Source organism: Solanum lycopersicum, chromosome 5, assembly GCF_036512215.1.
Source record: "Solanum lycopersicum chromosome 5, SLM_r2.1".
Taxonomy (NCBI): Eukaryota; Viridiplantae; Streptophyta; class Magnoliopsida; order Solanales; family Solanaceae; genus Solanum; species Solanum lycopersicum.
Genome location: NC_090804.1, coordinates 8751996 through 8824084, shown reverse-complemented (window position 1 = coordinate 8824084; position 72089 = coordinate 8751996). Strand labels below are relative to the sequence as shown.

Sequence of the window (72089 nt, the reverse complement as noted above, 5' to 3'; positions counted from 1 at the left end):
TCCATGTAGGATATGGTTAGGAATCCTTCTTGGGGACCAAGTAAGGTTTTCCCTATAAATAAAGGGTTTTGTTTCATTGTAAATAAGATTGGTGAAAGATCAATGAATCCTGAATATACATCAAGATGAATAAGAAATCTTTTATCTTCTCCCTACTTTATTCTTCAATCATAATTTATATTATTTCATAACAATTAAAAAATTATATTTTGCAAAGAAAAAGACACATGTAATTATATTTAATTATTTTAAAATAGTGGGTCAGTTTTGAAAATGAGTAATTTTAATTAATTAAAATTATTTAAATGAAATTAATTAAATTATATTTTGCAAGAAAGAAAAAGCCACGTGTAATTAATTGCAACTTAATTGTTATAAAATAGTGGGATTAGTTTTAAAAATCAATAATTATAATTAATTAAAATTATTTCAAATTCGTAATTTGCTTTTAAAGATAAATATTTATTTACAATGAGTCGTTTAGGACTCAAAATTAATAAAATATAATATTATTAAATAATAAATAAATTCAATTTTTGTAACGATTCAAAAAAATTGAATAAATAAGTACTTAAGGTGATTTAATTATTAATTAAAAAATCTAAAATTTTAAGGGCATAGTGGTCCTTTCACGTATTAATTAAAATAAATCAAATTTGTTTTAATTTAATTTAAATCCTATTTGACTAAGTCTTGAATTTAGTCTCCTAATCCTAATAACTCTCTCTCTCTCTCTCTCTCACTCACATTCTCTACATCTCTCTCTCACGTTGGTTTCTGCCAAATATAATTTCAAGAACTGAAAATACATAAGAGTTATTCACAATTGAAGAACTCACAAGAATTTTTAAGTAAAAAACAAAGTAATCAAAACGTCAAGGCTAATAGAGGTTCGTCGAGTGAGGTGTATGTTGAAGTAAATTGGGCGTGCGTTAGAGGAGTTTCTGAGCAGCAACATCAACGTTTGAACATCGATTAATGTATGGGTTTATTCTCTCTTGGTCCCTTTCCCAAGAGAACCCTTAAGGTTCAAGATATTAATTCTGAAAAGTAGGGTTGTTCCCCTTTGTATGTCCATGTCACTAGCTCCCAATGAATTTTAGGTTGGGTATGGTTGCTGGTAGATTTAGGTATATATTATGTTTTCGTGATGAATATGATTATGTGTGTGTACTTGGAATTTTATGAAAGGCAATCATGTTTTTTTTTTAAATTATGTGTAAGTATGTTACAGTGGATGAGGTTCTTTGTGTAATGCTCTAACATTTAATGTATTATGGTTGTATATTTTTTGTGAATAAATTGAGGTAGGGCGTGAAGTTCATATGAAATGTTATGTATCTTGATTGAGGGAGAAATTTTTGGCTAAACGAATCTATTAAAATGTATCGAAAACGTTATAAATGAACCATGAAATTTCCCTAAGAACTAATGTGAAATTTGATGAAAAATGTGCAGAAAAATCATGGAATAAATTTCCATAACTTGGAAATAGGCTTCAGAAAGAATCTGGAAATTTTTGGACGTCAAAGAAATAAAAAAAAATTATAATAAGTGGACCTGCAAGGATCGAACTCAGGACCTTACTAAAGCATGCCTAAAAAAACGAGGAAAGGGGCTAAAGGGAATCGAACCCCTTAGCTACTGGTTTGCTGGAAAGAAAAAAAAGGGGAAAGAAATGGGGGTTGGGGAGATGGAACACGCGACCTGTGGGAATGAGGAGGAGGAAAAATTTATTAAACAAATAAATGGGAGGCGTGGGATTCGAACCCACGACCTCTAGTAACGCGCGATAAAACAAAAGGGGATGCGAGGCGTGGGGATCGAACCCACGATCTCAGCGCTGAAGGGGGGCGGAATAACAAGGAAATAAAGTGAGACTGTGGGGATTCAATCCCACAATCTCACTGCCACTAGCCCCTATAAAAAAGAGATGGAGAGGTTGTGGGGGTTCGAACCCACCACCTCACAGCCTCCTCCTCAGCGAAATTAAAAGAAAAATAAGGGTGTTGTGGGGGTTCGAACCCACAACCTCCCTATTGTAGCAAATTTAATTCTAAAAATCAAACGGGTTGTTGGGGCTCGAACCCCAACCTTTCGGTTTCTAATATTAAAATTAAAATAGAAAATTTATCCCTTCATGTAAATATTTAGATTTAATTTAGAATTCTAATTAAAATAGAAAATTTAATTATTTCATGTAAATATTGAGATTTAATTTAGAGTTCTAATTAAAATAGAAAATTTATTTCTTTCATGTATATGTTGAGATTTAATTTAGAATTCTAATTAAAATAGAAAATTAATTCCTTCATGAAAATGTTGAGATTTAATTTAGAATTCTAATTAAAATAGAAAATTAATTATTTCATGAAAATGCTCAGATTTAATTTTGAGTTCTAATGTTATGAATATTAAAATAAAATCAATGAAAAATATAAATGATATACAAGTGATTCAAGATTTGGGTTCCCGTGCCCAAACCTCCGTATTGATACATAAGTCATACGTGAGTAAAATATTCAAGAAATATTGCCATCTACTTAGATCAAAAATCAAGATCTTGGCATATATACAAGATACATAAGTCTTGTAATACATAATCTTAGGAAAGTAATAATCACTTACCGAACTATGAATGAATCCCCATGACGTGTATGTATAGACCCATAAGTCTAACATACGTTCAAAAATAAGTGAACTTTAGATGTACGTAATGAAATGATGAACCTTAGGAGGGTTAAATACGAGTGTAAGATACACCAAATGGCCAAGTGCATTGGCATATAATGAGATGAATTATGAAATAAGAAAATGAACATTCACGTAATAAAAGGTGAATAACTATGAAAAACAAATGTGCTAATAATGAAGAATATGGTAACAATCATGATGTGAGGCTAATGTATATGATGAGAGCAATCTCAAATGAGCCTAAGTAAATGTTGTCAATATGTACTCACCAATGAGAGTGTAAGATAATGAAGAGACCAGTCTCTATGAACACTCTAATGAAAATATTGGTTTTAAAACACTTAATACTAATGATGAGATGAGAAATCATCTAATGTGTTATGATGTCCTCATACTAGAAGTCACCTTCCATGATGTATGAGTTGAATGTAATGGAACTTTATACTAAGCACCGATAGGCTATCTATGAGCGAGGATGACTTCTTTCGCAAAGGGCGAAGGTTCACCTAACTTTCATGAGGTGAGACTGTCCGGCTTGCCGGGTATGGGTCTCCATACATCTCCTAGTCTTTGAACCTATATTGCAAATATAGGGATCTGGCGAGGTTAAATTCTCATATACACTAGCATGTTATTGAGTCACTTTGGCCGGTGATTTCACCTCTTTTTGGTGTGGGGGAGACACTTGATTTCATGATGCTCACATGATCTATGTTAGTTAAAGTTAAAGTTCTCAATGAATAAATGAGACCAGCCTCAAATGAATCACATAAAGAAATGAATGATATCGAAGGTGTTAGGATAGGATAATCAAGAGATGAGCTAAATTCAGGTAATGACATTAGGTTATTCCTGATCATTGCACAGCAAACCTGATGAAAGTCTTAAAATACATCCTAGGTATAACTGGTGTTCACACAAGCCTATGAATGAACTGAAATGAGGTACATATAAATGAATGAAACAGACTCTGTGTTTGCTAAAGAAGGCTCCCTAGTTGAGGTCCCATATGTTGAGCCCTCATTTTGGAAAGTCTTAAGGTCAAGTCCATGATGACAAGGTCCAATGGCATATGAATGAATAATAAGAAGAAACTATGTGTTATATGTTATGTGCTATATGAAGATGTTATGTGTTGTGTGTAGTACGATAATTATAATATGCATGTCACTCTCATGGCATAACTTTCCCAATCTCAATTTGGCAAGTCCACTGACTTGACTTCCAAAAATCATGTCGTTAGGAAAGAGCTATTGTTTCTCATGTATGTCCCTAGTGTATGCTTGCATGTACCCATACTTAGTACAAGTGTGTACTAATTCCATACAAACATCTACTTTTACATGCCAGCACAGGTGGGCGGTAAAGCTACAGATTCGTTGTTGCAGTTATCCGGACGTCAGCATTCATTCGGAGTTTGGTAGGTCCTAATGCTTTCGAGGATGCTACTGTTTAACATTCTAGCATAGTTTTAGAGTTGAGCTAGTAGAGCATGTTCCACTAGCGTTTCTTTTCTATTTTGGTTCAGACTTCGTATTGGTGCTATTTTGGCGGTTATACAATTAATACTTAATGAGTTATTTCTTTCAGTTGCTTATCTCTTAAATGTTAGATGGTTGATGATGAACGATTACGAAATATTAAGAATGTTTAGCAAGTATGTTTAAAGACAAAAAAAATTCAAATTTTCCGATAAAATTGACCCATGTAAAGTAAGAATGACGTAAGTAGGCTTGTTTGCGATCTCTGAGAGGTCAACGACGTCGATCTCTTCTGGGATCTAAATTTTGGTTTTGACAAATTTGGTATCAGAGCACTAGGCTTAATTCTGAGAATAATAATTCCACATTAACCACATTGAGTAGTTTCTAAGTCATGGTAGTGAAGTGCACCACTATCCTGGATTAGAGACTGCATGATGCGTAGGAAAAATTTCCCTTCTTCTGATCTTATCGTGCTTTTCCTAATGTCTTTATTCGTGGTGTTATGAACGTGTCTAAAATCAATCCTTTTTATTTTCAGAGAATGAAAACTTGGAGAACTAAGGGTCTGAGGACGGGAAGAGCAGCAACTAGGAGTAATCAGAATCCACCCCAGGCTCTAGCTTAAGGAGTGGCCATGCTAGTTAACCCAGCTGGGTTGATTAATGTTGAGGTGAGGGCATCTCTAGCCCAGATGGCAAAGGCCATCATGATGCAGGCTCAGGCTATGACTACCCAAGTCAACCGGCAGGATGTTCGAAGGCAAAACCCACCGGTTCGCAGCATGACTGACAGACTGCCAGATTTCACGAGGATAAATACTCCTATATTCACAGGGGCTAAGACTTCAGAGGATCCTCAGGAGTTTATAGATGAGGTGCATAAGATCCTCGTAGCCATGGGGGCCACTGATATTGAGAAGGCTGAGCTGACTTCCTACCAGCTCAAGGATGTTGCACAGACTTTGTGCAAGATGTGGCAAGATAGTCGTGTCCTGGGTGGAGTGACAGTCATATAGGAGTTGTTCTAGACAGCATTTCTGGAAAGATTCTTCCCTAGAGAGATGAGGGAGGCCAAGGTTGAGGAGTTCATCAACCTTAAACAAGGATCTATGACAGTCAGGGAGTATTTCCTGAAGTTTGTGAAACTATCAACGTTTGTCACTTCTCTTGTGTCTAACACCAGAGACAAGATGAGTAGATTCTTGACAGGACTTGCTGAGGATCTCGAAGATGAGTGTCTATGTTGTATGATAGCATGTACCTTTCCAGGTTTATAGTCCATGTCCAGGAAGTGAAGGGAAGCATAAAGAGGAAACACACTAGGGTAGGGAACAAGTCAAGGCAAGCTGAGGAGAATTTTTCAAGGAAGAGAAGTATTGAAATCAGGGATAAGCCTTAGGTTTAAGAAGGGACTCTTCCACTTAGGGGAGTCAAGTTCATCCAAGGGTCGCTATGATAGGAATTATGAGTCCAGAGTTAAGAGAAACAATGAAGTGAATACACCTCAAGAGACACCACCTTGCAGGAAGTGTGGCAAACTACATGGAGGAGAGTGTATGATGGGCACTAACGCTTGTTACAGTTGTGGAGAAACCGGGTCACATGGTGAAGGATTGTCCCATTAGGAGAAGTCAAGAACAAGGAAAGGAGAGAGTTCAGTCTAATGGTTAAAGTGAAGAGGCTCCAAGGAGGCAACGATTCTTCGCACTCAAGTCTAGGGTGCAGGGGAAGGCACTTCTGGTGATGTCTCGGGTGAGTAGCCTTAATTAGTCCTTCGTGTATTTGACAATGTGTGGTGTGTATGCACTAGTATGAGGTTATACTTCCTACTCGTAAGGCTATAGTTCCTTATCTCTTCATATTTGTTGTTATTGGCTGATTGTACATAGCGATTAAGTTATGATTTGATTGGCATTACGATGTGTAATGGTAGTGTCATTCGGGGACAAATATTCCTAAGGGGGGATAATGTAACGATTCAAAAAAATTGAATAAATAAGTACTTAAGGTGATTTAATTATTAATTAACAAATCTAAACTTTTAAGGGCATAATGGTTCTTTCACCTATTAATTAAAATAAATTAGAGTTGTATTAATTTAATTTAAATCCTATTTGACTAAGTCTTAAATTTAGTCTCCTAATCTTAATAACACTCTCTCTATCTCACGTTCTTTATATCTCTCTCTCACGTTGGTTTCTGCAAAATATAATTTCAAGAACTGAAAATACATCAAGAGTTATTCACAGTTGAAGAACTTAAAAGAATTTTTTAGTAAAAGACAAAGTAATCAAAACGTCAAGGCTAAGAGAGGTTCGTCGAGTGAGGTGTGCGTTAAAGTAAATTGGGCGTGTGTTGGAGGAGTTTCCAGGCAGCAACATCAGCGTTTGAACATTGATTAATGTATGGGTTTATTCTCTCTTGGTCCCTTTCCCAAGAAACCCCTTAAGGTTCAAGATATTAATTCCGAAAACTAGGGTTGTTCCCCTTTGTATGTCCTTTTCACTAGCTCCCAATGAATTTTAGGTTGGGTATGATTGCTGGTAGATTTAGGTGTATATTATGTTTTTATGATGAATATGATTATGTTTGTGTACTTGGAATCGTATGAAAGGCAACCATGTTTTTTTGAAATTATGTGTAAGTATGTTACGGTGAATGGGTTCTCTGTGTAATGCTCCAAAAGTTAATGTATTATGATTGTATTTTTTTTTTTGTGAATAAATTGAGGTAAGCGTGAAGTTCATATGATATGTTATGTATCTTGATTGAGGAAGAAATTCTTGGCTAAACAAATTTATGAAAATGTACCTAAAACGTTATAAATAAACCATGAAATTTCCCTAAGAACTAATGTAAAATTTGATAAGAAAAGGTACAGAAAAATCGTGGACTGAATTTCCAGAACCTGGAAATACGCTTTAGAAAGAATCTGGAAATTTTTGGACGTCAAAGAAATAAAAAAAATAATTATAATAAGTGAGGCCTGCAGGGATCGAACTCAGGACCTCACTACAGCATGCCTATAAAAAAGGGAAGGGGTTTAGGGGAATTGAACCCCTTAGCTACTGGTTCGCTGGGAACGAAAAAAAAGAGGGAAACAAATGTGGGTTGGGGGGATCGAACACGCGACCTGGGATGGAGGAGGAGGAAAAATTTATTAAACAAATAAATGGGAGGCGTGGGATTCAAACCCACGACCTCTAGTAACGCGCGAAAAAAAGGGATGCGATGCGTAGGGATCGAACCCACGACCTCAGCGATGAAGGGGAGCGGAATAACAAGGAAATAAAGTGAGGCTGTGGTAAATCCCACAACATCACTGCCACTCACCCTGGGAAAAAAAATAAAGATGGAGGGGTTGTGGGGGTTCGAACCCACCACCTCACAGGCTCATCCTCAGCGAAATTAAAAGAAAAATAAGGGGGTTGTGAGGGTTCGAACCCACAATCTCCCTATTGTAGCAAATTTAATTCTAAAAATCAAAGGGGTTGTTGGGGCTCGAACCCCCAACCTTTCGGTTAACTAATAATAAAATTAAAATAGAAAATTTATCTCTTCATGTAAATATTTAGATTTAAATTAAAATTCTAATTAAAATAGAAAATTTAATTCTTTCATGTAAATATTGAGATTTAATTTAGAATTCTAATTAAAATAAAAATTTATTTCTTTCGTGTAAATGTTGAGATTTAATTTAGAATTCTAATTAAAAATAGAAAACTAATTCCTTCATGAAAATGTTGAGATTTAATTTAGAATTCTAATTAAAATAGAAAATTAATTATTTCATGAAAATGTTGAGATTTAATTTAGAGTTCTAATGTTATGAATATTAAAAATAAAATCAATGAAAAATATAAATAATATCCAAGTGATTCAAGATTTGGGTTCCCGTGCCCAAACCTCCGTATTGATACATAAGTTATACGTCAGTAACATATTCAAGAATAATGACATATACTTAGATCAAAAATCAAGATCTTGGCATATATAAATAGATACATAAATCTTGTAATACATAATCTTAGGAAAGTAATAATCACTTAGCGAACTATGAATGAAGCCCCATGGCGTGTATGTATAGACACATAAGTCTAACATACGTTCAAAAATAAGTGAACCTAAGATGTACGTAATGAAATGATGAACCTTAAGAGGGTTAACTACGAATGTAAGATATACCAAATGGCCAAGTGCATTGGCATATAATGAGATGAATTATGAAATGAGAAAATGAACATTCACGTAATAAAAGGTGAGTAACTATGAAAAATAAAGGTGCTAATAATGAAGAATGTGGTGACAATCATGATGTGAGGCTAATGTATATGATGAGAGCAATCTCAAATGAGCCTAAGTAAATGTTTCCAATACGTACTCACCAATGAAAGTGTAAGATAATTAAGAGACCAGTCTCTATGAACACTCTAATGAAAATATTGGGTTTACAATACTTAATACTAATGATGAGATGAGAAACCATCTATGGAGTTATGATGTCCTCATACTAGAAGCCAGCTTCCATGATGTATGATTTGAATGTAATGGAACTTTATACTAAGCACCGATAGGCTAGCTATGAGCGGTGATGCCTTCTTTCGGGAAGGACGAAGGTTCACGTAACTTTCATGAGATGAGACTGTCCGACTTGCCGGGTATGAGTCTTCATACATCTTCTAGTCTTTTAACCTATACTGCCAATATAGGGATCTGGCTGGGTTAAATTCTCATATACGCTAGCATGTTATTGAGTCACTTTGGCCGATGATTTCACCTTTTATCGGTGTGGGGGAGACACTGGATTTCATGATGCGCACATGATTTATGTCGGTTAAAGTTAAAGTTCCCAATGAATAAATGAGGCCAACCTCAAATGAATCACATAAAGAAATGAATTATACCGAAGGTGTTAGGATAGGACAATTAAGAGGTGAGATAAATTCAGGTAATGACATTAGGTTTTCCTTGATCATTGCACAGCCAATCCGATGAAAGTCTTAAACTACATCCTAGGAATAATTGGTATTCACACTGGCCTATGAATGAACTGAAATGAGGTACGTATGAATGAATGAAGCAGACTCTGTGTTTGCTAAAGAAGGCTCCCTAGTTGAGTTCCCATATGTTGAGCCCTCATTTTGGAAAGTCTTAAGGTCAAGTCCATGATAACAAGGTCTCATGGCATATGAATGAATAATATGAAGAAATTATGTGTTATATGTTATGTGCTATATGAAGATGTTATGTGTTGTGTGTAGTACGATTATTATAATATGCATGTCACTCTCATTGCATAAGTTTTCCAATCTCAATTTAGCTAGTCTACTGACTTGACTTCTAAAAATCATATCGTTAGGAAAGAGCTATTCTTTCTCATGCATATCCCTGGTGTGTGTGCTTGCATATACCCATACTTAGTACAAGTGTGTACTAATTCCATACAAACATCTACTTTTACATGCCAGCACAGGTGGGCGGTAAAGCTACAGATTCGTTGTTGCAGCTATCTGGACGTCAACATTGATCCGGAGTTTGATAGGTCCTCATGCTTTCGAGGATGCTACTGTTTTACATTCTAGAATAGTTTTAGAGATGAGTTAGTGGAGCATGTTCCACTAGCGTTTCTTTCTTGTTTTGGTTCAGACTTTGTATTGGTGCTATTTTGGCGGTTATACAATTAATACTTAATGAATTATTTCTTTCAGTCGCTTGTCTCTTAAATGTTAGATGGTTGATGATGAACGCTTACGATATATTACGAATGTTTAGCAAGTATGTTTAAAGAATCAAAAAAAAATTCAAATTTTCCGCTAAAATTAACCTATGTAAAGTAAGAATGACGCAAGTAGCCTTGTTTGTGACCTCTGAGAGGTCAACAACGCCGGTTTCGTCTGGGGTCTAAATTCCGACCATGACAATTTTAAAGGAAGAAAAAACGTGGAAAAAATAATTGAAAACAGTGTTGAATTTATATATATATATATATATATATATATATATATATATATATATAAAATCCTAAAAAATATGGTGTAATCGTACTCAATTTATTATTTTTCCTTAAAAACTCTACAAATAATGTATGTGTGTTTTTTTTTTTTGAAAAAGTATTTTTAAATTTAATCATCTTTCCACATCCTCCTAATTTAAAGATTTAAAGATTATGATTTTTAAAAAAATAATAAACTAAAGAAATTTAAAATCCAAAAATAAAAACTAAAAATTCTAATCTAAAAGGAAAAAAATTGAAAGCACGTAAAGTGTTTTTTAAAACATAAACGTAACCAACTCTATTTTTTTGTGAAAAATATTTTTAATAGATAATATTAAAAATAATAAAATAAATAAAAATTAATTAAATTAATTTAAAATCCTAAAATAAAAAAGATAAACAAATCTACACGTAAGAGTGTTTTTTAAAACATAAAAATAATTAACTCAACTTTTTTTTTAGAAAATATTTTTAAACGTCTTTCCATTTTTTTATAAAAAATATTATTAAATTATATCAAGATACATAACTTATTGTTATTTAATAATAATAGTAAAGCAATTTGAATCCAGATTAAAAAAAAGACAAAGAAGCCAGGTCTTTTAAGAAAAAACTTAAATTAGCCACGATAACATTTTAAATAATTAATTTAAAATTTGAATTTCAGAAAATAACCAACCTTATCCCTAAAAAAAAAAAACCTAAACATCATAACTCACATCTTCTAAAAATAACTACATCATTCACATCTTCTTAAATCAACTCTTCATAATTGACTCCAAACATGTTTAAAGAAAAATCAAGTGACACTTACAAAGACCATAAAAACATATTTAGAGAATGTATCGTAGTATATTGTGTATATATATATATATATATATATATATATCTTCTTCAATTGTTTGATTATAATTGAAGAAAAGGAAAAAAAAAATAACGATAAAGAAATGGAGAAATTCTAAAATATTTCATGGTGGATCATCATGTTTTCTTCCATGTTTGATTTTTTTTATATATCATGTTTATTTTTTATTTATTTATTTTGTTTCATGTTTGACTCCTCTTTGGAGGTAGTGGCTTTGTTGGCTTTGCACTATGCAATGATGTAGTGTCAAATAGTATAGAGATCACAAGTCTAAAAATGTATATGTAATATATGACTTAGAAGTTTAATATGGATTTCAATTATTAAACTTTTTTCTTCTTATTTTGATAATGGTCAAATTCATTTTTTTTTCTTTTTAGCGATTGAAGAATAAAAAACAAAAAAAGCATATCAAAAAACAATCAAAGCATCTGTAGTTAGGGATTCAATGATATTTTTTCTTTGAATTTTAAATTTTAAATTATATATTCAGATTAAATTAAGGATTTGAAGTTTACTGCATATCATTTTTTCATGTTAGAGTCCTAAAAATGTGCAACCATAAATCAATGCATGTTTATAAATTTTCTTCTTTCTTTTAATCTATTTTTGTAAGATTTGTATATTAATTATTTAAACTAAAAAATAAATTTATAATCTATATTATATAGACATAGTCTATATATAGGAGAGGTGATAGAGCTTACGTATCAACACTATAATTAATCTCTAATTTAACGTTTAAATAATCAACTAATTAAATATAATTAATTGGATATGTTAATAAAAGTAAAAGTTGTTTTTAAAACAATTTTTAGTAAAGAATTTATGACTATTTTTTACTGCTAAAAATAAAAGTATAATTCCAATTAGAAAATAAATAAAAGTATAATATTTAGATTAAATTTCAAAACAGGAATGTAAACCATAAAAAATTAAAACTCAAAAATTTTAAAAATACAAATGAAAAACGTTCACATGAAATTTTGCTTTCAATGCCTAATTTTGTGACTATCAAGTATTATTCTTTTAAATATCTTAATTCAAAAATTATTGTGGATAAAGATAAAATAACGGTTACTTGGTAATTTTTAAAATTTTAAATAACTTATGTAACCACACATCAATTTCTATAACCATATTACCCATTTTCAGATGATGTCCTCTTCAGAAATTACAAAAAAAATATTGATAATTTGATATTTCTTTAACTGCAACACTAGGCCATAATCAAAGGTATCATCCAACAAAGGTATGACATGATTTTGATCTATAAAATAGAAAGTTTATTCATCAAAATTACTATTTTTCTTTTCAATTGTGAAAAAATTAGTTGCTCCTTTTACAGCAAAAGTATTGATTGCTGGAAAAATTTGCAAATTGTAATTGGTGATAAAGTCTTTAAATGTTAGAATTCTCTCTTATATATTTTTACTAATTTAAAATGGCATTTCACTGGAAGAAGAAACTTATTAGAGGTTTTAAAGTATTGTATTTAAAAAATATGACTGAATAGAGTTAGAGAAGTTTAAAAATAATTTTAACTAACAAATTGCTAGAAATCTATTGTGATAACAAGAGAATTGTAAGACACTTTTTTTTCACAAGTAAAACTGACTTTATATCTATCTATATATATTTAAAAAAATGACACAAATCACCACCATAAAAATTTTAAAAAATAATATAATATCCTTTTATATATGTATCTTAATTTAACCAAGAAGAAATAAGAAGAGTCACTAACCGAAAAATTCTTTTAAAAAATAAATATTACAAAATTATATTTTGTAAAGAAAAAGACACATGTAATTATATTTAATTATTTTAATATAGTGGATCAGTTTTGAAAATGTGTAATTTTAATTAATTAAAAATTATTTAAATGAAATTAACAAACTTAATTGCACTTAATTGTTATAAAATAGTGGGATTAGTTTTAAAAATCAATAATTATAATTAATGAAAATTATTTCAAATTCGTAATTTGCTTTTAAAGATAAATATTTATTTACAATGAGTCGTTTAGGACTCTAAATTAATAAAATATAATATTATTAAATAATAAATAAATTCAATTTTAAAGGAAGAAAAACAACGTGGAAAAAGTTAATTGAAAACAGGGTTATATATATATATATATATGAGAGATAAAATTGCTTATGTGTCAGCGCCATAAAAATCAGATTTTTTAAATAGTTAACATTATTTTAAAAAAAGATTTTAAATTAGTCCTAGATTATAGGGTTGTAACCATACTCTATTTATTATTTTTCCTTAAAAACTCGTATGTGTACCGTTTTTTTTCGATAAGTATTTTTAAATTTAAACGTCTTTCCGCATCCTCCTAATTTAAAGATTTAAAGAATATAATTTAAAAAATAATAATTAAATAAAGAAATTAAAAATCCAAAAACAAAAACTAAAAAGACAAATCTAAAAGAAAAAAAATTGAAAGCACGTAAATTGTTTTTTAAATATAAATGTAACCAACTTTATTTTTTTGTGGAAAATATTTTTAATAGATAATAATAACAATAATAAATAAATAAAATAACTAAATTAATGTAAAATCCTAAAATAAAAAAGATAAATAAATCTACACGTAAGAATGTTTTTAAAACATAAAAGTAGTTAACTCAACTTTTTTTTAGAAAATATTTTTAACAGTCTTTCCATATTTTTAAAAAAAAATATTATTAAATTATATCAAGATACATGACTTATTTGTATTTAATAATAATAGTAAAAAACAATTTGAATCCTGATATATATAAAAAAAAAAAAAAAGGCGAAGCCACGTCTTTTAAGAAAAAAACTTAAATTAGCCACGATAAAATTTTAAATAATTAATTTAAAATTTGAATTTCAAAAAATAACAAACCTTATCCCTAAAAAAAATCTAAACATCATAACTCACATCTTCGAAAAATAATTACATCATCCACATCTTCTTAAATCAACTCTTCATAATTGACTCCAAACATGTGTAAAGAAAAATCCGATGACACTTACAAAGATCATAAAAGCATATTTAAAGGATGTATTGTAGTATATTGTGTGTATATATGTCTTCCACAATTGTTTGATTATGAATGAAGGAAAAGAAAAAAGAAACTAACGATAAAAAGAAATGGAGAAATTCTAACCGTGTATCATCACAATAGCTCTTATGTGATGGTTGTCGGTTAGAGAAACTACCACACAAGTAAATTGTATTTTATATACACCATTTATTTGTATTTTACGTACATCTTAGAGTTATATTGTATGTTGATATCATGTTTTAAAGAAATTTTCTTTCTATTGCATTATTTTAAATTGTTTTGTATTTAAATGAGTTCAGTCATGTAGAGTTGAATTGAGTCAACTAAGTTCTTCATATTTTCTTTCAAGCCTATGTTTGTGTTTTCGCATTCGAACTCGTATACTTGTATCGTATTATGATGAAAACGTAGGTAACTAGGATCGGCATCCCAACGCACCATTGATCAAGTGAGCAGTTCAGAGTCAGTTGATGAGTCTCTTTGCATTCCGGAGGATCAATTTTCATTGTTTTCTAGTTTTAGTTCATTAGGATGTTGTGGGGTTTGTTCCAACATCAATCTTGTTGTCTTTCAGCTTTGTATTTCAGATGTTTTGCTATGAGACTTGAGTAGCCATTTTGGCTAAGATATTATTTCTTTAAGTTATTACATGAAGTTATCTTTGTTGAGTTTAAAGTCTTCCGCTGAGTAAGTTAGTCAGACCAAGGATTATCTTGGGACCAATAATGGTTCTTTAACAGTCCTCGCATACGTGTAGGCTCGGGGCGGGACAATTGAGCAATACATTTTTAAAAAAAAAAATTAGCCTAACGATTCTGCTATGAAAGATCCCACCATTCTGTCAAATATGAATAATCAAGATAATTTTTCTTCTGCATTAATTTTATAATATAAAAATATATATGAATTACTATGCATAAAGTGAAATACTAATTGATTAAACGAGTCTAGATTTATATAAAATACAAATCACATGATCAAAATATTTTTTTTGAAAAAAGTGAACTTTTCAAAAGTACATTCTATATCGGATAAAATTATAAGTACAATAATCATCTACTTAATCACATATTTCAAAATAAATGTGTATTTTTTATGCAAGAATAACAATGCGCGTATAAGTGACTTGCTATAAAAAAAAATTAATATTATTTTATTAAGGGGTTTGAAGTCACAAATACTTGATTCAAATGGACATCATTTACCACTGCAGCAGATGCTTAATTTTGGTCAAGGGTGTCCAACTTTAAATACATATCATTTAAAAATAAAATTTCACATATATATGTACAACATAATTTTTCAACGAAGGGTGTGCAATTATTATAACTCAGGGTCGTCTTAACCACTAGCACACTAAAGCTATCAGTTGGACCCCCATATTTTTTTGGGGCCCATTTTTTTAAAAAGGAAGAGTAAATTACATAAATGACTATAGTTTTAGGGTTATTAAATTGGAATTCATAAGTGTGATATTTATATAAAGTGACTATACTATCTAAATTAATCTAGTTGTATTTTATGTCTGTCCATTTTTAAAATGCATAATTACATTTATAATTATAAAGCACTAAATAAGGTAAATTTATTTATAATTGGCAGACCTTTAATTAAGCTCGTTGAAATTTTCTTTTATACAAATCAAAATTTGAGGACATTTAAAATGGCAGAATTAACTTTTATAAAAAGACAATACCTTAAATCACACTACTTTGATTTGATGATTATTGTTTTCAAAATTTGTAGAAAATTTTGTTAGAATTGATACATCAATAAAATGGTGCCAAATAATTTCTAGATTGATATCTATATTATACATTTCAGATATGAAAAATACAAAAAAAAAGATGTCGTAAATACATATACAAAGACTGTACATTGTATTATAGTATGAATACATATATTTGTTGGTTCATTCAACCTAAGAATTCTTGAATATTGTCGCGCCTAGAGGCTACCCCCTTAATGTATCACAAGATCAGGATCACGAGTGACCCCAAGCTAACTTTTTGTCTAGCATATATCAAACATGTTAAGAAGAAATGAATAAGACATGTACTATGCAGATGCTAAAACAGTGGATAACTCAAAAGATGAAAAAAGATCAATTGGTCTGAATAATAATATATATAAAAAGAGTTTAGTGATAACTGAAACAACATTCAAGGATCTATCAGGCATAACCGTCTATATTCAATTTAATACCACTAAGTAGGATTTAAGAGAGTAAAATGTATGCATATTTTATTACTACCTTAGAGGTAGATTGTTATTTCTAATAGACTATCGGTTAAACATAAACTGTCCAAAGTAGAATAGGGTGAAGACATACAATTTAGGATTAGAGATATAGCATAAATGAATTGCTATCACAACATATTGACAATATACCTCAATTAGTAGGTTTAATTCTTGTCTTCTTGGTTCAAATCTCATTTAAAGTTTAAAATCCTATGCGCTAACTCCTTCTTTCGTATCTATCTCTGGCTCTATCATATTTTGGTCAAACAACCTTTATTATTCACTTTTGAGCGAGACCTAATTATCACCCGAATAGGTTGACCTTTTCGTAATGGTCTTGTGATTGCAAGACCCAAATCTCCCTAAGTGAATTTTTTCATGATATATCATATAAAAAAGAATGTTTTGATTAATAAAAGATAAAATATGTCGAGTCATATATTACAAGTATCAAAATCTAAATTTATTACTAACTCAAATACCAAACGTGGATATTAGCCTTTGTAATTAATTTTGAATTATGACATCATGGTCAGAACAGAGTTTAACATTATTGGTCACAGACCCTCTCGCTATTCTTCAGGTGCAAACTTTATAAAATTATTTTTATGCAGTAACTCACGAATCACACAGGAGATATTAATTGTATTTGGCAAATTCAATGCAAAAAACTTGTCTGAGAAGACGTTGGCAAGTAAAGCCGATCGATAGCCTACTACCCACTATATTAACACCCTTTGTCACTCAGTTGAGCAACACATTTCTTTTTTCAAAATAATTTCGTTGTTAATTCACTTTCTCTAGCTATAAACAAACCCGAGAACTTTTGAATCAATGGTCTATAATCATCAATTTCATTGAGGGTTTGTAATTAATTATCACATTTTTTTCAAAACCTAATGTGAGGGGGTCCACGAGGATATCCATAATTTAAATATTTTTATTTATCAATCGTCATTTTCTTAATCAAAAGTAATTGCAAAATTTACATAAATAACAACATTCAAAAGTAATAAAGTTTTCATCATATTTATTCATTCATATATAATTATAATTCATATATTATATATTCAAAGTTGAATTACCATTTTACCCTTATATTAAAATCAAATATTAATCGTGATAAATTTTAATCACATCATTTTACAGTAAACACTAAAAGTAGAAAGCCGTTTAGTCAAAAATTATTATTATTATTATTATTATTATTATTAGTATTAGTATTATTAATGTTCTACCCCTATACTAAAATAAAGTATTATAAAACATCTTATTGATTAAATGTTAGATAATAATAATAATAATAATAATGATTGTCGTCAAAATAATAATAATAATAATAATAATAATAATAATAATAATAATAATAATAATAATAATAATAGGGAAACCCCAAAACTTATAAAATTGAATCACAAAATATTCCTTATAAGAAATTTAATTTAATTTTTACCCTTCATCTTAATACTATTCTTATACTACTTGGTACTAAATAATAAATTAACCTATACTAATAAATGCATCAAATTAATTAAATGAGAAAATGATTAACCCTTTACTTTTTACTGTTAAAAATACTTCCTACATGCATGTTATATGAGTTCGGAGCCTAAAAGATATAAAATATTAACAAAAATTTCAAAATGGTATATAAAATTTTATATTAACCAAAACGGTAAAATCGCTGCATCAACAGCGATTTACTCCATCGGAAAAAGCAAAATCGCTGCAGAGGCAGCGATTTTACAAAATGTGAATTTTTTTTTTTAAAAAATGAAATCGCTACCTAGACAGGGATTTAATTTTTTTTTAAAAAAAAGGCCTAGCCTAGGCAGCGATTTATAATTTTTAATTTTTTTTTAAAAAAAGGAAAATCGCTGCCAAGGCAGCGATTTTTTTTAAAAAAAAATTGAAATGTGGAAGTCGCTGCCCAGGCAGCGACTTTTATAATTTTTATTTTTTTTTAAATTTTTAAGATTTTTTTTAAAATTTTTTTTATAAAATTTATAAATCGCTGCCTAGGCAGCGGTTTTTTTTTTTTAAAAAAAAATTATAAATTTTTTAAATCGCTGCGTAGATTTATAAATTTATTTTTTAAAAAATATGTAAATCGCTCAGCGAATATATAATTTTTTTTAAATATGGAAATCGCTGCAATTTTCCAAAAATAATTTTTTTAAAAAAATAAAAAATTAAAGCAGCGATTTTATTAAAAAAATATTATTAAATTTTTTTATTTTATAAAATTGCTGATTTAAATTTTTATTTTTTTTAAAAAAAATTTGCATATTGTTTCCATATTTTTTTTAAGAAAAAAATTTAAAAATTATAAAAAAAAATTATAAAAGTCGCTGCCTGGGCAGCGACTTGCACATTTCAAAAAAAAAAAATTTATAAAAGTCGCTGCCACATTTTTTTTAAAAAAAAATAAATTTAAAGGCAGCGATTTTCCTTATTTAAAAAAATTAAAAATTATAAATCGTTGCCTAGGCAGCGACTTTAAAAAAAAATTAAAATTGCTGCCTAGGTAGCAATTTCATTTTTTAAAAAAAAAAAAATTCACATTTTGCAAAATCGCTGCAGAGGCAGCGATTTTGCTTTTTCCGGGGAAGTAAATCGCTGTTGATGCAGCGATTTTGCCGTTTTGGTTAATATAAAATTTTATATGTACTATTTTAAAATTTTTGTTAATATTTTGTACCCTTTAGGCTCCGGACTTCATGTTATATACTAAAACAGGTTTTTAGGTAGAAGTTGATTAAATGGTGAATTATTAATATAATGAATGTATTCATTTAAAAGAAAATATTTTCCCCTTTATACCTCCTATCATAATGAAAATTAAAGTCACATGTATTTAGTGAATATTTCGGGCGTTTCTTATCTGCATATTTTCCTTAAAATTGTCAATTATCCAACTTTAATTGATGATAACTATAAAATCGTTTCACCAGTGACATATTTATCCATAATGAAATAGTAAAGCAATAACATATACATATATATATATATATATATATATATATTTGAATCACATATATTTTTTGAAGGGTTATGACTTTTCAGATAATTCGTAATTTTTTCAAATGGTTATGACTTTTATGATTAGTTGTGATTTTTTCAAAAAATTGTCACTTCTCTAATCTTCTACTTCTTACATTTTAAGTTTTTTTGTGTGATTTATCGTCGTTGAATGCGTTTGAAGATCAACGAAATATGAGGTACCTTTATTCGGATGAAGTAAATCATTCAATCTTAAGAGGGTACATTCCAGAAGCTTAAGTACTTGAGGGAAATATTTGTTGGTGATTTGATAGTTGTTTTATTTGCTTAATATATATTAGTATGTAATGTTCCAATATATGAAGCTAACATGCAAGCGTCTAATTTCCTTTTTTTTTAAATTTTTTTTCTTGAATTTCAAATATATGCTTTTGAATATATATTTTTAAAAATTTATAAACTTCTCGTGATTCTGAAAATTGTCATTTGTTGATGCTCAATACATAAAAATGATTGTATTTATAATGTAGTTTATGTGATTGAGATTTTTAAGATGTTTGCTTCAAAAATAATTACTACTATAGAAACATTTCCCCCAGTTTTACTTATTTACTTTTTTAAAAAAATAATATTTATGTAAATAAAAATTCATATAATTTATTGTTGCGATGGGTTCAAGGGTGTATTAGTAATTGCAAATATTTATGGTATGCAATATTATATATGTCATGAAATTATCACTAAGTTTATATGGAATCAATATGCAATATAGGGAAGATTTAAAGTGCAAAGTTAGATTAACATTTTGCTCTTAAACTAACTAAAAATAAATTTAAGTATCTAAATAAACAAATTTAGTTCTCTTAGTTAATACTAATTATTGCAAATGTTATTCACACACTTTTACATTCTTTAGTAAAAACATTATAAATTTATGTTTTAAATTTTATATTAATATTTCTATCTCTCCTCTGTCTTTGTATTAACTTTTTTGCAAAATAACTTTTCACATTCTTATATAACTCCTATATACCTGATGACACAGCGTTGTAATTGACACTTGAATGAATCATGTATGATTGAATAAACTGAAAATCGTTTACAAAGATATGAACAATATCTTTATTGAATGTAAGGTAAACTTGTGATTATATATATAATTTTGTAGAATAATATAGTTTCCATGTTTAATGTTTAGTTTATCAATGGCAAAAAAAAAAAAGAAATAAAAACTAAATAATTTATGTACACATTTAATCGAGAAGACACGTATGGAAATGAAAAACGAAAACATCATCTATTGTGCATTTTATAAAATAAAATTAATGTGCATAAAAATAATTCTAAAAAGTAAAAAATGTAGTTATTTTCTTCACATGTTCATATGTCATCTAAAAATTTAATTCGCATACATTAAATTATTTATATGATTAAGCGTGGAATACACGTGCAAAGCACGTGTTTGAGAACTCGTGTGTGTATATATATACATACTAGTTCTCAAACACGTGCTGAAAGATACTTCTTTAACAAGTAAGTTATAAGTTATTTTCTCTTTTATTATTTTCTATTAGTGGACATGAAATTGTATATTTTTGTTTACTCAATTTTTTATCAAGCAACATTCTTCACTATCATCCAGTATGAAATATAGTAAATATTAGTAGATATCATGAAGCTTTTAAGATATGAATTTGTTGTTATTATTGTTGTTGCTTAGTGATATTTTTGTGCTTATTTGATTTCTGAAGTTTAATGTTCATACATCATTTAGTAGTGATACACATGAAATTTATTGATAGATCTTTTATATGTGTAGTGTTTTTCCAAATGTAAAAATTGATTGGTATCTTTTTGACCTCTTTGTCATTTGTAATCTTTTCTCAGTTTTTGCTTTTTTATCATCAAGTTATGCTTTCTTATTTTTAGAACTCTATTTTATTTTCTCTTCTGAATGTTATAAATTAAATTTGCAGAATAGAGATATTATCTCTATCACAATTGACTATTGCTTCTCAACAGATGTTATAAAATAATAATAAATATCATCCGTGACTTCATTAGAAGTTTGCTAACTACTCATCAAGTTCAAAATTTATAATTGGTCGCTCAAATAGAATTTATTTGAATTGTTTAAATGGATCTATAAAATACCACAAGAGACATGCGTGCGTTGCACATGTCAAAAAAATAGTATTTAAAGGATATGAATTAATACTAAGGTGTAGCTAAAGTGGATCTCACAAATTTGAAAAGTTGTACAGTAATTAAATTAAAATAGAATAAATTCTTATTTTTATCAAAAACTACGGTTGCAAAAATTTTTAACAATTAACATGACGCGGTTGGAAAAGTTAATGTTCACACGATTCATTGGAATATCCTAAATCTATCACAAAGATGCACTCATTTTACATTAAAAAAAATTCTCTCACGCGTAAAAATCTAGTCTAAGTCACGTTTCTCTTATGATGTAACTCTATCTCCCTCTATATATATTTGTGTCTATGTACTCCATTTATTTAAACTCATAATTCTTGATTACTCAGTTTATACTGTTTCGAGAATTCAAAGTTATCCATTCTTGATGTTCCAACAACAAATAAGGCTTTCTCTATTGCTCTATTTTTTACATTTGAAGAATTCAAAGCTATCCATTCTTGATTTTTTGGCAGAAAATGGAATGTCTTCATTTAGATTAATATTTGTAAATGTAGTTTATTCTCGTTGTTATAGAAAAGAGTTTCTGTAAGAGATATATATGGTTGTCAATTTTAATTGATAACAAAAGGTGTCTTTTGACTCAGGTGAGGAAGATGGATTCAGAGGACGACTCTGTTTCAAAGAGGAATAGAAGACAAAAATCTTTAAAATATATGGTTGAGATAATTGGAAAGAGGAACAAGTTGAGTCTAAGTGGAAAAGTAAAAAGATGGAGACTTCTTAGGTGACAAAAGAAATGTAGAAAACAATGGGAGGAGGAAGTTCAGCCCAGGAACTTCTTAGTCCAGCAGGAACTTTTGAGACCACTAATCATAATGAAGTCATTCCTTCAGAAGAGAAGAAACATGCTTTTGTCAAAGAAACACTCCCTTTGGTATTTCGTTTTAAAGACGAGGAACCTCTCTCAAAGAGAAAGAAAAATGTGAAAATAAAATTGAAGATCATTTTTATGAAATGAAAATGTGTATCCCGGAATCACATATTGAATTTATAAATTCATCAGTTTCGCCAATGTAAAATGGATAACTAAGTGAGAGTCAAATGGATAACTATCGTCTTGTTCTAGATGAACAAATTGGACTCATATGTTGAGTTTGTTCATATTTGATGAGTCAAATTTGTTCATCTAGAACAAGACGGCGGTTCCCCATTTGACACTTACTTAGTTGTCCTTTCTGCTTTGGCGAAACGAATGGATTCGTAAATCCAAATGTGATTTCAAGATACACATGTTCATTAAAAGATCTTCAATTCCTTTTCCCATTCTTCTTTCTCTGGGTGGAGAGGTTCCTCGTCTTCAAACCTAAATATTAAAGAAGTGTTTCTTTGACAGAAACATGTTCCTTCTCTTCAGGAGGAGTGAGTTTATTATGATCATCACAGTCTTTTTTATACGAGGATTTAAAGGTATAAAAATTAAAGTCGAGCACCCATATATCAAATGACTTGGTTGACGCAGTGATTATAAATGGGGTGCTCAAGGTTGTTGTCTTGCTCTTGTTCTTGAGTTTGATTCCCTCTGTACACATAAATTTTTGTTTCAAATCCAGCTCTCCTCTTTCTACTTATTTATTTCAATTTGATTTTTTTATTTTATTTTATTTTATTTTTCTCTCTATGTTGATTGTTCTTTTTCCCTTTATGCCCTTTTTCTAACTTTTTTTTTTAAAAAAAAAACTTTACCTTCTTCCTTTTTTCTTTATTTAAAATAATATTATTATGATTTTTTTGATTAACTTTTTTTCCTATCATATAAATATGATTGTGTTATTTAAAGACAAGTGTTAAGTTTGTGCAGTTATACTTTGTAATTGATAGCTAAAATAACACCGACAATCTTAAAATCTTGAATTCGCAATTGGCTCCACGGTGTAATATTTTTAAAAATACTCACTTCAACCTGCCCCGCATTCCACCTATCCCGCATAACCTTAAATTCATTTCACCCCGCCTAGCCTTTACCCACCTCACTCCATCCGCCCCACCCAATAACCATCCCTATGTGGGACTATTTCAAACCTGAAATTCAGTCAAATCTATCTAACCTATGTGTCTCAGGAAAATACATAACATATAAAAAAAATATTTGACAAGAATATCACGAATTATCGCATAACATAATTACACTTCACATTTCAAGCGTATCACAATGTGACACGTGATCAATAAAATCTAGTCAGATTCAACTCACCAACAATAATAGTGGCCATGACGTTAAGTCGTACCCAGTAAGGCTTCTTCTATCCATTATTGAAGATGCGCAACAACTATACAAATGATCTAGTTTGGGAGCAATGAGATTCGAAATAAATTTTATCAATTGTCGATCTAGATAAGCTTCATCGATAATTTTTTTTGGATAATTCAAAATTTTCTTAAAGTAGTCATTCAACCACAGACTTGATGAATTCAACGTAAAAATAATGCTTATTATTATTAGAGGCGGAAAAATATACACAAGACATTACTTAGGGTACGTCAGACTATAATACACTCATTCCCCTTGCTTGTAATTCATCTTATTCTCATCACAGTAACTCTATTAAGTACTAATTAAAGCTCGAAGGCTCTCAAATTATTGTTTTCCAATAATATCGTCAGATGATCACACCCCAAAAATATTCAACAAGAATAATTTTTTGTCTTATATTATTAATTTACAATATATTATTTTTACGTATCACTTTGATCATTTTCTTTAGCAAGTTATACAACAGTAAGAATTATATAGCATTTCTACTTGATATAATTCACTTGCGATTCAATTCTTATTATAAACCACTGGTTCAGGTGTACACACTAATGTGGCATGCACCTTGTGTTTGAACACTTATGTGAATTTTGAGTGTGTTTGGTACGAAGGAAAATGTTTTCATGAAAAATAAATTGGATTCTGATTTCTTTTCTCATTATAGTAGGTGTGTAGAAAATATTTTTCGAATGTGATTGATAAATGATTTCGAATCGAAACTTGACCCAGATCCGGGACACAACTTTTGAAACGAGATTCGACTTCAACATCCCACCACAATGATCAATTCGGGACCCATCCCTAACACCTAATAGGAGACTCGACTCGACACTCAATCTAATACCCGACTCTCACACCCAACTTGAAACCTTATCCCAACATCTTATTCAACTCGACTCAAAATTTGATTTTTAGTCCTCACTGAAGATCTGACCCGACTCAATATGAAACACATGAGTTGGGTCTCCAATTGAGCTTGAGAGTCAAGTCTCATCAAGAATCAATACTCCCTCTGTCCGTTTTTATTGGTCATGTTGCGCTTTTCTAAAGTCAATTTGACTAAATTTTAAACTTAAATTAGATTACGTTAATTCGATAATACTTTTTTTTTTAAAAAAAATAGATATTCAAAAACTATACAAAATGTTTATAAATTGCAATTTTTTGCATCAATATGATTAAAATATACATCGTAAAATGTTGGTCAAAGTTCTTATAGTTTGACTCTAAAACCATGACAATTAATTGTGAACGGAAGGAGTAGTAGGATATTCCTAGATTAGTATTGGAAATCAATAACCCCAAACATAAGTTACAATGTAAATTAGTTGTGGTGTGAGGTTCAAAATGATTTTAAAAAATATTTTCCTTATTTAAGAAAAGTTATTTTCCTTAAATTTGAAAAAAAAAATTGATTTCCAAAATATTTAAGTCAACTAAACATAAGAAAATTAGAAAACATTTTTCTTCATACCAAACACACCTTTTGGAATGGACTATAAAGATAGACTTTCATTGACTGAGATTAATTTCATGTGAAATACCAACTACAAACTACATATATTAATAGCTATTAGAAGGTTATCAAACTTTAAGATCAACCAAGAAAAAAACACTCTTGGAATAAATACATCCTTATTATCATGAAGGAAAAACATAGTTGAATCAAAGTAAAGCTATAACACTTTCAATCCTCAACTTCAAAAGATTGCTCTCTTCCTCATCAGCCAGGAAAATATTAATAAATCAAAGTGAGAGTAGATATTAGGTATTATATTTAACTAATACTCCCTCAGCCCCAATTTATATGAGTCACTTTCCGTTTTAGTTCATTCAGAAAAGAATGACATATTGTTATCTTTATTAAAATTTAACTTGAAAATGTTCATTTTATTCTTAATGAAATATTTTATAATCATATAAATATCTATCACTTATTTTAAACCATAATTTTTTTTTAAAAAAAATAATAATTTCTTTCTTAAATTTCGTGTTAAGTTAAATTAGCTCAATAAAATAAGACAGAGGGAGTACAAATTATTGAACTTTAAGAAATTTATCATTTACAAGTAACACTTCAGAACTTTAGGAATCCTCTAATTTATAATTTATAAAATGTTGGCCAGTTATATTGCTAAAGAGATTAATCTATAGTGTTTCTTTCCTTTTGTTTCATAACTCTATGGCTCTAATTTTTCACACGTGGTGTGAGGTTCAAAATGATTTTGATAAATATTTTTCTTACTTCTTCCAGGGAAGTTATTTTCCTTAACTTTGAAAAAAAATTGATTTTGAAAACATTTTCAAAACATTTAAGTCAACCAAACATGAGAAAATTAGAAAATATTTTCCTTCATACCAAACACACCCTTAGAAATGGACTATAACGGTAGACTTTCATTGAATGAGATTTCATGTGAAAAACATAAATTAATAGTTATTCAAAGGTGACCAAACTTTAAGATCAACCAGGAAAAAAAAACACTCTTGGAACAAATACATCATTATTATATTATGAAGGAGAATCATAGTTGAATCAAAGTGATTGTTTTTCTAAGAGCTCAGAGGGCTATCTGAATTATTTAGAGAAGCTATAGCACTTTGAATCCTCAACATCAAAAGATTGCTCTCTTCCACATCAGCCTGGAAAAGATAAATTGAATCAAAGTGAGAGTATATATTAGGTATTATATTTAACAAATACTTTCTTGTCCCAATTTATATGAGTTGCTTTTCGTTTTAGCTCATCCAAAAAAGAATGTCACATTTTTTATATTTAATAATAATTTAACTTTGAAATGTTCATTTTATTCTTAATGAAATAATCTATAATCATATAAATATCTATAACTTATTTTAAACCACAATTTCAAAAAAAAAAACTATTTCTTTCTTAAATTTCGTGATAAGTTAAACTAACTCAACAAAATGAGATAGAGGGAGACTAAATTATTGAGCTTTTCACATGGTAAGAAATTCATTATTTTATAAGTAACACTTGAGAACTTTAGGAATCTATCTAATTTATAATTAATAAAATGTTGGCCAGTATATCCAAAGAGCTTAATTAATCTATAGTGGTTCTTTCCTTTTATTTTGTAGCTTTTTGGTTCTAACTTTTCACATGATTTATTTAATATTACAAGATTAAATGTTATTTTTCATAGGTCATTCTACTTTACTATAGATTAAGAATACATAATTTTAAAAAAATCTTTAATTTTAAAAATTTGTGTCAAGTTAAAACCAAACAATCAAATTTAAACTAAGGAAGTATATGATTGGACTTCAAATATTTTTAAGAAAATAAGTGAATTCCTCATTTGTTTATTTTTGGTAGATATGTAAGCAAAATATATTTATTTAAACATTTATTATCAAATTAGAAAACAAAAGTAGATAGTGGAAAAAGACAATAGAAGTAAAAAGAAACAAAAAAAGAGGGTGAGGAAAAAAATTGTGTTACCTCAATGTAAGTTGTGTTGAGAAGTGTCTCAGAATAAGCAATAATATTTGTAGTAATTATTTTGATATTCAAAGATTCGAATACATCACAAAGTTTTATCATTGTATCTTTTCTTTTGATGCAAGTGAGGTTCACCACCACTATCCTATCTCTCATCGAAGATACCCTCAACTACAATTTTAAAGAAAAAAAAAAGATAAGTAACTTTTATCTTATGGAATATCTTCATTATAATAAAAATGCATAATACATGGCATCTTACTTATATTATGTCATGTAATATATTTGTGTTTATTTATTTAATTTTATACAAGTTTAATATTTAATTGTATACATTCAAAGTTGAAAGGTACAAATATCACTTTAAAGGATATATTTGTATATTCTGGCCAATAAAAATGAGTACTAAAAAGTGTGATGTGTAAATATTGTTTAATTACCTGAAGACCATCAATAGGGGAAGAATGATATCCATACTGGTGCTCATCAAGTGTTTTAGGGTTTGAAAAATCAAAGGTTTCATGTTGAAGATGGGTGCTATTCTTGTTTGAGGTTTCGGATTCAAGCTTTGATATCTCTCCTCGAATTCTCCTATCTTGCTTCTGCAGTTTTACAATATATTCAATTGCATCTTTCACTATTGAGGCTTTATCCATCTGGAAAAAGGAAAAGGAGAAATTAAAATGCTTCTTCGTGATGTATATATATTTAATGTAATTATTGTTATGAAATATTAATATGATGTCCATTAATCTTCTTTATTAATGCACTAGTAATAGTAAACTTGGCTTCCAAGTTACTCGAGACTTATAAATGGATAGTTTCTCTGTCCCATTTTATATAACTCATTGTTTTAAGTCGATCTAAAAAAAAGGACACATTGCTATATGAAGTAACAATTTTACTTTAAAATTAATGAAATGATTCACACATACCTGTCAACTATTTAAAATAACACATTTCAAAAGTTCTTTTTCTTTCTTTCTCAGATTCTGCATTGAGTCAAACTAACTCATATAAAATGAAACGAAAGGAGATAAAAGAAACTTAGAAATTCTTTTCCCTAACAAAGACTATGTGTTTCACCTTGGTTATTTTTGGAACAAGAGCTCTAAGTGCAAATAACTTCTCTTTGAGTTTGTTCCTCCTAATCCTTTCTGATACAATGTTCTTCGATGATTGTGACCCTTCTGGCGAGGTTGAATCATAGTATGACGACATAATTGGCTCGTCCAAGTAGCTACGAAATGTTATCTTTATCAATTCCACAATAACAAGAATACAAAAAATACTAAATGGGAAAGAGCATGAATCAAAGTTTACCTATCTTGTTGAAAGAGAATGGTTGTTTCCAAATAATTGTTATTCTCTTCAACCATGTTTTCCATCTTCTTTGAAAAGAGATGGACAAGTTGAGAGAATAAGAAAAGGGTATATATAGATCAGAAAACTACTTCTTCTTACAAATAATAGTTGTTCAAACGTTAACTTTAAACATGAATTAAGAAATAGTAAATGATAAGAAAAATAATTTTATCAAATGACCTATTTTGAAAATATGTCATTAAAACATTGAGAAACAAATATAGTATCTAATAGCAAAAATTATAAAAGACACAATATAATCAATATTTATTTATTTTATAAAATAGACAAATATTATTAGATATTTCAAAATAGACCAATAATAATAAATAGAGGAAATATAATGTACGAATAAAATGAACGAAGACAATAGTACAATAAATTGATCAATAATAAGTATTTGTCAAAAGGAATCGGAGTTCTTTTGACCTACCAAGTCTCATGGAATTTCATCTCCCTCCTGACTTATTTAATGCTTCATTAATTAATTTTAATAATTCTCATTTTATATTTTTTGAAAGTCAATTTAATATAAAATTAAATAAGATTATATTAATTATTTTTTTAAAATAGAAAAAAATTAGATATAAATTATATTAAAAGTACTTTAAATTATTTTTTATAGTAATATAATAAAAAAATACTTTATAAAAAAAGAAATTATAACAATTAAAAATAGACGAATATTTGTACATGCTATATTTTTTAATAAAATAATAATTGACATGATTATATTTTCACACTATCTAAGTATATCTTTATTTTGTGCTATTAACATACTTGTTTTATTCTCTTTGTTTATGTTTGAACCTAATATATCTTTCAATAAAATAACAATTAACATGATTTTTATCAAACTATTTCTATTGAAAAATATTTAATATCAAATTTTAAACAATAAATAATTAATATGAAAAAAAACAATTAATTTTGTTAATATATAAAAATAAAAATTTATTTTAAACACCGTGAACTGAGAGAACAGTCCTATTATTATAACGAAAAATTGCGTGTGGGACTAAAAATCTAAAATAGTCAAACAAAATTTAATAATGTTTGAATTTTTTAACAAAGTTTTCATACTGTAGCGTGTGTACATATTTTTGCCGCATTTGTTGAAAAGGATAAATAATCGGGTGATTTAGAGTTTTTAATTTTTTAAAAAATCTTTTTATAGTTTTATTCGAGAAAAAAATTCTTAAATATTTGATTAATTATAAAATTATTTTAATCAAATTAACTCTAATTACAGTAAACTATTTTTTAGAGACAAACAAAAAAAAGACCGTCACGTGAAATAATACATGGCGTTTTTTTTTTTTTTATCTTTTCATACTTTTCCTTTTAGTAAGTATTAAAATAATAGAAATATACATTGTAACGTCACAAATAATTTAAGGGGTTCCCTATGTCATTAGGTGATGTAATAAATTGTGACGCTATAACTAATTCAAATTTAAATTTTGACAATGTCAATTCTGTTTTCTGATTTGTTCACACGTGAAACACATTTATGAGTACAATGTGGAGGGAGATTACTATAATGGAATTGCTTAAATGGACAGAAATTATTTTTTTATACTTTGGTTCACTTTTAATAGTAATAGTCTCCTTTTAAAATTTTAATTATAAAAATTTTAACTAATATTTTATGATGATTTTTTTCATCATAAAGATATACAAAAAAAATTATAATTTATAATATTTTTTTATATAATTTTAAAAATATTTTATTTTTTATTTAAAATATTAAATTAATATAATTTAATTTAATTTTAAAAAATAATCAAATTAAGTTTTAAAAAATACAGCAGAAGGGAGTATAAATAATTTAAACTTTTCCTTTCTTCCAACAAAAAGTTTTCTATAAGTTATAACACAGTTCCGAAAAGTTTTATCATAACAAAGGTACAATTAATAATAAAAGGGAATTAATATATATTTTATCATGAATAAGTGGTCATTTTTGTACTTTAAACCAAAACTAAAATAAAAAAGTAAAATAATATTTATAATAACATATATTTTGTTATATATATATATATATATATATATATATATATATATATATATATATAATACAATTCATTAAATAATTATATAAATATAATATGAAAAATACTAACTTATACTTGTTAAATGCTAACTTAATTAAATAACTTTTTTGAATTTTTCTTTGTAATGTTGTTTCTTAAATCAAATCATGATCTTGTTAATTTTATTAAAAATCAAACTTACATATTTGGTGTTCAAACTGAATTAGTAATTTTTAATAAAAAAATTAACATTTTTGCTGATGTTTAAAAAAAGAAAGATTGTATAAAATAATAAACTATTGATTCAAATTAATTATAACCATAGTTTGATTTAACTGTAACTCATAGCAAACTGTTGTCATTCGCCTCTCTCTGAAATTCTCGCTCACCATTCTCGTTTTCCCGCTAGCAATATCTCTCTCGTCTTTCTCACTTTTATAAAAACTCAAATATATAAAAATATATTTGTATTTGTATAAAGTGAGAGAGAAGTGTATATATACATATCTTTTCGTTCACCTCTCTCCTCAGAGAACCTCGCTCGCCACTCTCCCAAATTTCGCTCGCCACTCTCACTTGCCTCTCTCACTTTATACAAACACAAATATATAATTTGTGCTTGTATAAATCGAGAAAAAAATTTATATATAAATATAAATACATATATTTTCGTCTTTTACACTTATAATTATACAAATATAGATCTTCTCTGTCCATTTTTTTTCTCTCTTTCTTACTTTATACAAACACAATTATACAATTGATTATTTTGCATAAGTATACCAAAACAGATTATACAATTAATCTTTTATGTATATATATGAAATATTAATATGATTTTTATGTTTGTTAAACCTAAAATATACTCTTAAAAAGAAGTTGACATTCCTCGTAGATGTTGAAAAGAAATACGAAAAATCAGTTTTCTAGATCTTGATTCTCTCTCAATATCTAGTCATCTTTAATTCACCCTTGAATTCGAAACGATCATTATTCTTCTAAATGAGGTCTGTCATGAATAGTCGCTGGAAGATGCTCTGTACTAAAATAAATAAGAGCAAGTGCACTATCAATACACAACCACAATATACAAGTAGGATCACGTGGCTATTCCAATAAGTGAAACATATGTAAGTAAACATATCATTACAGAATAGACATATACCAAACATATACAATATCATCATCATTCACATCAATGAACAATTTCAGAATTCTCAACAATAAAAATTAAATCATTTTAGAGCAACAAATAGTCTTTCAATAGCAATCATCATTAGATATGAACGTGATTATCAAAAGTATAAACACATCACAATTCAATGGTCCTCTCACGGAACCAAATTCAATGGTCTTCTGATGGAATCGAATCTCAAACTGTTAGCTTGTTGGAATATGACAATCTAATTCCATAATTATACCGAAACGTGGCAATCGGTCCCATAATTGTGCCAGAACGTGGCAATCCGATCCAATAGTTGTGCTGAAATGTGGCAACCCAATTCAAGTTATCTTGTCTTAACGTGAGAATCTGATCCCCGAACACACATCACAATCACAATCACAAGTACATTATAAAGATCATAAAAATAAGATATGATTCATGGTATAAAAAAATCTTCTTCTTTTTTTGGCGGTTTTGATATATTTTTATTAAAAGCATTGAAGTTAAGTGAAATACATTCTTCCACATTGAATAGAAAGTAGGGAAAATAGAACTAAAATGAAATAAAAGCTTCTTCTCTTTTGGTGGTTTTGATATATTTTTATTAATAGTAGTGAGATTAAGCTGGATACATTCTTCTACATTGGTTAGAGAGTAAGAAAAATAGAACAAAAATGAAGTAAAAACTTCTTCTTTTTTTAGCAATTTTGATGTATTTTTATTAATAATCGTAAAGCTAAGTGAAATACATTCTCCTGCATCGGTTAGAGATTAGAAAAAATAAAATAAAAATGATGAAAAATCTTATTCTTTTTTGGCGATTTTGATATATTTTTATTAATAGTAGTGAAGTTAAATGAGATACATTTTCCCACATTGGTTAGAAACTAGGAAAAATAGAACAAAACTGAAGTAATTTTTTTTTTTGCGGTTTTGATATATTTTTATTAATAGCCTTGAAGTTAAGTGAGATACATTCTCCTAAATCGGTTAGAGAGTAGGGACAATAGAACAAAAATGAAGTAAAACCTTCTTTTTTTGGCGGTTTTGATATATTTTTATAAATAACACTCAAGTTAAGTGAGATACATTCTCCCACAACAGTTTGAAGGTAGGAAATATAGAAGAAAAATGAAGTAAAATCTTCTTTTTTGGCGATTTTGATATATTTTTATTAATAGTATCGAAGTTAAGTGAGATACATTTTTTTACATCGGTTAGAAAGTAGGAAAAATTGCACAAAAATAAAGTAAACTCTTTTTTTTTTTGTTTTGATATATTTTTATTAATAGCAGTAAAGTTCTCCCACATCGTCAGAGAGTAGGTACAGTAGAATAAAAATGAAGTAAAATCTTCTTCTTTTTTGACGGTTTTGATATATTTTTATTAATACCATGAAGTTAAGTGAAATACATTCTCCCACATCGGTTAAAGAGTAGAAAAAAATAGAACAAAAATAAAGTGAATCTTCTTCTTTTTTTGGCGGTTTTAATATATTTTTATTAATAGCAGTGAAGTTATGTGAAATACATTCTTCCTCATCGGTTAGAGAGTAGGAAAAATAGATCAAAAATGAAGTAAAATCTTCTTTTTTTTGGTGGTTTTGATATATTTTTATAAATAACACTTAAGTTAAGTGAGATACATTCTCCCACAACAGTTGGAAGGTAGGAAATATAGAATAAAATTGAAATAAAATCTTCTTTTTTGGCGGTTTTGATATATTTTAATAATAACAATGAAGATAAGTTAAATACATTCTCACACATCAGTTAGAGAGTAGGAAAAAATAGAACAAAAATGAAGTAAAATCTTTTAATCTTTGGCAATTTGAATATATTTTATTAATAGCAGTGAAATCAAGTGATATACATTCTCCCATATCGGTTAGAATAGAAAAAATAAAACAAAAATTAATCAAAATCATCTTCTTTTTTGGCTACTTTGATAAAAAAATATTTAATAGCAATAAAGTTAAGTTAGATACATTTTTCCACATCGATTAAAGATTAGGAAAAATAGAACAAAAATGTGGTAAAGTCTTCTACTTTTTTGGCAATTTTGATATATTTTTATTAATAGCAGTGAAGTTAAGTTGTCACGACCCAAAAATCACGAGTCGTGATGACACCTATGTTTCCAACCGATAGGTAAGCCAACCCAACAAGTATCACCAATTCAACTTAAACGTGAAAAGATAAGTATCAAACTAATATCTAACATACTAAGTATTCAAAATAGATGCGGAATATAAAAAAAACTACCCCAAGATTTAGTGTCATAAGTACAAGAGCTTCTACAATAGGATATAATTCCAAACTAATATAAAAATCAAAATATAAGAAATACCCTATCAAAATAACAAAATAACCTAATAAATAGAGGTAGATTGAAGGTGTGAGCCGCAGAATATCCCAAGCAGCACACCACAACTCCAAGATAATTCAACTCATAACCAATCTCGAAGAATGTGCCCAAATTGAAAGTTAATCTGCACCACAAAAGAGTGCAGCAAGTGTAGTATGAGTACGAAACCACGTGTACCCAGTATATTTCATTGACCGACAACGAAGAAGTAGTGACGGGAGTTTATATACAAAAATATATATATATATATTTTTTAATTTATTTATAGAAGTTTATATTACACTTACCAGTCAAGTTTCATCAAATAGAGATAATCAAACATCAAGTAACTTTCAACCACCAAATAAAACACATAATCATCGATAATGAAGGATGTCATGAGATGCAATGCAATATGACACCATGAAATGATATGCCTCAGAATATCCGGTACTCTCTCAACCGTATATACATGATACTCCTCGGAAATACATCGAGAGTTCATGACCCATGCGGGACTCGCGAGGTCCATATACCGACACGGACGATCTCAACGTGTCTGTGCGGACGATCTCAACGCACTATCATAATATCAAACAATTTCCGCAAGGACGATCTCCACGTGCCCAAATTACAATCTTAACATCTCACTCTCCACAGCACGGACGATCTCCACGTGCCCAACTTATACTCTGTCTCATGTCTATGCATGTGCACAATATTATTTCAATATAAGGGGATGATGATGCATCTCAATCAATCAATATCGGCATAATACATAACCACCTTAATTATCTCAACTATACGGTGAAATAAAGAAAACACAATCACACAAGGATCTCAAGTCAATAATATATCAGTTAATGCCTATATGCTTTGGCAAATCACAAATTACAATCCGTATTTTGTAGCAGTCAACTTTCCGTTTTATAACAACGGTACTCGTATCAATGCCCTTTACACCATTGATATGAGACCCCCCCATCTTTCACCCTTACCCCTTGGTCTATTTTCATTTTTAACTTTAATTAGGAAAACGTCCTTCAACAAGTCTAAAAGTCTTAACATACCTTGAATGCTGAATACGTACCACGAATCTTCAAGATTTTTGCCATTCCTTTTAGTAAGCTTCAAATCGTTCCCAATCTATCAATTATGCAATATTTATAAGTAAACAAATTTGTACATATCCGTATTTTACTATATGTTTTTCCTAGACCCAAATCTATATCCAAGTTCGTAAATCTTGGTGTCACTAATATGCCAAGTCTCATATTTCTGAACTTCAAAACTAAGGTTAAGTCTTAAATTCCAAAATATAATAAATGTAATGATATTCAAATACATCTAATATTTAATAACCTATCGCAATATATTAAAACTAGATCCATATAACTTGAAGTAGTGAACCACTGGTTACCACCATTGGCGACCCCAGAACAATACAACTCCTTTTCCCACTAATACCATCAAAGTGACCCCAATTATTTACCTTAAATTCATTAATCACAGCCATTATAATTTTAATAATAATAATGTAACAACAAGCTCCACCCACCACGAAAGGACAAACCAAATTATCTGCTACTACACTTTTTTTATTTATTTACTACCATATGTAATCCTTCCAAGTGACTAGATACTTACTTTTATCAATTTATAAACCCTCTAGTCATTGTCTGTATTATTGAAATTCTCAGTTATCAATTTAAGTGATAAAGTGCCCCTCCCAAATCAACAAAAAGAAAACCGACATACATCTGTCAACTACTCTCTCAAAACTTCATATCTAACCCATGATCTAATAATAGTAATAATAATAATACGGTGAACATACAATCATCATTAATCATATAAAGATCAAGAAAAATTTTAACCGCTCGTACCTGCATATTCTCGTTTGGCCCTCGTGTTTCGCATTCACGCTGTGGTAGTTTCTAACCCTTATTCTCTAATAATAATAATAATAATAATAATAATAATAATAATAATTAAGTATTAAAAGTGACTAATCCCACTAACTTAATTTAATTACATGGTCAAGTATTAAATGGATTAAATGAATTACGGATTTGGCCCACTAACTATTAACTATATTAATTATTTAGTCAAATTTTCATCAACTAGATACTATTAGTTATCGAATATTTCGAAGTTTCCATTTAAATTTTAAGAAAAAAGTCAAAATAGTTCCAGTTCTCAAAACGATCTAGCGGGTTGTTACATAAGTGAGATACATTCTCCCTTACCGGTTAGAGAGTTGGGAAAGTAGAACAAAGATGAAGTAAAATATTCTTCTTTTTTGGTGATTTTGATATATTTTTATTAAGGGAAAAGGGTCTGATATACCCCTCAACTTTGTCATTTGGAGCTGATATACCCCTCGTTATAAAAGTGGCTCATATATGCCCTTACCGTTATACAAACGGCTCACATATACCCCTGCCGTTACGAAATGGCTCACATATACCCTTCATTTAACGGAAGTTAAAAAATTAGTTTTAAATTTATATTTATTACTTCTAATTTTTTTAAAAAAATTATTTAGGGATATATATGATTCTTCTATCAAAGTTCAAGGTATAATTTAATTTTTTTCATACATAAATTATTTTTTGACTTCTTTTATCATAATTATTTGAATTTCTTATTCTTATTTTGTTTTTTTTTATTTCATTCCTTAGTTTAAAGAATAAAAAATTAAACTATTTTTTTTGTGTGTATTGTAATTTAATTTCGTATTCGAAGAAAAAATATGGTCATCTACAATAAGTTTTACAAGAATATTAGTGAAACATAAATAAATTTAATTATCAAAATAATAATTATAAATTAGTCATTGAAACAAAAAAAAAGTCAAAAAAATATGTTTGACGAGGATTAAATTTACTCATATGGGATTATATTTTTTAGAAAAAAATAATAAAAATTTAGATTAAAATTATTATTATTTTCATTTCCGTTAGAGGAAAGGGGTATATATGAGTCATTTGTTTACAAGTAGGGGTATATATGAACCACTTTCATAACAAGGGGTATATGTGAGTCATTTGTTTACAAGTAGGGGTATATATGAGCCACTTTCATAACAAGGGGTATATCAGTTCTAAATGACAAAGTTGAGGGGTATATCAGACCCTTTTCCCTTTTATTAATAGCAGTGAAGTTAGATGAAATATATTCTCTCACATCGATTAGATATTAGGAAAAATAGAACAAAAATGAATTAAATCTTCTTCTTTTTTTGCAGTTTGATATATATTTATTTAAAGCAGTGATATTAAGTGAGATACATTCTCCACATCGGTTAGAGAGTAGGAAAAATTCAATAAAAATAAAGTAATATATTCTCCTTTTTTGATGGTTTCGATATATTCTTATGGGAAAAGGGTCTGATATACCCCTCAACTTTGTCATTTGGAGCTGATATACTCCTTGTTATAAAAGTGGCTCATATATGCCCTTACCGTTATACAAACGGCTCACATATACCCCTGCCGTTACAAAATGGCTCATATATACCCTTCATTTAACAAAAAGTTAAAAATTTAGTTTTAAATTTATATTTATTACTTGCAATTTTTTTTTAAAAAAAATATTTAGGGGTATATTTGATTCTTCTATCAAAGTTCAAGGTACATTTTAATTTTTTTCATATATAAATTATTTTTTTGACTTTTTTTAATATAATTATTTGAGTTTTTTATTCTTATTTTGTTTTTTCCTTTCATTCCTTAGTTTAAAGAAAAAAATTTAAACTAATTTTTTTGTGTGTATTGTAATTTAATTTCATATTCGAAGAAAAAATTTGGTCATCTACAATAAGTTTTACAAGAATATAAGTGAAACATAAATAAATTTGATTATCAAAATAATAATTATAAATTAGTTATTGAAACAAAAAAAGATCAAAAAAAATATGTTTGACGAAGATTAAATTTACCCATATGGGATTATATTTTTTAGAAAAAAGTAATAAAAATTTAGATTAAAATTATTTTTTTTTCATTTCCGTTAGAGGAAAAGGGTATATGTGAACCATTTGTTTGCAAGTAGGGGTATATATGAGCCACTTTCATAACAAGGGGTATATCAGCTCTAAATGACAAAGTTGAGGGGTATGTCAGACCCTTTCCCTATTCTTATTAATAGAAGTGAAGTTAAGTGAGATAGATTCTCCCATATCGGTTAGAGAGTAGAAAAATAGATCAAAAATGAAGTAAACCAGTCATCTTTTTTGACAGTTTTGATATATTTTTATTAATAACAACGAAGTTAAGTAAGATACATTCTCCCACATCGATTAGAGAGAAGAGAAATAGAACAAAAATGAAGTAAAATCTTTTTTTTCTTTCGATTCTGATATATTTTGTTTAATAGCAGTGAAGTTCTCCCACATCGGTTAGAGAGTAGGGAAAATAGAATTAAAATAAAGTAAAACCTTCTCTTTTTTTTTTGGTGGTTTTGATATATTTTTATTAATAGCAGTAAAGTTAAGTGAAATACATTCTTCTATATCGGTTAGGGAGTATGAAAAAATAGAATAAAAATGAAGTAAAGTCTTCTTCCTTTTTTGCTGTTTTGATATATTTACATTCTCCACATTGGTTAGAAAGTCGGAAAAATAAAACAAAAATTAAGTAAAATCTTTTTTTTTTGCGATTTTGATATATTTTTATTAATAGGAAGTTAATTGAAATACATTCTTCTACATCGATTAGAGAGTAGGAAAAATAGATTAAAAATGATGTAAAATCTTTTTGATTTTTGGCGGTTTTGTTATACTTTTATGGAAAAAGGGTCTGATATACCCATCAACTTTGTCATTTGGAGCTGATATACCCCTCGTTATAAAAGTGGCTCATATATGCCCTTACCGTTATACAAACGACTCACATATACCCCTGCCGTTATAAAATGGCTCACATATACCCTTCATTTAACGGAAGTTAAAAAATTAATTTTAAATTTATATTTATTACTTCTAATTTTTTTTAAAAAATTATTTAGGGATATATATGATTCTTCTATCAAAGTTCAAGGTATATTTTAATTTTTTTCATACATAAATTATTTTTTGACTTCTTTTATTATAATTATTTGAGTTTCTTATTCTTATTTTGTTTTTTTCTTTCATTCCTTAGTTTAAAGAAAAAAATAAACTATGTTTTTTACTGTGTATTATAATTTAATTTTGTATTCGAAGAAAAAATTTGGTTATCTACAATAAGTTTTACAAGAATATTAGTGAAACATAAATAAATTTGATTATTAAAATAATAATTATAAATTAGTCATTGAAACAAAAAATAGTCAAAAAAGTATGTTTGACGATGATCAAATTTACTCATATGGGATTATATTTTTTAAAAAAAAATAATAAAAATTTAGATTAAATTTTTTTTCCATTTCCGTTAGAGGAATAGGGTATATGTGAGCCATTTGTTTACAAATAGGGTATATATGAATCACTTTCATAACAAGGGGTATATCAACTCTAAATAAGAAAGTTAAGGGGTATATCAGACCCTTCTCCCTACTTTTATTAATAGCAGTGAAGTTAAGTGAGATACATTCTCCCACATCGGTTAGAGTGTAGGAAAATAGAACAAAAATGAAGCAAAATCTTTTTTTTTGCGGTTTTTATATATTTTATTAATAACAGTGAAGTTAAGTGAAATACATTCTTACACATCGGTTCGAGAGTAGGAAAAATAGAACAAAAATGAAGTAAAATCTTCTTTTTTTGCGATTTTGGTATATTTTTATTAATAGTAGTGAAGTTCTCCCACAACGGTTAGAGAGTAAGTACAATAGAGTAAAGATGAAGTAAAATCTTCTTCTTTTTTGGGCGGTTTTGATATAATTTTATTAATAGCAGTAAAGTTAAGTCAAATATTTTCTCCCACATCGCATAGAGAGTAGGAAAATATAGAACAGAAATGAAGTAGAATCTTCTTTCTTTTTGGTGGTTTTGATATATTTTTATTAATAGCAATGAAGCCAAATGAGATACATTCTCCCACATCGGTAGAGAGTAGGAAAAATGGAACAAAAATGAAGTAAAATCTTCTTCTTTTATGGCGTTTTGATATATTTTTATTAATAGCAGTGAATTTAAGTGATATAATTCTCCCACATCAGTTAGAGAGTAGGAAAAATAGAACAAAAATGAAGTAAAATCTTCTTCTTTTTGGAGGTTTTGATATAATTTTATTAATAGAAGTCCACATCGATTAGCGAGTAGTAAAATAGAAAAAAAATAAAATAAATTTTCTCCTTTTTGGTGGTTTTTATATATTTCTATTAATAGCAGTGAAGTTAAATGAGATATATTCTTTCACAGCGATTAGAGAGTAGGAAAAATAAAAAAAAATAAAGTAAAATATTCTTCTTTTTTGGCGGTTTAGATATAAATTTTTAATAGTAGTGAAGTTAAGTAAAATACATTCATTCACATCGGTTAGCGAGTAGGAAAACTAGAATAACAATGATGTAAAATCTTCGTTTTGTTTGACGATTTTGATATATTTTTATTAATAGCAGTGAAGTTAAGAAAAATACATTCTCCCATATCAGTTAGAGAGTAGGAGAAAATAGAACAAAAATAAAGTAAAATCTTCTTCTATTTTGGCGGTTTGATATATTTTATTAATAGCTGTGTAATACATTCTCCCACCGGTTAGAGAGTAGGAAAAATAGAACAAAAATGAATTAAAATCTTCTTCTTTTCTGGCGCTTTTGATATTATTTTATTAACAGCATCGAAATCAAGTGAGATACATTCTTCTGCATCAGTTAGAGAGTAGGAAAAATAGAACAAAAATGAAGTAAAATCTTCTTCTTTTGTGGTAGTTTTGATGTATTTTTATTAATAGCATTGAAGTTAAGTGAAATACATTCTTTCACATCAGTTAGAGAAGAAAAAATAGAACAAAAATGAAGCAAAATCTTCTTTCATTTTGGTGGTTTTGATATATTTATTGATAGTGGTGAAGTTAAGTGAGAAACATTCTCCCACATCGGTTAGAAAGTAAAAAGTAATTTTTTTTGGCGAATTTGATATATTTTTATTAATAGCCTTGAAATTAAGTGAGATACATTCTCCCACATCGGTTAGAGAGTAGGGAAAGCAGAACAAAAATAAAGTAAAATCTTCTTCTTCTTTTTGCGTTTTTGATATAGTTTTTTTAATAGCATTGGATTAAGTGAGATAGATTCTCCACATCGATTAGAGAGTAGGAAAAATAGATAAAAATGAAGTAAATTTTTTTGATTTTTGGCGGTTTTGTTATACTTTTATTAATAGAAGTGAAGTTAAGTGAGATACATTCTTCCACATCGGTTAGAGTGTAGGAAAATAGAACAAATATGAAGTAAAATCCTCTTACTTTTGGCGGTTTTGATATATTTTATTAATAGCAGTGAAGTCAAGTGAGATAAATTCTCCCACATCGGTTAGAAAGTAGGAAAAATAGAACAAAAATGAAGTAAAATCTTCTTCTTTTTTGATTGTTTTGATATATATTTTTTAATAACATTGACGTTAAGTTAGATACATTCTTCCACATCGATTAGAGAGTAAGAAAAATAGAACAAAAATGAAGGAAAGTCTTCTTCTTTTTTGTCACTTTGGATATATTTTTATTGACAGCAGTAAAATTAAGTGAAATATTTTCTCCCACTTGTGTTAGAGAGTAGGAAAATAGAACAAAAATGTAAGAAAATAGTTTGTTACATAGAGTCCTATTAGCAAATAATGTCAAGTTATTTCAATTTTTTCATAGTCTTTAGGGAAGTTGTTTTTCATGGCTTTACTTTTTATTTTTAGTAGTTACGGTCAAAGGAATATTGGTCAATTGTCAAGTCCCCAATCGTAGCTCCGGATGAAGGCGAAGCGTTAACTAATGCTCAAAGGCAGAGTTCGAAGCAAGAAATTTGAAAAATTTGAAGGCAAAGAATTATCTCTTTCAGGCTAGCGATCGTCCCACCATAGAAACTATTCTTTGCAAAGAAACTTCTAAGGATATTTGGGATTCAAGGGAAAAAAAAGTATCAAGGTACTACTAGAGTGAAGTGTGAAGATGCACATCTTCAAGCCTTGATAAGAGATTTTGAGACGTTGCAGATGAAGGAAGGAGAGTCTGTAATGAGTTACTACGCTAGAACAATGGAGATTAGCAACAAAATGCGATTTCATGGTGAAAAAATGACTGATGTCACAATTGTGGAAAAGATATTGCGTTCCCTGATGCCGAAGTATGATTATGTCGTTTTCTCCATTGAGAAGTCCAAATATATAGACGAGTTATCACTTGACGAGTTGCAAAGTTCCTTATTGGTACATGAGCAAAAAATAAACCGAAGTTCATCTTCCAAAGAGAAGGCTTTGAAGGCTTCTACTAATACTCGTTTCTCAAATTTTAGAGTAAGGGGTAGAGGTAGAGAAAGAGGAAGAGGAGATTGGGGACATAGAGATGAAGGCAATAAAGACGACAATAGGAATTTAAGAGCCAATGATGACCATGGTAAAGGAAGAGGGAGAAATTTTGACAAATCAAAAGTAGAATGCTATCGATGTCATAATTTTGGTCATTATAAGTCTGAATGTTATACTAGGTTGCCTAATGAGAAGGACGAAAAGTCAAATTTTGTGGAAAGCAAGGAAACTGAGACCTTGTTGATGGCAACACAAGCACATGAATAACCTTTGCAAGTTGTTTGGTATCTGGAAACAGATTGCAGTAATCACATGAGTGGGAGTAAGTCTTGCTTTTCTTATTTAAATAAAGGCTTTCATTCTAAAGTTAGTTTTGGTGATTGATCTGTTGTTGATGCAATGGGAAAAGGTGATACTAAAATTAAATCCAAGAATGGTTTTGAAGAAATAATATCAAATGTGTTATATGTTCCTGCTCTAAAAAGCAATTTATTGAGTATCAGACAATTGCAAGAGAAAGGGTATTTTATTCTCATTGGAAAAGGTGTTTGTGAGATTTCTAGTCCTACTAGAGGAGCTATTGTTGTTGTGAAAATGAATTCAAAAAGGTTATTTCCCTTGAACATTGATAGTAATAAATCATGTCTGAAGGCGGAAGTGAAGGATTCTTCCTGGTTGTGGCATTTTAGATACGGTCACTTGAGTTTTGGTGGATTGAAAACTCTCCAACAGAAAAATATGGTGATAGGCATTTCAGAAATTCTCATCCCCTCCCAAGTTTGCGGAAAATGTGTTGTTGGCAAACAACATCGTTCTCAATTTCAAAAAGGAAAGTCGTGGAGAGCAAAAGCTATTTTGGAACTGGTGCATTCAGATATTTGTCGCCCTATTAAACCAATTTCTAATGGAGGTAAAAGGTATTTCATTACCTTTACAGATGATTTCTCTAAGAAAACCTTGGTATATTTTTTCCAGGAAAATCAGAAGCTTTTGGAGTGTTTAAAACCTTCAAAGCTCATGTAGAAAATGAAACTGGAAAGACCATAAAAACTCTTCGAACTGATCGTGATGGCGAGTATTGCTCAAAAGTCTTTAAAGATTTTTGTGAATTCAACGGAATTCGAAGAGAGCTCACCACTGCTTATACACCACAACAAAATGGTGAATCGAAGAGAGAGAATAGAACCATTCTTAATGTGGTGCGGAGTTTGCTAGCAAGAGGAAGGATGGAAAAGACATTTTGGCCGGAAGCAATAAATTGGAGCATTCATGTATTGAATAGAATCCCAACATATGTTGTTCAAAACATGACTCCACAATAAGCTTTGGAGTGGAAGAAAGCCATCTGTGATCACTTTGGAATTTTTGGTTGAATTGCCTATGCAGTGTCACAGACGAGAAAAGAAAGAAACTTGATGACAAAAGTGAAAAGCTTATCTTTGTGGGTGTTAGTGAAGCATCTAATGCATATAAATTATTTAATCCACGGACAAAGAAAATCGTAATCAGTAGAGACGTCATTTTTGGTGAAAAAAAGCACTTGGGACTGGAATATGCAGCAATCTACTCCATTTGTATTTGATATTGAAGAAGCAACTGCATTGCCCGAAACTACGGAGAACTCAACTCCTGCAGCAGCTAAAAGTCCAACAACTGCTGCTGAAATTTCACCAACTGCTGAAACTTTACCAGCAACTGATGCAGCAACTCAGTCTGTTCGTCGTGCACGCAGAAAGCCCGCTTGGATGGGGGACTATAAGGTAACAGGAATTATTGTAAATAATAATGCAATTACTCATTTTGCATTATTTACAGATTGTGACCCGATAACTTTTGAGTGCGTTGTTAGAGAAGAAAAATGGAGAAGGGCTATGGATGTGGAAATTGAAGCCATTGAAAGGAATGATACTTGAAATCTTGTTGATCTTCCTGAGAAGCAAAAAACCATTGGTGTCAAATGGGTATATACGACGAAGCTGAAAGAAAATGGTGAAATTGATAAGTATAAGGCGCAATTGATGACTAAGGGATACAAGCAGGAGTATGGTGTTGATTATACTGAAGTTTTTACTCCAATTGCAAGGCATGACATATCAGAATGCTAATAGCCTTGGAGGCACAAAATGTGTGGTCTATCTTCTAGTTGGATGTCAAATTGGCTTTTTAACATGGATACTTAGAGGAAGAGGTATTTATCGAACAACCCCCCGGTTATCTTAAGATTGACAATGAACAGAAGGTTTATCAATTAAAGAAAGCTCATTATGGACTAAAACGAGCCCCACGGCTTGGTATATCCGTATCGAGGCTTATTTTCAGAAAATGGATTTTAAAAAGTGTCCATATGAGCATACACTTTTTGTTAAAACTGGGGAGAATGGAAAAATGCTCATTTTGTGCTTATATGTTGATGATCTTATTTTCACAGAGAATAGTAGTGTGATGTTTGATGAATTCAAGAAGTGTGTGATAATTGAATTAAAGATGATCGATCTTGGTAAGATGCATTATTTTCTTGGTTTAGAAGTGGTGCAATCTGATGAAGGGATATTTGTTTCTCAAAAGAAGTATGTGCGAGAAATTTTAAATAGGTTTGAGATGCAGAATTGCAATCCAGCCAACATTCTAGTTGAGTTAGGTTTGAAACTTAACAAAGCTTGGAGTGGAAAAAAGGTGGATAACATGGTTTACAAGCAAATTATTGGTAGTTTAATGTATCTATCTACTAAAAGACCAGACATCATGTATGTTATTAGTCTTATCAACAGATATATGGAGTACCCGACTGAAATGCATCTCCTAGCTGCAAAGAGAATTCTGCGGTACTGACAAGGAACTAAGGATTTTGGAATTTTCTACATAAAAGGAGAAAAGTCAGATTTGGTTGGCTTTACTGGCAGTGATTATGCAGGAGTTCAAGATGATAGAAAGAGTACTTCGGATTATGTGTTTATGTTAGGTGCAGGGGTTGTGTCGTGGTCCTCTAAAAGATAAACAATTTTCACATTATCAAGTACAGAATCTGAATTTATTGCTGCTACATCTTGTGCTTGTCAAGCTATTTGGCTTAGGAGACTCCTTGAAAGTTCAAGACAGAAGAGCCACTATGATATTTTGTGACAACAATTCAGTCATCAAGTTGTCAAAGAATCATGTGAACCATGGAAGAAGCAAACACATTGATGTGGAGTTTTAGTTCCTGCGAGATCTCAATAATGAAGGAACAATAGAGTTGCGAGACTACCGAAGCGAAGATCAGTTGGCTGACATTTTTACGATACCTATCAAAATTCTCCCTTTTCAAAATCTGAGGAGGTTGATGGGTATCAGCACTATGGAAGATTTCAAGAAGCTGAAATTAAACTAAAGCTTGCATGCTTTCAGTTTAAGGGAGGATGTTAGAAAATAGTTTGTTACATAGAGTCCTGTTAGCAAATAATGTCAAGTTATTTCAGCTTTGTCCTAGTCTTTAGGGAAGTAGTTTATCATGACTTTACTTCTTATTTTAGGAATTAGTGGTTCCATTATTTTTAGCTTAAAACGTTGTGTAATTTTCATATAAAATATGCCATTGCAGAGCACCAAGAAAATGCAGTAAAGTAGTTCCTTTTATTCTCAACGTTTCAACTTGTTTCTCTGTTTTTGTTTACTGTTGTTTCCCTATCTTGTTTCTGTTTACAAAAAATGACATAAAATCTTCTTATGTTTTGACGGTTTTGATATATTTTTATTAATAACAGTGAAGTTAAATGATATACATTTTTCCACATCGGTTAAAAAGTAGGAAAAATAGAACAAAAATGAAGTAGTCTTCTTTTTTTTGCAGTTTTGATATATTTTTATTAATAACAGTGAAGTTATTCCACATCGGTTAGAGAGTAGAAAATAGAACAAAAATGAAGTAAAATCTTCTTCTTTTTGGCGGTTTCAATATATTTTTATCAATAGCGGTGAAGTTAAGTGAGATACACTATCCCACATCGGTTAGAAAGTAGGAAAAATAAAACAAAAATGAAGTAAAATATTCTTCATTTTTGGCGGTTTTGATATATTTTTAATAATTGTAGTAAAGTTAAGAGAAATACATTCTCCCATATCGGTAAGAGAGTAGGAAAAAATAGAACAAAAATGAAGTAAAATCTTCTTCCTTTTTGGCGGTTTGATATATTTTATTAATAGCAGTAAAATTTTATGAAATACATTCTCCCACCGGTTAGAGAGTAGGAAAAATAGAACAAAAATGAAGTAAAATCTTCTTCTTTTTTGACTATTTTGATATATTTTTATTAATAGCAGTTAAATTAAGTGGAATACATTCTCCCACATCAGTTAGAGAGTAGGGAAAATAGAACAAAAATGAAGTTAAATCTTCCTCTTTTTTGGCGGTTTGGATATATTTTTATTAATAGCAATGAAGTTAAGTGAAATACGTTCTCCTACATCGGTTAGACAATAGAAAAATAGAACAAATATGAAGTAAAATCTTCTTTTTTGACAATTTTGATATATTTTTATTAATAGCAGTGAAGTTAAGTGAAATATATATTCTCTCACATCTGTTAGAGAGTAGAAAAATAGAACAAAATGAAGTAAAATCTTCTTCTTTTTTGACAGTTCTGATATATTTTTATTAATAGCAGTGAAGTTAAGTGAAATACATTCTCCCACAACATTTAGAGAGTAGGAAAAATAGAACAAAAATGAATTAAAATCTTCTTCTTTTTGACGGTTTGATATATTTTTATTAATAGCAGTGAAGTTAAGTAAACTACATTCTCCGACATTGGTTAGAGAGTAGGAAAAATAGAACAAAAATGAAGTAAAACCTTCTTCTTTTCTGGCGATTTTGATATATTTTTATTAATAGCAGTGAAGTTAAGTGAAATATATTCTCCTACATTGGTAAGACAGTAGAAAAAATAGAACAAAAATGAATTCAAATATTTTTCTTTTTTGGTGATTTTGATATATTTTTATCGGTAAAGGCTCAAATATATCCCTGTACTATAGATAATATTTTATATATTTCCTTGATTATACTTTGGGCTAAATATACTCCTTGTATTATATTTTGGGCCAAATGTACATCTTATTATACAGAAGGACACTTGTCCTCATACGAATCAAATAACTCACCCCCAAGTTTAAATACCCAATTCCCTTTAGAAACCCACTCATTTAAATACCCAATTTGAACCAAACCCATTTCATGATTCTCTTCTCTAGCTAAAGCTTTCATTAAAATAAATACTCAACTAGGAAAGGTCCAAAATAAATGAGTGGGTTTCTACAGGGAATTGGGTATTTAAAATTGGAGGTGTGTTATTTGATTTCTATGTTGACAAATGTCTTTCTATTAAAATTAGGAGTATATTTGGCCCAAAGTACGACGGGAGGGATATATTTGGCCCCAAAGTATAACCAAGGAAATATATGAACTATTTCCTTTAAAACAAAGGTATATTTGACCCTTTTTCCGTATTTTTATAAATAGCAGTGAAGTTAAGTAAAATAAATTCTCCCACATTGATTAAGAGTAGGAATAATAGTTGTTTAAAACAAAAAGCAAAAGTGGACTGTTCATTGTTGAAAAGTGTGGAGCTGAGAATTGCACACAATAAACAAACACGGAACCTAACTGCTTATGTAATCAAAAGATTAAGATGATAGAAATATAGATTATGACGTCATTAGGTGATGTAATGAATTGTGACACTATAATTATTTTAAGTTTGAATTTTGACAATGCCAAGTCTATTTTCTAATTTGTTCACACGTGAAACACCTTTTATGAGTGTAACGCGGAGGAGATTATTATTATAATAGAATTACTTAAATACACAAAAAGTATCCATTACTTTGTCCATTTTTAGTCGTAATAGTTTTCTTTTTTTAAAATTAAATTATAAAAACTTTGTCTAATATTTGATGATGATTTTTTTATCATATAGCTATGAAAAATTTATAATTTATAGTACTTGTTGTATAGTTTTTTAATATTTATATATTTATTTAAATTATTGAATTAATTAATTTAATCTAATTTAACCTTAAATATTAGTCAAATTAACTTTTAAAAAGTGCATGACAACTAAAATGGAGTATAGATGAACTTAATTTTTTCCTTTTGACCAACAAAAAGCTTTCTATAAGTTACTAGGTAGAGATGGCCCGTACAAGTACGGGCCCAACATTAAACAAATTTTTTGAGCTAAATGCATAAAATAAGTTCCTGACTACTTTATTTACATTGAATGTGTATCATTTATGTAGTGATACATTTTTATCGCATATCACCCTGACAAAAAGTATCTGTGAAAAAAGAGAGAAATATATAGGTTCAAAGTTGAATAATAAACATATATAATTAGGAAACCTCAATAATAAAAGAGCACAAAGTAGCCTAATTCAAATGATGAAATCTCAAATATTTAGTAAATGTAGAAGGGTCTTTGTACACAAGTAACACAAGTCCTTTGTACACAATAATATAGATTATAGATCACCTAGCATAGTGCAGCATATGTACAAAATCTTGAAGGAAAATTATTTTCATATCCTACATATCAATGAACACAACAAAATAATAACCTCTGTGTTGCAACTTTATACATATGGTTTGATAGTGTGGTTTATAGTAAATCAACCAGTATGCTGAACAATATATACCAACCATCCAAACAGTATGAAGACAAAACAAGAGAAGACACCCTTTACTATTACAAGTGAAATTTACACTCAATAGAGCAAAATCTGATGAAACATCATGATGACATGGAAAAACTATATGATAAATAATAAATAAAACTATTTTGGTTAGTGTTATAGAGGAAAACAATTCATACTATCAAAATATACAAAAGCCATAAAGGATCAGTGAAGCTCAACATGACAAAGGATTCACACATGACATATATATTTAAATATATCCCCTGCTTATCCTAGTTATTAAGTCTAGCGAATTTTCTACTTCCTTTTCAATTTATTTGTCTTATTTTCTTTTAGTTTGCTTAAAAAATAATCACTTTTTTCTTTTTAGCAATTCTTATGTCCAACATTCTGTCAGACATGTTAGGTGCATTATACACATCTTTAGTTTGTGACTACAAGATTTAAAAGTTATGTGTCGTGTCAAGTCAAACTAAGACAAACAATTAAAATGGAGACAACAAATTTAAAAAATTCAGAAAGAAATGAGTGAAGAGAAAGTACTATACTGGTACAGACATGTTTATCCCAAAGCAGAAAGACATTTTTGGCTTAAAAGGTTTTGTTCCATGAAAAAAATGAAACATATCTGCATAACTTCAATTTTTACGACACCCAAATCTATACAACAAGATTTACAAAAGTTCAGAGCCTAATTTCTAGACATGTTGGTAAATTATGCTTATATATTGAGAACAATATTCTTACCACAAACAAGAGATCAAACTGATCTCACTGTAAACTTTTCGATTAACGTAAATTGTGTTCCACTCTCACATTAAGTATAAGTTAGTAGTTGGACTTAAATGTTTTTTTCGTCTCCAGAAAATCAAGTCAAACTTCATATGCAAGTTCAACACTTTCCTCTTCTTCACTTTTTAACCCCAAAGAAGTAGAAATAGAGAAACTTAGACTATTGAAAAATAAAATTACACTAATTGCAGCGAATTTCACTAACATCCGCAAGACCACAACACTAATAACAAATAGTATATTCAAGCAAAGGACACGAAGTTCCTAAAGTGAGTCATCTTAATCCATTGACAAATTACCATCTATTTCTATCTCACTTATTTTAAAAAATATAAATTCAAATTAAGAAAACTCTGTTACTTCATATGCAATTTTCTGAACAAGCTAGTTGTTGAATTGTTGAATGATCATTCCTAGCACACGTTGCCAAGACCAAATATTAAAGAAAAAAATTACTTTTTGAAATCTACTTTATATTTACAAGCTCTCTAATGGAGAGTAATAAAGAATTATCTTCTATCCTATTTCATTTCTCCTCATAACTAAGTATGCATTAGTTCATTGTCTGTCCATTTTACTACTAATAGAAAGTATGTTACTCTCTGCCACTACTTTTCTTTACTAGTAATATTATTGCATCCCATTTTACACATAAATTGCATTCAACATTTGGCACTTCCCATAATGATCAGTATTCCTCTTTCAAGAATCTGGAAGTTGAGGAAAAGATGATCGGAAGAAAAATAAATGAAACCAAGTTTACTGACTTTATAAGAGAGATCTGATAGCTGACAAACAGGGCCAACATAGCTGAAACTATGACTCAGACACAGAAGCTGGAGGTTGAAGTCATATTGACAACAAAATACAAGGCACAACACTAGTCTTGGACGTTATTGTTTTTAATTTTTTACGGCTTCATGCAATATAGTAAAATAACTTTTCCTTTTTTCCCCATATAATCAGAATTAGTTAAAATGAAACTAAAGATAGTAGCTTCCGAAAGTCGGCTACCACTAAGGAACGAATAGAGATGAGATTTTTTTCCTCTTCGTTTCCTTAAAACGTAGCACCTATATATGTCTTGTCACATTTCGGGATGATAGCTCAATAAAAAGATTGTTTTCAAGCTGCTATGAGCTTTGGGAGTTGGCTCTATTAGATTGTGAGTGGATGAACTTGAAGCAAGTTATAATTTCGATCTCTTTATTAAAGAGGGATATAAATTTTTCTTCACTCGATCTGCTCCCCACCCTCCACCCCCTACCCCTAGAAAAAAAAGAGCAACTTGTAGGAAATTGACGTTTGGATTTGGTTATCCAACCAGGAAAATCATGGGGTTTTTGGGTATGGTAACTTATTACTTAGTTTCTTTTACTAAATGGCTCCACTGATAATCTAAATGGTTGTGAAATCAAGATTGATGCAACAGGTCTTAGTTCATTAACAACAATGGTTATCTCTCCAATAAGATATGTTTGTATAATTTATCCCCTCAGACATAGCATCAATTCATATTCCCACCATATGAGAAGCAAAATCAAGTTGTTCGTGTTGTTAAACTCGTTATAAGGCTACACAAGATTAGTGTTGCGATAATATCTAGTAGGGCTATTGAGATAATTACTAACAAGATGGAATTTAGCTACAGAACATGACATTATAGAATGTTAAATGTCTAAATATACAGTACATATATCTTTTTTTCCTATTCTCTGATCCCATTTGTTGCTTGGCAAAGGCATCTCTAAGACGGGAGAAACCCTTGTTACTTATTCAGTGCACAATACATAACAAATTCGATCGGCACTTAAATTAATCAAATCATTCTCTCCGGAGCTCACAAATTGATTCTGACGAAAAATTCATTTAGTTTAAAAGAATTATTATGAAAGAAGACCAAATTATTTATTGCATGTGAGAAAATAAAACGAAAATCTGAATATTCCAAAGTTGATTTCTGATGAAAACATAATAACAAACAAAAACTAAAGGCACAAGGATTGAAACTATTGAAAAGCAGCTGGAAAATTGAACAACAACAACAAACCCATATGGAATAAGAAGTGGTCACCGAAGGATAAAATTGGGGAACATTTTTAATGTACTTTCAATTTTGAAGAAAACAAAGAAACAATATGAAGAATATTACCTGAAGGCTGGAAGGAATGTTGGAGAAAGGAAAAGTTTTTTGAGATGAAGGTAAAGAGTGATGTGTACATTGAAGATACATAAAGAAGACACATAGCTATATTTGAGAATGAAAAAGACAAAAATACCCTCAAATGTGATGAAACAGGCATGTTGAACTAGCCATTTCTAATATTATATATAAGTTATACTCCTAACATTTGGAGCATATATCTTAAGGAGCGCCTGCACAATCAATAAAAGGTGTGTGAGACTCCGTTTACTTTTTGACATATGAATAAGCGAGTCATTTATGTACTTTAAACCTAAACTAAAATGACAAAAAGTAAAATAATATTTATAATTAATATGCATTTTATCATATACTAGATACGTGAGACCGTGCCAGCGCCGACCTAACATATGTTATTTATTTTATCGTAATTTATGTGACACTTAGAATTTAGAGAGCCGTTCAATTTTTGTAGATACTTTTAAAATAATTAAGTTGTTGTTATAAATTCATTGAATGAGTGGATAGTCCATAAGGTTGGTACATGAACAACCATTCATATTTACTAGGTTACATGAATCTTTTTGGATAAGAATGTATCTATTTATTATGATACTTAATATGGTGACCTTTGGAGTGATTTCTCACTCTATAAATAGGGTTGTTCATTCACTATTGTAATATATACATATGAGACTTGAATACACTTGAATAAAAGAAAGTCTTATCTTCCATCTTACTCCTCTTGTCTTCATCTCTTTATATTTATATTGCCATGAGCTTGATTTTATAACACGTTATCAGCACGAGTCTCTATCTAATATAGAGTGAGCACTTGTTTTTTTCTTTAACTCATGTTTTGGTTGATCTCGTTATGAGAATCAAGGTATTATATGCATAAATTAAGGTATGTATTTTCTAGAATATTTTTATGATTTAGAATAAAAATAGTATTCAGTCACTAACAATTATCACGAATCGAAGATATATACTATTATTGATTGAATATGACATGCTATATAAAACTTCTTAAATTGAAGAAGTGTAAAATTTTAATAGCACGAGTTTGAATGTTATTTTGATTATTTTGAAAGACTCAAAGGGTGAGTCATGTTGTACTTCGGTCTATTATACCGTTGGTTAAGGGTAAGACGATGGATTCAAGTTTCATCGCACCAAAAGGGTAAGACATCAAGTTTAAGTCCGGATGCACCATAATGAAAAATATTTGAGGATAAGACGATAGATTCAAGTTCTATCGCACCAAAAGGGTAAGACATCAATTTGAGTTATGATGCACTGTGATTGGGTTCAAGTCCCATAGAATTATGGCGTAACATGCCTTATATGGATAAGACATTGAGTTTGAGTCAATGTACCATAGTGATGATATAATGATGACTAAAACTTTGATGAAAAGTCTTGAAATCCGTCCTATTGAATTTGCTCCTTCCTTGAAAAAAATGTGGTAACAACATATGATAATTTTGGAATCGCATGTTCACTTGCTCTATTCTATCGTATGAATGTTGTAGCAGTAAATAGTTAGTCTGAAAGATGACAAATATTTAACGATATGAAAAGGGACATGAAATGACGGAATTATAATAGTCATCATTGTGGTAATTATAAAAGGAAGAACACTATGGGTTCTCCAAAAAGTCCTTCAAAATGTGAAGGCAATTTTTACTATAAAATTGTATGAAAGGTCATTGGACTTGTGAATGTTGTCGACCCAATTTGACAACTTTATAAATCCTCCATCAAAAGACAAGAAGATAAAGTGATGATACACTTGATCTTTCAAAGTGATGTTGAGGTGTGTCATGAAAATATGAAGAATTTCAAAAATCATGACAATGTACTTATAATGCAAATATATGAAGTACATATGAATGATTAGTCCATTCCTTGAAGAGAATGTGACTTGTAATGAGTATCGTGAATGCTCGACCATTCTATAAAAGAATGGGTCCAGATGTGATAAAATCATTATGGGTTGGATATATGTCACAACTCACCTCTATAGAAGGTTTGAGAAAAAAAAATGATACATGTCACTTCTCATCTCTACGGGAGATTTGAGAGGAAATAAATTTTATTTGGTAGAAATGGCTAATTGTATTGTACGTTTTATACGTCACTATGATATAAACTACCGAAAGGGCAAAAGAAAGAAATAGTTCTTGTCTATAAAGGTTGTGGTCATTATTGTGTGGCAATACAAATTTGTCATTGGTTGTGTACCTATGGTACAACAAAAGTAAAGCAAGAAAGACGTCTTTCTCGTAATGATTTTGACCATGACAATAATAATATAATTTCCTCCTTGAAGGAGATGCTCACCATAGGGATGGTGTCATGCAATATGTCATAGTACACAAAATTAATTGCAAGCTCTAACGAGTTGTGCTATTATCAGAGGAATAATATTGGGGTTGTAGTAAGTCTCAAAAGAAACTTTTTAAGCTTCGGATGAATGAAAATAAATATTGGGACTATAAATCACTACAATCGAAGAGGGTTATAATGTTTATGTAAAAGATTACCCCACTTTTCCTCCTGTTTGTTCCATACAAACATGTACATGCTGATGAACTCACATGTAAAATTAAATTATAAGTGTACTAAAATAAAGATCAGTTGGCATGACTGGTTGACCATTCCGATTAAATGTAATGCAAACGTGATTGAGAATTCAAGTGATTCATATGATGAAGACATAAAGATTCTTCAAGAATTCTCTTGATAAAATGATCATTGTACCAGCTAAGGTCGGGACTGTAATCCCCTAAAAATTTTTGGAACATATAAAAGGGTGAATATGGGCCTGTTCACCTGTCATGTGGATCATTTGCAACTATATAATTAATGCATCTATGCGATGGTCACATGTATTTTGTTGTCAACTTACAAATTGGTTTTTGTAAGGTTGTTTGCTCGAATTGTTAAAATTAGTAGCATAGTTCCAAATTATGAAATTATATTGATAATGCTGGTTGATTTAGCAGAAATTGTATGCCTCCAATTATAGCTAAATCATGGTTATGAGAACAAAACTCCCAAATAAGATTTGGTATGAGATAATTTTGTTTAACATGTAGCAACACATGTATGCATCAAACCAACAAGGTTTCCCCATTAAAATTGGTTCAGGGTCAGGAACCATATAATTTTCATCTAAAATGTTGAATGTGCGATTATGATTTTAATTGCTCCACCATGCACAAAGATGAACTTCCAAATAAGGTTGGAATGAATGTTAGATTTTCTAACATTAGGGGGAGAGATGATTGACAGCTGAAAATTATGTGTGAGGTTAATTATGAATTATCTAGATCCTCGTTAAAATAAATATGTGAACTTAAAGTTCAAGGGATAATTCAGTTGCATAATGTTGCAAATCAGTTGCATTCAGCTGCAAATGCTCCAATATGAAGTCCTTGAAGGACAGAGTCTATGATACGCCGGAAGCGTAATAGACCAATCGATTCCAAATATAAAATTCCTTGAAGAAGGAAGGAGCAAATGATCAATATGGTCATGATAATGAGGCAAGTGCTATAAAAGAGCACATTGACATAACACTTCATAAAATCTTGAAAAAGGTTCAGGTACCTGAAATAATGAAAAATGAAGAGATCTCGATAAGTTATGTCTTGTTGGAATCGATATCAAATAACCGTCGACGGTATCTTTGATATGAGGTAGCGCTCAATGATATAAATTGTGACGAGGATCTTGAATTCAAATCTGTCATATAGTGTGGACAGATAAATGGTTGGCCAAGTAAAATGCACAATTCAAGTATATTTTGTTTCACTTAGAAAAGTGACATTTTGGACTGGTAGTCCATAAATTAAGGTATAATGTCAGTGGGGTACAAATAAGTTATTATGCGATAGTATAACCGTAAGATATCAAATACGATTTGTGCCTTGGGGCATAAAAGTTTATCGCAAAAATCTTGACATTAGTGGAGATGTTTTCTCATTTGGTGGATGCAATGAGGTTTGTTTTGATCTGGCAGCATATGAAAACTTGAATGCATAATTGTAATGTCTAGCTAGACAATGAATGTTATATGAAAATCCTTGAAACAATCGAGGTGTCTGAAGCATATAAGAGTTTGAAAGAAACTTTTCCAATAAAGCTTCAATAATCCTTATATGGATTGAAATAGTCAAGGAAGAAAAAGGGTACAAAAGAATGACCCTAATTGTCCTTGTATTTTTATGAAAAGGTCTTGGTAAGATAAAATTTTGTCTTGACCTACAGATTGATAATTTGACAAATGAAATATTTGTCTAACAGTGCACATACACTGAAAAGTTTTGATGCAATTTTATATGGATAAATCGCATTCATTGAGTACCCCAATGATTATGAGATCACTTGACATAAATGATGATTCAGTTTGATCTCAAAAGAAGGATGATGAGTTTCTTGGTGATGAAACTCTATCTTGGTGCAATCAGGGCACTAGTGCATCTTACTAACAATATTTGACTAGATATTTGTTTTGCAGTAAATTTACTGGCAAGATTCAGTTTCTCCCCCATAAAAGGACATTGAAATGGTGTTGAGCACATGATTGAATATCCTCGAAGAACCATAGTTATGGGTTTATTCTATCCCGAGGAATCCAAGACAAAATTGATTGATTACGCAGATGCAGAATATTTATCTGATCCGCATAAAGCTCTATCTCAAGCACGCTATGTGTTTGCATGTGGAGGCACAATAATATCCTGGGGATCAATGAAGCAAATGTTGCTCTGCAGAAATAAAAGTCCTCCATGAAGCAAGTCAAAAGTGCGTCTGGTTGAGATAAATGACACACCATATTCAAGAAATGTGTGGTTTTTCTTTAAAAAAGGAATATACCAACCACAATGTACGAAGATTGGAGACATCATCACAAGAAATTAAGTGATGTTTTAATCAGGGGGAGTACAATACGCGTTGCACTCTTTTTCCCTTGATCGAGGTTTTTTTCCCACTGGGTTTTCCTGGCAAGGTTTTTAATGAGGTAACAAATGATGCGTATCAAAAGATATCTGTACTCTTTTTCCTTCACTAGAATTTTTTCCCACAGGGTTTTTCCTAGTAAGGTTTTAACGAGGCACATTATCTATGGACATCCAAGGGGGAGTGTTATAAATTCATTGAATGAGTGGATAGTCCATAAGGTTGGTACATGAACAACCATTCATATTCACTAGGTTACATGAATCTTTTTTGATAAGAATGTATCTATTTATTATGATACTTAATATGGTGACCTTTGGAGTGATTTCTCACTCTATAAATAGGGTTGTTCATTCACTATTGTAATATATACATATAAGACTTGAATACACTTGAATAAAAGAAAGTCTTATCTTCCATCTTACTCCTCTTGTCTTCATCTCTTTATATTTATATCGTCATGAGCTTGATTTTATAACAGTTGTTAATTATTGTGGCCTATTGAATTTACATAATTTTAAAATAATATGTTATTCTCTTGGTTCCAACTTATGTGACACAAATGAAATTTAGAGAGTCGGTCAATTTTGTTATATGATTTGAAATATTTTAAGTCGCGATTTATGGTATTTTATGTAAAAAAAGATTGTAATTTTTTAAGATTTCTTACTCTGTCAATTTAACTCTTCAATCGAATAATTTATAACATCGTAAAAATTTATGATTTATTATGAGACACACGTAAAGAATAAGCATGTACTTCATTTTCAAATAATGCATGACACTTCTTTTGCTTTAACGTAAATGGGACATATTAAATTAGAGAGTAGATCAAAATATCTTAGATTGTTAATATTGTAATTTATAATAGTTTAACGTAATTTTTGATTATATATATTATTCTATCTATTTGTATTCATGTGACACTGAAAATTCTTAGATTCAACTAATTCTTTTTCAAAATTTTAGAGAATTTGAGCAGTTAAATTACAGAAGTTTAATTTCCCATAAGTGAAAGATTTTGAAGAAACAGTCATGGGGCAAAAAAAGTATGGAAATGAAAATGGCTCAAGTGGGGTCCATATAATAAGAGAATTCGATAATAGTAGTGAAAAATAAATTGGTAAGAAGTGAAATAAAAAGATATAGGGCTCCACATGCATGGTCTAATGCCAGATAAAACAATCGTATGAAATAACAAACTATCACTATCTCAATTCAAATTATATATTATAATCATAATTTGATTTAATTGTAACTCATAGCAAATTATTATCATTTGTCTTTTTCCTTGAAATTCTCACTCGCCACATTTGTTTTTTCATTGACAGTATCTCCCTCGCCTATCTCACTTTTATACAAATACAAATGTATAAAATGCAGGTGTATTATTAGTATAAAGTGAAAGAAAAATCTTATGCATACATATCTTTTTGTTTGCCGCTCTCCCAAAAAAAATCTCGTTTGCCACTCTCACTCGTCTCTTTCACTTTATACAATCACAATTGTATAATTTACTTTTGTATTTTTATAAAGGAAGGAAAACTTATATATAAAAATACAAATACAAATATTTTCATCGTATATATTTTTAATTATACAGATACAGATCTTTCAAATTCAACTTTCTTTTGTCTTTCTCTCTTTCTATATAAACACAGATTATACAATTGATTCTTTGTTATATGTATACCAAAACAGATTATACAATTAATCTTTTATACATGTGTACCAAAATATATATATTAATAGTCATAGCAAACATAAGTTTGTTATGGAGCACAATTATAAAAATTATAACTATAGTATAAAAATATGATTTTTTATGTTTGTTAAACCTAATTAAATTTGATCTTAAAAATATTGACAGACATTCTCGTAGATGTTGAAATGATATAAAAAAATAGTTTTCAGATGTTGATTATCTGTCTATATCTAGTCATCTTTAATTAAAATAACTTATTACTTCACAAATTTAACAAAAATAATACAATATTTTAAAAAATTAAATAAACTAAATGTTCGAGAGAATGTCTTAAAAATACTATTTTATTAAAAAATATTAACGGTCAAAATTTAATGATGATAAAATAAAACATAAACTATATTAAATAGTACAATCTCATCAATAGAAATTTTATATAAATTGGACTTAAAGAATGTTATTAGGATAACTATATTTTTTTAAAAATTATTTCTTTGAGCAGTGATATTTTGTTTTAAACAAACATCTTCACACTAACAATATAATTTTTATTTACTCGCTTTTGTAAGTTCTAATTTAAAAATAGAGTAACAATCAACATGTCAGATAGTAACAATCAAAATAAGGTGACTACATTTTAAAATAACAATAATTATAGAATGTTTTAAAACACACACAAAATGAATACATAAAAATCTATAATATTAAAATTATTTTGTCAAATTGATATACAACTACGACAATAAAAATATATCAATAATCCCACAAATTAACATAATATTAATAATATAAAAGAAAGTAGCAAACACACAATTTTTCTTGCATTCTCGTATTCTTTTTCAACTTAATTCATGTATTTTTTTTTTCTCTCGTTAATTGTAGAAAGTTTTTGGTTTGAAGTAGAAAATGGCTCACTTATCTATGTGTTATAAAGTTCATGGGACTGCACTCACCTTTTGTTTGGTGTGCCTCTAAATTCACAAATCTAGAATTTCGAGTTACTGAATGTCAAGCAGAAGCAGATTCACATGATTTGATAGAGGTGCATCCGCTAATTTTAAAAAACGTGCTTAAGAAACGTATAATCATTAGTGCACCTATAAGTGTAGGTGTGCCCTTATGTAGTTGGTATAAGTCAGAGGAATCACTTGCGAGAATACGGTTCAAAAGTTTTATTTTAAGTTTCACTTAGAGCTCATATTTTGAGCCAATACTCACCAAGCAAATACTATGTTATTCGCCAATTGTAGTAAAAGATTCGCTAATATCTAAATTAAGATAGTATTGATGCACCAAAATCTTCAAATTTTGAATTCACCTCTAATGCTTAGTAGACTCATATTAAATCAATTTTAGATTCATATACAATTATTTATCATAGGAACGAACGGGTGAGCAAGATTGGGCGACAGAGTGAAAGTTGAAACTTTGATTAATGATAGATATTTGTTGTTAAAAAGTTTAAAGGAACAGTCTATAAAAAAAATTCTTTATGATTAATCAAATAAAAGAAAAGTCAAAAAGATAAATTAAATTAGTTAAAAATAATTATTGATTTTAGTACTTTATAATAATAAGTTAAAAAGTAAAAAAAATATTTCAAAAGAAAAAACAAAAAATAATGTTTACAAAAGAAATGCTGCCTACAGTTGAAAAAAAATTAAACAAAAAGCTGTTAGCATATGATTAATCAAATAAAAGAAAAGTCAAAAAGATAAATTAAATTAGTTAAAAATAATTATTGATTTTAGTACTTTATAATAATAAGTTAAAAAGTAAAAAAATATTTCAAAAGAAAAAACAAAAAATAATGTTTACAAAAGAAATGCTGCCTACAGTTGAAAAAAAATTAAACAAAAAGCTGTTAGCATTGTGGTTCGATCCCGCGAACTTAGAAACAAAATATTAATTGTCTACCACTGAAACCAAAGATCACTTCATTACCACGTTGCACGTGTAATTTTTATACATATAGAATATGTTTGGCATGGGGGAAAATATTTTTCTATAAAATATTTTCCTGGAAAATAAGTAGATTTATGAATCACTTTCTCATGTTTAGTTGATGATTAGAATATATTTTTAGAAAATAATTTTTAGTGTTTGATTTATGAATAAAAATATTTTTGAGAAATATCTTTTATTTTTACTAGAGTAGAAAATAATTTTTTTAAATTGAAAATACTTTTTAAAAAATAATAATGTTTTGGGGGTGGACTGGGCTGGGCTGGTAGGGGGCTGGCGGGGTGGGGGGAAATATTAAACGTTGAACATATTTTTTAAAAATAAATTATTTTTGTTGGGGGTGGGGGCTGGTAGGGGGGCGATAGGGGTGAAATAACAAAATTTTGAAATTGAAAATATTTTTTAAAAAAACAAACTTAATTTTTTGGGGGAGAGGGGGGGGGGGGGGGGGGCGTCAAGGGTAGGGGTGAAAAAATTAAATTTTGAAATTGAAAATAATTTTTTTAAAAACAAATTTAATTTTTTTGGAAGGGCGAGGGGGAGGGCGGAGTGAAAATATAAAATTTTGAAATTGAAAATATTCTAGAAATTGATGTTTTTCACAAAAAAAAAATGTGATTTGAAGTTGGATGGGAGTTTTGGAAAATGTTTCCTTAACTTTTGAAGGGAAGTCATTTTCCTTAGTTTTGAGGAAAATGAGTTGATTTGGAAAATATTTTCCAAAAATTTTGTCCCAATCAAACATGAGAAAATTGAAAAACATTTTTCAGAAAATATTTTTTTTCATACCAAACACAATCATAGTGTATATCAATACCTATATAAAAATGAGATTTTCATCAAAACTCGTGGGTGGCGTGGCATCCTCATGGGTCTTAATAAATCCATCTCTACCTCTAACATGATAAATTGTTCGTGTTACACTTGCCTATAAAAAGGAGTCAGCGCAACACAGGCAATGATAGACAGACCAAAGATTTACACAAACTTTGTGTGCTTGATTTGTGACCGGCACAGCAGAATTCGAAGCTGCTCGACGTACTGAACGAGGAGGCAAGCCCCCCCCCCCCCCCCCCCCCAATCTTCCACTCTCTTTTTCTGGTATTCCGCAAAGGAGGTGGATAGGGACCACGAAAGAAATGGCGAGGGCAGAAGAAAAGGTTTTCAATTCAAGATTACCGCTCTTGAAAATGTATATTAAACAAAGGACATAGTGGGTTAGGTAAAACCTATTTTGAGAGGAAAGATCTATCAAAGCAGAATGTCCAAAGCCAAGGGTTTTTTCAATGCATATGTTTTAAAAGTCAGACTTGAAATATATTATTTATATGAAAGGAGTCAAGCAAATGAAAGGATGCATTACGGGCCGACTACAGGAAAAGCAAAGCTTCGTAGACTCGGTCAAGTCTCTTATAGAATGTCGACGACTGTTTTCCACTTAATAAGTGAAAGGGATAGGGGAGTGAGGCTTAGCGAGCTTTATAAGGTCGACTACTACATAAGTTGTTGGCGGAGAAAGCTCGAAGAGCTTCTCTTCATTCATTACTAAGCCAGGGTCCCAGGTCTTCGAGTCAACCCGCGCTTTTTCGAAAAATTCTGCACCCATGGACATACGGCTTGGCAGGCCTTCCCTTTCAGCTTGATCTTCATGGGAGTTGCGGGGTGGTAGCTATTCTATCAAGTCTTCTGCGGAGGATTAGCACTAGGCTAGTAACTTATTACACTAGTCTTGATTCCTCAAGGTTGTACGAGCTGTAATAGTAGTTAAAAAACCTTCCATCCCTAGTGGGCTTAAGCCATGCCTTTACCAAAGAATTCTCACCATCTCATAAAAAATCTTGTGTGGATCGCAGACTAGCCAACAATGAGAAAGGCCTTCCTCTTTTTTCATGATTTAGGTGACCTAGCTGGCTTCACAAATGTGGTGATTGAGACTGATTCAACCATATCTAGACTGATCATGATACAAGAGGTGTTTGCACCCGGGGTTGTTGACACAATAGTCAGGAAAATTATCGCCTTCGTTCGTAAGGTAAAAGCAAATAGACATTTTTGTCTTGGCCCAGGTGACGCACATAACCGGTCAAGAAAGTTCTTATTTTTTTATTTCTCTTTCGCTACGGCTACAGTCAAGTGGCTCACCATTACAAGACTCCTTCTCACCAGAAGAAAGATTGATCGCTTTTGGTAACCCATGGCTTAATTGCGTGTGCTCGAGGTAGAAGTTCTTTTTTAGATAGACATGAATGGAAAAAAATAATTCTCACTTTATCCCTTGGCTTGCCTTTTTGCTCGGCAACTCTCTATTCTCAAGTAAAGGTTCCCCTCTCTAAAAAAAGAATATGTTAATCGTTACCTATACCAGACAGAGTTGATTTTCCTTGCTCCAGAGGAGATTGGTATTGGTAGAGTCGAATTCAACCCGTCTCTTTGCCCTTTGGTTGGTAATCACATCGGCCATAAGGTGGTATATGGTTAGGGAGACAAACTTTTTGTTGTCGGAAAATTCCTCTCCGCTTTATTAAACTCTTCTCTTAGGCGAGAGCTCAATCAATTCCTTTTTAAACTTTCGCAAAGCTCTCATTTCCTTAGAGTGAGTTGGTTTTAAATGAAAGTGAATAGAAGTGTCCCTGCTTTATCCATCTCTACTTTGCGGAACTAACCAAAGAGACGATGAACTCACACTTGCTGGTAAAGTAGTCCTCGGAGGAAAAACATATTACAGGACCGAACTGATATAACGAGATATAGCAGAAGCTCAAATTTCCTTTGTTTTCTATATCTGATCCATGCTCTCTTTGACTTGGGGGTTCTTTTGCTTCTTGACTTCAATTCTTTGTTTTTGTTATTTTATTTGATGGTAGAAAAAGTTTTGGTTTTGGTTTTTATTTTGACTACATTTTCATTTGTATTCAAATTAAAAGAAGGAATTTGCTTAGTATAATCTCCGAATTTATTTTATAGACATTATAAAGTAGTACAAATTCTAGGAAGAACCAAAATTCCAGATCGGCATTCGCAGCGCATAGGTTAATTTATTGGATAGGTAAGTTCTGTCTTCAGGGTCGGTGGCACCGTTAGCTAGCGTAAAAAGACTTAGAAAATCAATATTATATTAAATCGACTCCTGTATTGATCTACGTGTCTTCCCTCAGAAAGGAAGTAGTTATGGAGGGATTTATCCCTAAAAGTAAAGGATAGGTAAGGGTCTCTTGGATAATAATATAATATAACTTGTCTGCAGCATGACTTATTGTGCTTTTTAAGGTAGACCAAGCCAGCCTTGGATAATTGAATTATGAGATCCTTCCGAACGAGCTAAGAGAATCTTATTTATTCTCTTTTGTTTTGTTAATTGAAGAAATAGTTGGAAAATCAAAAAGCAAGTACAAAAATGAGTAATAACCCCTAGTACGATGAAATTCAACATTTTTTTCATTTGGGTTTGATTATGTTGCTTAAAATTTGAAACCTACGGATTTTTAAGATTTTCAATACCCATGTTTCCCAAAGCGGTGCTTTGTTCCACTCCTTTCATTTATACTTTTAAGCGTGATTGCTATAATATATACTTCCTCGACAACTTTAAGGCAGATCAATCTTAATAAGATCATTGCTTACTCTTCAATAGCTCATATGAATCAGGTGACTATTGGTATGTTTAGTCGAACGGCGGCCGTTAGGTCACCAATTTAGAGTTATGGACACACGAGGTCAAAATATGTATGCCGGGTGCGCGACCCATCAACCTACTAGCAATGGGTCTGTGCTTGATTCTTAGTATTGCATAGTCAGTCTTGCATGAGTAGAGGCACTCAGGCAAGCTAATAGAAAAGTAGTTTTTCTCTGCAGCAAGCATATTCAAGTACCAAACAGCCCGAGGAGTAGGCTTCCCGATTCTAAACTCTATTCCTTAGGTTCAGAGGTTCATAGGTTCGTAGGATGAGCCTTATGCCGTAGGCCCTTCTTTCTAAAAAACTGGATTTTTCACAGCTGCATCCTCAAGGGTTGAGTGATTATGCCAGTGATCAATATATCAACCACATAAATAGGTAGTGAAATGGTTATGGACCCACGATGACGAAAGGTAAGTGATGAGTCAGACTTAGAAAATCTTAGGCCAAAATAAATGTTGATCACTGAAGATCAGAAAGCTTTTAAGTGTAGACGACTACTTGTACATGAAATTCCATTCCTTTATCCGGTGGGAGGGTTTAGAGCTTGTTAAGCCAATAGCATATCTAGCAAAAGTTTCAGAAACACCAGCTACATCACTAAATCATTGATTAGCATACCTTCTTCAAATAGTCGACGTGGACCCTAGTTTTTATTACTAATAATTCGAATTAATTCAGTAATTCACAACAACCTTTACTCTCTTAGAGAGCAAGAGATTTAGCGTTAACTCATTCAATGATATTCTTTCATTCACCACACGGATGAATCCTACTATGTATTTTCCAATTGACAGCCATTTGTCTAAAGAGAATAGACGTATAGCAGCTCTGCCTCATAACAGAATGAAAGCAAGCAAGAATGAAATGAGTGCTTAACCTATCGACCGAAGCTACTATCCTAAAATATGAAACTCCTAAATTAAAGAACTACAAGAAAGATAATAACTGAGCTAGCCTCCCGTTATGCACCAATGTTTGAAGATGGTTATTAACCTTTACCAAAAGAAATAAGGGTTATTGGTCAGTTTCTTATAGTTGACCGATAGAGCTCGACCGATTGAGACAAGATAATGCGACCGATGGAAGGGATCTAATTTGAAGAAGGAAGTCATTTGTGGCTTTCAAAATAAGGCCAACGAAATTAAAATTAAAACTTAGGTCTTAAGATCTCCTTCAGCAAAGAAATTGTGAACCCTCTAACTAAATCATCAACAAAAATATTCCAACAGTAATAATAAAAAATACCTGGGAATCAAAAAATTAAAAGGAGCATCCTTCACAAGCCGGACTTTTAGAGATGAGTCTTTTTGGCGAAGACAAGTCAATTTTGGGCCACCAAACCCTGCAAATGATGAGAAGGCATTACAGAGTAAAAAGAAGCGTGTACGTTGTCACACTACCTGCCTTCCAAAGGTACCTAGAGGACGGGCCAGACGCAGCAGAGCGACAACCAGGGAGTGGGTTCCCCACTGGAAGGGGGACAAGATACGACCATATCAAGGCACATCACGACCTATAGACAACACCGGCGAGACCTGGTAAAGCAAACCGATTGGGTGTTAGAGGAGTACATGCAGCCTTCCGGACAATTGTCGTACCCATCTTTCTAAAAAACTCAATTGTCCTACCCGGGCACCGATCTCTAGAAACTTCTGGAATGTTCAATTTGTATGGCCTCAATGATGAGAATATTTTGTGTGCCACTTCGGATGATGCATGCATTGGGGACAAGTATATGTCAGTTCCGTAGATCAAGGCTTTCAAAGACTCTTGAGTTGGTGATTTGTCACCAGACAGCACATTACATATTAGTAGATGAATGCTATAAATTCCTCTGAAAAATCATAAAATAGTGTGCTAAGAGATTGTAATACCAAGCCTATCCAGAAAAATCATGTACGGCCTCGCCACCTCTGTAACGTTGATTAGGATATCATCACCTAATAGGCGTAATCAGCAAAAGGGGTGGTACTCGTTGAATATGCATATTCCGCAACTAGCCACACCATATAATGGTTAGAAAGCGCAAATAGGGACCATGATCCGTAGTAACCTAACGGTTGTCCTGTTAAGAAAGCAATCTCACTCACCCTCTTGACCATCAGAGAGACGATCAACAAAGTGTTGAGAACTAAGAAACTGTTGACTATTGATGATGCGCTTTTTCAAGTGTTAGTAGTGGAACATTCTGTAAATTGGGGAAGGTTTTTGGTGACAAGACCTGGAGATATCAAAAGTGAGACAGCTGACATGAGTAACGAAAAATCTTGTGAAAAACACGATCGTCTGCCAATGAAAGATTTTATGTGTTCAGTCAATCTACACAGAGTGAATCGGTCATTAAGGAACCCCGAAAGGGCTGTTGTCAAATGGGTACATGAAAGTGACGAAGTTACTTTGACTACAGAACCATGCCTGTCTGTTGGAGCGAATTCCATTGCGTGAGCTCGGGGTAGAAGTTTTATATAAATGTATCATCATGATATCAAGTATTTTGATTGAAGTTCTTTTGTTTATAAGAGTTGGAATAGAATAACCCGTGTGGCGGACATCAAATGGATTAGAGTTTTCAAAAAACTAGAAGAGGTTCAATTCCTCTTTGATGTGGTTAAGGAAAAGATAGATATCAAAGAATTAATTCAAAGGTCTTGATTCAAAAATATGAAGGGCCCAAAAGTCTTAATAGGGGGTGAAAAATTTCCTATCTCATTGGGTGCAAAAAATGAATCGATATCTCGATGTGATACAACCCTTTCGATTTTAGTTGGGAAAGAACGGCAAAGTCACCAGATATTGCATTAAGAGTTTCCATTGCATCAGCGGTGGAAATGGAGAGCAGGCTCGGAATAAAATAACTTAAACCGCTTAGGCTCTTTGCACATCGCATAGGGTCCTTTCCTACGCATATTCAAGAAGCTCTTATTTCCCTAATCTAGAGGGTTCTCACGACAATCTTCCTTTCTTTTGGAAAATTCCAATGACAAAGAAAAGAGAAGGTCGGCCCCGTCTCACGGGTTAGGTGTTTAACTGAATGTGGAAGTCCAAATCTTAATAAAGCAGCTTTGCTGGCGAAGCCGAGACAAGAGCAAGGGTTGAAAGAGAAGAGAAGAATTCAATCTTTGTTCCATTCTCAATGGTTGGTTGTCCAGGATGCTTTGGTTTATCGGATCGATCGCGGTCGCCCTCACTAAATCAACTAGAAACTGAACTACTATATGCGCTCACCTCGCCGGAACCTAAATTTGTATTCACCTATGCTACATCACCTGAACCACTAGTAGTAGTACGATACTTATGGTTCTGAAAGATCCAAGCCCTTCATAAACCGTATTAGTACATATCTTTTTTATCAGAAGCTTGTGATTTTTTGACGCAGCAAGTAGGGGAATGTCGATGAAGAGTTGTTTGCTTCTAGCAACTGAAGTAGGCAAGTCAATGCTAGCATCTTATTAATAAGAGAAGAGAAAGTTCATTCAAACTGATCATTCTGAAATTACACATTCATGCTCAATCTAAATACAAAAGAAGTTGTAGCCTACCTGTAGATCGATCGTGCACGCTTAAAATCACAAGGTTAGAGATTTTTCTTTTCGAACGACCTTCAAACGTTGTCACGCTATCAGGATTACAATGTAAGTGCGATTTTAAGGACACCAAAACACACATAAAATGAAAATGGACAAATTTTAGTGTCAAACAAGAATTGTGGGATCCTGTCAAAAATTCTGAGATTGACTCCTTTAAGAGATCCTAAACTATGCCTCAAACTTTTTCTAAGATTGAACAAAATTTAAGGCTCGGAAGCTGCCAACACAACAAAATGCACAAATTCACAAGAAAAAACTGAAGACAAGGAGATGGTAGCAGCTTCAAGGCAAAATTTACCTCAAACTGAGGTCCTCAACAACTTCTACCATGTAGCCCTGACAAATGCGGACCGTGAAATTTTGTTATCACTGAATTTCAACAAGAGGTCAAGGATAAATCGAAATGGTTTATGTCTCGCATTTGTCTTTATTTATAAGGACAACTCTTCATCGCGATCACGAGAAAGCGTGCAATCACGACTCATTAAGAGGTTGAACACGATCACAGAGATCTTGTTTCACGGTTGCAATGACCAAGGAAGGTCGATTATTCATTGTGATCGCGACAATAGGCCATGCGATCGAGAAGCACTAAGGCCAGACCTTTACAAAAACGACCAAGGGCTCCCACACGATGCATATCATTTGGTTTGTCCAAGTTTCAAATCTCCAATGGGGTGATCTAAATCGATTCAGAACTCCGTGCATGCATACAAGATATACAACCCTACAAAATTCGATATTTCAAACTCAAGGTCAACCTGATAGAATATGTTTCCCACACCCAACTTCATTTTAAGTCAAAATTCACGATGGGCCTCGAAATCCTCCTCCGGAGGCCTCTGGATATAAACGAAGGGATTATTTTGTCCAATCTTAACGTTTGAAGCTAACCGTGTTGACGAAATTCGCTTCTGAGCTCGTTTACCCAAAATATTGACTAAAGTCAAACTTAGATTTCATTCACACCCTTATTTGATTTCGAGTAACTAAAAATTAACATTTTTATCCACATTTGATAACTATCCTAAAAGACACATTACTATCTAACAATTTTCTTTATCTGACATACTTATCTTATATCTCAAAAAAAGAAAATATATTACTCTAATTAGTGATTATTAGCTTATGACTTATTTCAGACATATCATATTTTTTTCTATTTATGTTTTCCAAAATTGCTATAAATATAGAGTATTCATGTTAACCCTTTTAGTATCAAATTTCATAATTCTTTAATTTCTTTGTATTTGCAAAAATGACCTCAAATTCGATATGGACTTGGGAGGAACAAATGAAGTTTCTCGAAGCATTAGCTATTTGTGGTTTTGATGATACACTAGGTATGTGGCGTTATTTGGTTGATGTCACGGGGAAGAACCAGGAAGAAGTGAAATTTCACTTTGAAAAAGTTATGGTAGAAATAAAAAATATTGAGGCAAGTCTAATTCATTTGCTTAAAAATGAAGAGATAAGTGGTGGCCATAATAACAATCGTGATGAGGATGAACAAAGGTAATTAATAACTTGATAGAAGTCATGAATAATCTATTGTCACGTTTATTACATTAGCCCTTTGTTTGTTAGTTGAGATTTATAATATTAATACAAAAATTGTCACATTATTTTTCCTCTCATTTATTTGGACTAATGAACTCAATTATTATATTGACAGCCCTCAAGGAGAAGATCTGAAGCTCAATTAGAAGAAAGAAAGGAGAGAGGATGAAAACTCAAATGCTTTTGCTGAAATTGCCTTTATTTTTCGTATAATTTATTTTCATTTAGTTTAACAATGGAGAATTTTGCTATTAGTAAATATTTGCTCTAAGTATGTTGGTAGGTTACTCAAAATATCGTTCTTGTCCAAATTAATGAATTATTCTACCAATTCTGCTACATTATACTACTTAGGCAAAATGATCTCATAGATCCTTGTACATGTATCAGTTTGTATTGCAAACCCTTCTATTTAACCATTTATCATCTGAACTCTTACACTCAATTATAATGAAACTTTTAAATCCCTCCAACTATGTGTATAGCTCACTCTCCCTTACATAGATGACATGTCATATTCATATCATATATATATTAATGTCAAGTCATAATTAATTTTTAATTATGAATAAAAAAAATTAAATGAAACACAAAACCAATAAGTTTTCTATTTTATCAAATAAAGTAAAATTATTATTTCTCTCACCTTTTCCTCCACCTCCCCTAACTCACAATCACGTCAAAACTCAACCATCTCCATATTTTCAGTTTTTTTCTTCTTCATTTTTTTCACGGGAAAGAGGAGGCATCACTTTATTCAAATGAAATTCAACAAAAATTTACGGCTTTATGAAAATACGTTGGAAGCATTTTTGGGATTTTTGTAAGAGAGATTAGAAAAAGAAAAGGACGTCGACGTCGCTGGAGAAAACAATCGTCATCATCGCCGTCGCCATTTTTATTTTCTCCTCCAACCTCCACAATAACAACCAACGGCACCGCACCATCATATCTGGTGAAAAACTCTTCTTCGTCGCGCTTCCATTAACGGTCTCGATGAGAGTTGATCTTCGGTGAATCAGTCGCTCGTCTCCGACAAGTGTTGGTGTCTGGCAAACGGTTGTCTCCGGTGATGATAAATCGTTGAGAAGGAAAAAAATTGGTCAACAAAAAGGAAGGGAAAGTGGGGAAGAAGAAAAGATTTTTTTATTTTTTATTTTTTGTTTTCTTTTTTTTTTTTTTTTTTTATTTTTTTAACAGATAAAAGTTGTTCACTCGCCTTAAGGTGCGTGAATCACACATTTTCACCAACTCAGCCATCATAAAGACACGTAGGTTTGGTCAATGGTCACAGGGATTTGTTAAATTGTGTTTTATTGAATTTAAGGGTTAAGATGACAAAAATATAAGTATAAGGGTTTAAAATACAAACTGATACAAGTATAAAGGTCTATCAGACCATTTCGCCTATTGCTTATTTACTGTTTTTTCAGAGGAAAGACTCAAAATAGTCCCTCATATTTAGGTTAAGATTCAAAGTGATCCTTGCGTTTTCACATAGAGCACTAATAGTCCCTCATGTTCGCAATATTGGTGCACATTTTGTCCTCCATAAAATTTTGTCTATTTTTTAACATTAATTTTGTCCATAATTTTATATAAGAAATGTCTTATCGTTTTTTATATATTTAAAAGAGATATAATAACTATATGAGAAAAGTGATAAGAAAAACACCTTGTGTTCATTAGAAAGTTTACTACAGTTAAACTAAGAACATCTTAAGAAAAAATTGTACTATTGCACGTGAAATTATCGTGTTGAACCTCTCGACTTTACCTGCAATATGATTTTTACTAAACAAAACAAGTTGATTTATTCTCACATTATTTCATATGGAGTTGTTATTTCTACTAAATATATATAATGACGATTGAACATCCCATACATAGGTTATGGGTAAAATCAATGCTAAAAAATAGGTAAATTTTTGGAGGAGGACCAAAAGTATACCAATATTGCAAACATGAGGGACTACTAGTGCTCCACATGAAAACTCAAAGATCACTTTGAGCTTTAACCCACAGAAGAGGACTATTTTGATTCTTTCCTTGATTTTTCAACCTCATTTTGATAAAATTCCTTTGGTATTGATAATCAATTTAGGTGTGATTTGACACTTGTCTAAAAAAAAGGACTTTTATACTTTCTCTATTCTCTAGTTGTTTGTAAACTTTTATACTTTCTCTATTCTCTAGTTGTTTGTATACTTTTTAGTTGACGTACTTATTAAGAAAACAATGATTGACATAATTAATTTACTATTTTACGTCTATTAATTATGAAGTGGATATATTAAACTCTAAGATTTTTTAAAAGTTCAACCTTATTCAAAATTAATTAATCGAGAGCATAATAGATTAAACAAAATTATCCTTTCTTGATTTGTCTAAATAGAGAAA

The 72089-nt window shown here is 30.4% G+C and overlaps 2 protein-coding genes and 1 long non-coding RNA gene across 4 annotated transcripts; 1 reads left to right on the top strand and 2 right to left on the bottom strand.

Annotated features, from left to right (window-relative positions):
• Positions 1–26179: 26179 nt before the first annotated feature.
• Positions 26180–28761, bottom strand: LOC101260639 (transcription factor bHLH35). Of its 2 annotated transcripts, XM_004239139.5 has the most exons (5): positions 28592–28751; positions 28355–28508; positions 27709–27924; positions 27269–27439; positions 26180–26445 (listed from the first exon to the last, which is right to left on the bottom strand). In XM_004239139.5, exons 1-5 carry the CDS (start codon positions 28654–28656, stop codon positions 26356–26358), a joined length of 696 nt encoding a protein of 231 aa, XP_004239187.2. In that variant the 5' UTR covers positions 28657–28751; the 3' UTR covers positions 26180–26355. The 2 variants fall into 2 exon arrangements, with proteins under 2 accessions (XP_004239187.2, XP_010320974.2); XM_010322672.3 differs by lacking the exon at positions 27269–27439 and having other exon boundaries at positions 28592–28761.
• A 16181-nt stretch (positions 28762–44942) lies between these two features.
• On the top strand, positions 44943–45449 carry LOC109120260 (uncharacterized mitochondrial protein AtMg00810-like). The gene has a single exon (XM_019213911.2). The coding sequence runs from the start codon at positions 44943–44945 to the stop codon at positions 45447–45449; it is 507 nt and encodes a 168-aa protein (XP_019069456.2).
• A 3299-nt stretch (positions 45450–48748) lies between these two features.
• LOC112941542 (uncharacterized) lies at positions 48749–52371 on the bottom strand. The gene is made up of 2 exons (XR_003246811.2): positions 52234–52371; positions 48749–48932 (listed from the first exon to the last, which is right to left on the bottom strand). It is a non-coding gene; the product is annotated as an uncharacterized lncRNA (long non-coding RNA).
• Between the last annotated feature and the right edge of the window lie 19718 nt (positions 52372–72089).

What these genes read in the sequence shown, in the direction of transcription:
- LOC109120260 (XM_019213911.2), top strand. Translation starts at nt 44,943, where the DNA reads ATGGATTTTAAAAAGTGTCCATATGAGCATACACTTTTTGTTAAAACT.
- LOC101260639 (XM_004239139.5), bottom strand. Translation starts at nt 28,656, where the DNA reads ATGGAAAACATGGTTGAAGAGAATAACAATTATTTGGAAACAACCATT. An exon ending in ATTCTCTTTCAACAAGATAG is followed by an intron (nt 28,509 to 28,591) that starts GTAAACTTTGAT and finishes AACATTTCGTAG; the next exon opens with CTACTTGGACGAGCCAATTA. An exon ending in CCCCTATTGATGGTCTTCAG is followed by an intron (nt 27,440 to 27,708) that starts GTAATTAAACAA and finishes TTAAAATTGTAG; the next exon opens with TTGAGGGTATCTTCGATGAG.